The 68803-nt window shown below is 48.2% G+C and overlaps 1 protein-coding gene and 1 long non-coding RNA gene across 4 annotated transcripts, besides 6 other annotated features; one reads left to right on the top strand and one right to left on the bottom strand.

Moving 5' to 3' along the window:
- The first annotated feature begins 12405 nt into the window (after nt 1-12405).
- Nucleotides 12406-25387, top strand: LOC105378532 (uncharacterized). 3 transcript variants are annotated; one of them, XR_946421.4, is made up of 5 exons: nt 12406-12445; nt 12558-12659; nt 13204-13279; nt 17296-17395; nt 19491-25387. It is a non-coding gene; the product is annotated as an uncharacterized LOC105378532 (long non-coding RNA). The 3 variants fall into 3 exon arrangements; XR_946422.2 differs by lacking the exon at nt 19491-25387 and adding an exon at nt 17755-19446; XR_001747621.1 differs by lacking the exons at nt 17296-17395; nt 19491-25387 and adding an exon at nt 13378-14768.
- GPR26 (G protein-coupled receptor 26) lies at nt 28494-59538 on the bottom strand. Its single transcript, NM_153442.4, has 3 exons — nt 58818-59538; nt 50962-51075; nt 28494-37964 (listed from the first exon to the last, which is right to left on the bottom strand). The coding sequence occupies exons 1-3, from the start codon at nt 59483-59485 to the stop codon at nt 37733-37735; spliced, it is 1014 nt and encodes a 337-aa protein (NP_703143.1). The 5' UTR covers nt 59486-59538; the 3' UTR covers nt 28494-37732.
- Nucleotides 41266-41766: an enhancer, noted in NCBI's record as "H3K4me1 hESC enhancer chr10:125443643-125444143 (GRCh37/hg19 assembly coordinates)". NCBI's record gives its function as "activates a minimal SCP1, AML or CMV promoter by ChIP-STARR-seq in primed H9 embryonic stem cells {active_cell/tissue: H9 hESC(primed)}" and the evidence as "EXISTENCE:reporter gene assay evidence [ECO:0000049][PMID:30033119]".
- Nucleotides 41767-42267: an enhancer, noted in NCBI's record as "H3K4me1 hESC enhancer chr10:125443142-125443642 (GRCh37/hg19 assembly coordinates)". NCBI's record gives its function as "activates a minimal SCP1, AML or CMV promoter by ChIP-STARR-seq in primed H9 embryonic stem cells {active_cell/tissue: H9 hESC(primed)}" and the evidence as "EXISTENCE:reporter gene assay evidence [ECO:0000049][PMID:30033119]".
- Nucleotides 54363-54864: an enhancer, noted in NCBI's record as "H3K4me1 hESC enhancer chr10:125430545-125431046 (GRCh37/hg19 assembly coordinates)". NCBI's record gives its function as "activates a minimal SCP1, AML or CMV promoter by ChIP-STARR-seq in primed H9 embryonic stem cells {active_cell/tissue: H9 hESC(primed)}" and the evidence as "EXISTENCE:reporter gene assay evidence [ECO:0000049][PMID:30033119]".
- Nucleotides 58716-59253: an enhancer, noted in NCBI's record as "H3K27ac-H3K4me1 hESC enhancer chr10:125426156-125426693 (GRCh37/hg19 assembly coordinates)". NCBI's record gives its function as "activates a minimal SCP1, AML or CMV promoter by ChIP-STARR-seq in naive and primed H9 embryonic stem cells {active_cell/tissue: H9 hESC(naive and primed)}" and the evidence as "EXISTENCE:reporter gene assay evidence [ECO:0000049][PMID:30033119]".
- Nucleotides 59254-59792: an enhancer, noted in NCBI's record as "H3K27ac-H3K4me1 hESC enhancer chr10:125425617-125426155 (GRCh37/hg19 assembly coordinates)". NCBI's record gives its function as "activates a minimal SCP1, AML or CMV promoter by ChIP-STARR-seq in naive and primed H9 embryonic stem cells {active_cell/tissue: H9 hESC(naive and primed)}" and the evidence as "EXISTENCE:reporter gene assay evidence [ECO:0000049][PMID:30033119]".
- Nucleotides 59793-60330: an enhancer, noted in NCBI's record as "H3K4me1 hESC enhancer chr10:125425079-125425616 (GRCh37/hg19 assembly coordinates)". NCBI's record gives its function as "activates a minimal SCP1, AML or CMV promoter by ChIP-STARR-seq in naive H9 embryonic stem cells {active_cell/tissue: H9 hESC(naive)}" and the evidence as "EXISTENCE:reporter gene assay evidence [ECO:0000049][PMID:30033119]".

The raw sequence follows: 68803 nt of genomic DNA, 5'->3' as shown, positions 1-68803 counted from the left end.
AAGGAACGAGTATGTTTCTGGAACAGAAATGTACCTTCTATGGGAAAGAAAACAGTTGGTGGTGGTGGCTGTGCCCTGCAAAGAAATTCTGCGTTCTCCTGGGGATGCATCGAGCTACTGAAAAATTAGCAGGATTGGATTACACATTTAAGTGACTATCAATCATCCCACTCAGCATAAATGCCAGAGGCTGACTTATATTCTCGTTCCTGATGTGAGTTTTGTATTTAACATGTATCAGCCAATAGAAAAATAATTGTAGGCGAGAGCAGCGTGAGGCTCTTCCTCGGGACATCCTTCCGTCAGCATCACTTGCCTGTTCCCAGCCTCCACACCAGGAGGAGTTGCCCCCTCGAAGCCCAAAGCCCCTGGAGGACTAGACCTTAGTGGGAGGCCAGGTCAGGGAGAGCCCTTTCTGCAATTCCCCATGCACTGCCTGGAAGGTAAGTCACCCGCCTGCCCTCCTGGTTTCCTGGGCCAGACAGTAGTTTTTGATGAGGGGAGGCGCCATCTTGCTTTTCTTCAAGCTGGGGCAGCAGATGGGGGCGCCAGCCAGGAGCCAGTGAACTACTTAGCAAGGTGAAGAACAGCAGCCATCAGATCTTCAGCTGTGGGCTGTTTCAAAGGATCATGGAACTTCCTTTTCTTAAGATTGTTTAGAATGATTTGAATTAGGATTTCCCAGTCCTCGTAGTCTGACTGAAATCCTTCTTCAGGAGAAGCGGTATCTGGGCCAGCCCAAGATCCTCTTCCTTGGGAAGAGGGAGCCCGCGCAGGCTGACCTCTCAAGCCTGAGTATGCGGCTGCACCAGCCCCATGCGGGGAGGGGTGGAAGAGGAGAAAACAGACGGCCCAGAGTCTAGGGGCAGATTCTAGGTTGGCTGCTCTTCCATAGGGAGGCTGGGAGTCCCTCAAGAGAGAAGATCCAAGTGGGGGTGCGGGAGGGCCTGGCTGGAATAGCTCTTTTCCACTCTGCCACCTTCTCTCCCAGCACCCAGGCTGTGGTCACCCCTCATAGAACCTGTATGTGCCACCTGATTGCCTGGTTGCCAGGGGAGGTGCCACTACTGTCGATCCGGACGAGACTACGGATAGGGGCAGCAAACCAGTGTACCTGGTGGGAACGGGAGAAAATTACCGGAAATGCTAGAAATACCGAGCACAACAGCACAGCACAAAAGGTATCCTGGGGTTTCCAGTTCTGCTGACTCCTCCAGTAAAGCCAGAAATCAGGATTTTGCAGGGATGTCATTCTTGGCCACTAATTTAAATAAAAATAATGTCAGATTCAGTTTGCGGACATGGGTTTGTGACCTCTGATTAGAAGCAACTCCGTTAATTTTTTTCTTTTCTCCTTACCGCCAGAAGAACTAATGCGTATAACCTAGGCCTCTAAAATCATATCAATGAGTCTGAAAAAAAGGAGGCCATCTTTATTTGAACTTTTGTTGTTTGATGCAATGTTTTTAAAGCATTTTAACTCGGTCACAGCTGAAGTCAGTCCCTAAAATACTGTCCCGGGGAAATATGAGCTCTAAGAGATTACATTACAAGGATCACTTTTTTTAAAATTAACTTTTGGGGGAACAAGTCACATTTGTCTCAAAGCAATTCAAATAAAGGATTTTGTGTGTGTGTGTTAAACTGTTTTTGTAACCCCCTACTCTTTACTGATGCTCAATAGGAAAAGCTGTATTCTGTTTTCTGCATGTAGGATTTTTTTTTTTTTTTTTGCCTTTCTGTCCTAGAAAAGTTCCACAAGAGACTGTGTTGCTTCTGCCTGGCTCTCCTCTCCTGGCAGGGAGGCTGGGTGGGAAGCGTATCCCCTGAGGTCTGGGAAGGGAGCATGAGGGAGGCCTTTCCCAGAGATGTGGTATCTGGCACCAAAAATCATTCTAAGGGAAAGGGACAGAGGCAGGGACATCTGGCAAAGCAGAGGGACCTGAGCTGTTAGGAGTCCAGTGAGGGCCATTGTGGGAGGGGAAGTAGCGCTGGTTATGGGGGGATGGAGAGGTGGGAACTAAAGCTGGGGGTGGTCTAAGTATAAGTGGAAAACTGGGGTACCATGGGTGGGAGGGGTTTGACTTGTTCCTTGACTTTGCTTGCCAATGGAGCTCCATTTGCAAGTCCAGAGGCATCCTCATTATAGAGGTTAGGGCTCTTTCCATTGGAAGCTACAGAAAAGCAACTGAAGCAGGCTTAAGATACAAGAGAATTCATTGGCTAAGGAGACAGAAACTTCAAGGGGTATGCGGACATCATGCATGGCTGAATCTGGGCATAGATGATGTCATTGGGAACCTCTCTTTACATCTTGTCTCTGGTTTCCTCTGAAGTTGCTTTGAACAAATTCTCAAAACAGCATTAGAGATAAGTCTTAGCAGCATCACACTTTCATCCTACCATCTTAAAAGACCTGCAGAGGAAAGCACTTCATTTCAATAATTCAAAGAAAGACTTTGGGTTGACCAGGGATACTCCAAATGTGGATAGCATGCCCATCTCTGTCCCAGTTTCTTTGGCACAGAGATTGCAATTTTCCAAGTGGCCAGGCCTGGGTCATGTGTCCTCCCTTTCCCTTGGGGCTAGGAAAAGGAGGTTACCTTTCCTAAGAACTCAGGTGGAGGAGAATGGGAAAGAGGGTGCTTCTACAGAGGAATATTGGAGGGTTGCTCCCAGAAGAAGGTGTTTGCTGAGCTGCAGAAGCAGCACACAGCTCTGTGGAGACAGGGATTCTTGCTGTCTTCTTGACCACTGCGTCGCTGGCACTGTGTAGTCAAATGAGTGTGTGTTCCATTAACAGCGCCCTTGACCGGAAGCAGGGACAACATGATCTGGTCATTGCTGCCTCAAGTTCTTATAAGTGATCTAGATAAAACTACCTTACATAACTGGGCTTCTGTGTTCCCTTTAAGCACTACGTGTTGAGTCTGATTAATAAAATTTAACAAGTGCTGCAGGGAAATTTGTCTCCTGCCGTGATGGATATACTCCATGCTGTACCCTGTGTATATGGGGGGTCTCTGTACTGATCCCCCAAGTTAACTACACTTTCCAAAATTTAATGGCCTCATATTGGGTATACAGGAGCGGCGCCTGTCAGCAGACAGTCCTCCTTACTTTTAACTCTGCTGGGCCCCTTACAACCTGGGGAAAATCATTTCCCCCTTTGACATTTTATGGCCTTAAAGGAAATGCTATGTTGAAGGTAATAGGCAGCAGGGACTTGGGGACTGCTGGATGTGAGGGATCAAGCTCAGCTGACACATTTCTTTGATTTCGATCATGCTGCTGGTCAAGTGCACTGTCAATGGAACACACACTCATTTGACCACATGGTGCCAGTGACGCAGTGGTCAAGAAGACAGCAAGAATCCCTGTCTCCACAGAGCTGTGTGCTGCTTTTGCAGCCCAGCAATCACCTTTTTCTGGGAGCAACCCCCCAATATTCCATTGTAGAAGCACCCACTTTCCCATTCTCCTCCACCCATGTTCCACCTTATGGCTTCAGCTCACAGATGCACCTTATTTGCTTGTATTTTCCAGATCTCATCAATCTCTTCGTAAGTCTTTGCATTGCTGGTTGAGTGTCCTTCCTGAGTCTGTGTCTGAGAAAATGAGAAGGAGAAGAAGCCCTTGAACATGTAATAGTACGCTTCTACCACCAAAACTCAGGCTGTGGGGTTTCTTTTTAAATTCAGAATGTTTGTGTAAAACTGTACTTTGCAATGTCAAGATGACTCTTGGTCTGGGTTGGGGCACAGGAGCATCTGACTGAAGACTTTTCTTGAGGATCTAGTGAAGGATAAAAGCACAGGCATGAATGACAAGGTAGGTCATTCTGACCTCCTCTGGTCACATGCTGATTTCTCATCTTATTGCCTGACACTGAACGTGATAAAAGATTCAGGTTTAGTCACTAGAAACACAACTTTTCATGATCGCTGTGGAAATGTCTTGGCCATGCTCAGGCATGCGGGAGTCAGATATTCTTGGACAGGGAGGTCTTGTGTTACCTCTGATTTGGAGCCAGCTGGTCCCCACAGGAGCCTGGGATTCTGGCAGTCTTTGGTGACAGAAGGTAGTTTGGGTACTTGTTTGTTTTCAACAAAGAGCCAAGTCCAGGGAGGCTGGGGAGAAGACGCCCGAGGTGTCAGCATGCTGGAGAGGACTTCCCAGGAGCAAATGGACCTAACTCCCCCAAGCAGGAGAGCCTGACTCTTCCTGAGCCCCCAGAGGACGCTTCATGCCTGAGGCTGGCTTACAGTGCCTGCAGCAGAGAGTCCCAGAGCGAAAGCGCTGTGTCACCAGCCCTTAATGTCAGGCAGCATGACCAGAGACCTAGGCACCCTATGATGCACTCCCAAATTCCTGCTTCTCTTTTCCTGTGGAAGCCCCTCACCCACTCTCAGCCACCCCATTGCATCCTCTGCCCTGCCCGCCTGTCTTCTATGGGCTCCCACAAGTCAGCTCTGTCTTCTTTCCGTGTTAATTAGGGCTGATTCTGCATGGCCCTGGGAGCCTTCCCAGTGACTTTCATCCCACTTTAGGGCAGAAACATCCCTTTGGTACAGAGGAATGGTTGAATTTGAGTCTGGATTTGACACTTTGCTAAGCCTGAGATCCTAACCTCTATGAGCTTAAATGTTTTCATCTTTTAAATGGGAATAATAACACCAACACTTCAGGGCTGTTAAAAGATTAAATATAATAATGTTTATAAAATGCCTGATGTACAAAACACTTCTTAACTGCTGTGAATTCTTCTCTGAGAACAGTATATCTGCAGAAAGTTCTTCGGGATTGGTGTAATGCTGATGAAAGTGCCGCGTCCATAAAGGCAGGTGCTTATGAACAGTGGCTCCTTCACACACTTCACCCCCTATTGCACTTGTGTTTGTCCACTCACCTCTCTTAAGGTTTCCCAGTTAAGGGAACTCTTGATACTTTTCTTCCCTTCCACCATCTTCTTCCACCAACTCCCCATCTGTGCCCTCCTGTCCGTTTCAGAATCGCCTTTGGCTCTTATCTCAACCTTGTTCTTCTGTACAGGAACTCAGTGGAGAGGACTGTGTGGGGAGCACTCAGGTTTATTTCTTAATCCTGGCCTGCATCCCCAGGGGCCAACCCTGGCAGACTTAGAAGGTGACCCTGGAGCTTCAGAGTGGACTCTGCACCCACAGTGAGACCCAACTTTGTTCTGAGGAGTTAGAAGTAAAGTCAGGGAAGGTAAGAGAGGTGGATTCCTCCTCCAGGGTCCTTGCTGTTGGTATCAGAATGAGTCAGCCAACTTTATCCTATTAAGTCTTTTCTGGCAGTTATTCACGGGCCAGGCTTAGAGCTTTGGTCATCTTCACCAACAGAGTGGGGGCCTGGGTGACGGTGAAAGAAGACCCCCCTCTGGAAGGCTTAGCTGGAAACCATTTCTCTAAAGTAGACCTCACCATTTCCTCCTAAGGGCCTGAAGGGGTTATTATTTTTAAGGCTTTTAAAATAAATAGAGATGGGGTCTTGCTGTGCTGCCCAGGCTGGACTCAAACTCCTGGCCTCAAGGAGTCCCCTTGCCTCAGCTTCCCAAGTAGCAGAGTCAACAGCTGGCACCCTGATGATACAATTTTGAGTATATTGATGAAATTTTTCTGAGTATTTAAGTTGTACGTGTGGGTGGTGTTTTTTCCCCCCGTCAAAAATGTGTCTTTTCTTTTTTCTTCTCTTTTTGGATTTTGGAAATATTTCTGAGTGTTTTGCCCCCTCTGAGTTACTGGGAAGTGCTTTACAGAGCTGCTATCATTTTCTAAAGAAGAAATGGAAGCCTTTGTACATTTTCAGGAAACACTAGAAAATAACTAAAAGCATGTGATTTGGAATGACTCAGACCCAGGCCCAAGGCCTGGAGGCTCATTTCCTAGCTAAGTTAAGCAAATCGGTCAATCTTTATACAGCTCAACATACTCACTTATAAAATAAAATTAAAATAGTGTCAACTTTTTTTATTACCTTAAAATTGTCCTCTGAAGAACAGTTTTTAATTTTAATGAAGTCCAGTTTATCAATTTGTTGCTTAGTGAAACCTGCCTTTGGTTTTGCGGCTAAGTAATATTTGCCTAACCTGAAGTCCCAAACATTTTCAACTCTGTTTTCTTGTAGAAGTGTTATGGCTTTAGATTTTACATTTAGGTCTATAATCTATTCCTGGGAGAGAATCTTTGCATAGGATATATCTTATAAAAAAAAACTTATAGAACTCTCAAAACTCATTAATAAGAAAACAAAGAGCCCAATTAAAGAATGGGGAAAAAATTTGAGCAAGCTGTACCACAGAACATATATGGAAGGTAAATAAGCCTATGAAAATATAGTCAACATCATTAGTCATTAGGAAAATGCAAATTAAAACCAACTGAGATGCTGCAAAACAACTATGAGAATGACTTCAATTTTTTAAAACTTTACCATACCAAGTGTTAGTGAGGTTGTAGAGGAGCTAGAATTTTCCTACACTGCGGATGGGAATGTAAAATGGCCTAACACTGTGAAACAGTTTGGTCATTTTTTAAAAAGTTAAACATAAACCTACTAAATAATCCAGCAATTCTACTTATAGGTGTTTATCCAGGAGAAATGAAAATGTATGTTGATAACAAAGAGGTGTATAGGAACGAATATTCAGAAAAGCTTTGTTTATAATAGCCCCAAACTGGAAAGAACTAATATGTTCATTAAGAAGTGAATGGATAGCAAAATTGTGATCCATCCAAACCATAGAATACTACTCAGTAATAAGAAGGAATGAACTCTTGGTACACACAGCAACCTGGGTGGACCTTAAGGTCATTATGTGAGTGAAAAGGACAAGCTCAAAGCTACGTACTGTATGATTTCATTTACATACCATTATTGAACTGACAAGCAGAGCTTGGTAAGTGCTTGCATACTGGGACTTGACCTTTTGGAACGCTTGATCTTGGAGCTCATTGGCCAAACTGTGGAGTCCAAGCCACATGGGGAGGCTGCATAGAGAACAGAGAACCTCCTGTCAGCAGTCACACCTGAGCTCCCAGCCAACAGCCTGCTTCACCTGTCGTCTGGATACTCCAACCCAGGAGAGCCCCTGCATGGCTGCAGCCCAACCCTCATCACATACAGCAGATGAACCTCCCAGCTGATCCCAGCCAAGCCACAAAATCATGGAAATTAATAATGTAGTTGTTGCTTTAAGCCACTGAGTTTTGGGGTAGCTTGTTATAGAGCAACAGTTAAATAAGTTCCTACGATTCCAAACTTACATCTTGCTAGCTTACTGACTCTGGTATAACACAAGGCCTGTTTATAAATGTCTTCTACAAATATCCTGGTGTTGCTCTTCACAGGATTGAGTTGGGCCAAGTGTCCAGCTGTGAAATAGTATGACCGTGACCAAGGAAGATGCCAGTCAGCCAGACCTTGGCCATATGTCCAGCCATGGAGCTGGGATGGAGTCAGCTCTTAAACAATACCACCCAGTGAGTAGGGAAGAGCTTTCCCAGAAGAAAGTCAAAGTGCAGTTACCAGAAGAATGGCAAATAGGCATAGGGCAGAGAAGCCCAAAGCAGCAGCCCCAGAACATCTAGACCACAGGGAACTCTCAGCAGAGGGAAGAAATGAGTGGATCTGGGAATCTGAGGATATTTACAGAAAGAAAGATTAATGCTTTATGTAGATTACAGAGGATAATTTTAGGTAGAGCCTTTCACCCACTGCCTGGCACATAGGAAGTGCTCAACTAGTCGTAGCTATAATTATTTTATTTTTATTATCATTACCAAAGAGTGGCCCTATAATATTAATAGATATTCCTACCTCTGCAGGCATCAGCCCAACACTGGCAATAGTGACATAGAAGTACATTTGGTTCTCCGTGAAGGAACTGTCCCTAGTCTACACGGCCCCAGTATTTAAAGGCAGAGAAGTGTTGTGCATGTCTATTTGAAAAGTTCTTCTCTTATTAACTCATAGCCCCAGGGGCTGATCTCTGATGTAGCTCCTTATTTAGGAGACAAATAACTCAGCTTGGCCTAGTCATGTCTGGTTTCAAGGTTTCCATAGAGCCTAGGATGGAGACAGACTGAGCTTCTGAAGTCTCGGCACCTTTCCTTTGCAGTCAAGGGACAGTCAGGGGCTCTTCTGTGAGATCACAGATAGGTGGTGTGTGGTGTGTGGTGTGTGTGGTGTGTGTGTGCAGGTGTGTATCCAGACATGTGCATAGTCGGTCCTGTCTTATGAGAAACGGTGTACCCCTGGGAATCACAGTGAAACGCCACCACATGTCCCTGGGGTTAACGCAGGACAAATCTCCAGAACAGCCTGAACCAGGCTGGCTGACCACAAATCCTCCTGTGAATGGGACCTCACTGTTGAAGGCTGGCTGGGGCCACTTGGTGGCTGGCATCTGCTAACTTTTAAGCTCAGAGGCTAGACTGCATCACAACTTCAGTTATGTGAATGCAAATGGCTTGGGTGCAAATGCTTGGGCTGTAGCAAAAGCAAAGTAGGAGATATGACCTGGGTCTCATGGAGCTTGGTCTTAGTGCTGTCAGGTGCAAGGCATTCCTCTTGATGTTGGAATCCCTCTGACTTGTTTGGGAGAGGAAGTTAAATTGAGGCAATATCTGTGTGTCTGTAGTATGAATGTCTCCAGCATACATTCTCTATCTAGGAATCTATTTCTGTTGTTTCTCTGTAAACCTTTATACTGAGCACCTGTTCCTTGCTAGGCACTAGTCCACATGCTGCTGAACAAAATGCGGTCCTTTTCTGCAAGAAGCTTACAGTCTAAGTGGGGAAGCAGATAAGTAAACCAGGAATTGGAGCACGTGGTGCCTAATGCTGCAAAGTGCTATAGAGCCACGAACAGAGCCACCTCCATGCCCAGATCTCAGGAAAGTCTTGGGCTTTTTGGAGAGACCTGCTTAGCTTCCTTTCTGCCAAGGCTGGCTCCTTCTAGCCACAAAGAGAATGGGACATCTGTCTTCCCATAGTGCCCACCCCCTGGTCAGTGTTGATAGCCATATGATCTGTCACCTGGCCAGGTACCTCTCCTTTCTATCTGTGGTTTGGTTACTTAAGCCAGTAATGCCTCCCTGCCACTCTTGTCCTAGCCTAGGTTGAATTTGTCTCCTGATACCCTCAGCCCCTGCAGTTCAGCTCATCCAGGAGGTGCCTGGTGATCTACTTCTCAACAAAACATCACTTGCCAATCGGTGAAATGGGAAGAGCTCTTTCAGGAGAGGAAAGAGAGTTTGCCAAGAGAAGGAGGAGCACGTGGAAATGGCCTGATCAGAACTAGACAGAAATCGGGCTGGCTAGGGGGACTCAGCAAGGCTGGGAAGATGGGTTAGGACTGGATTGTGAAGCTTTTTATAATCGGCCACACAAAAAGTATTCGCGTGGTGTCTGCCAAAATAGTAGTTGCAAAAGAACTTTGCATTATTTTAAAAGACTATACCCATGTCCAGGTACTATTATTGCATTAGGCACTCAAAGCTCTTGTTGCAAGTGGGTGTGGAGTCGGGAGGTCAGGACTCAGACCTTAGACCTTTTCTCTCTAACTCTACTTGATCTCACAACATTGATAACTTCAAAATTTGTCCTGTGCCCAGGCCACTCTTCTGACCTCAGACCTGCCCATCCATCTGCTTCCTGGACAGGCCCACTTAACTGTCCTTTGTGTATCTGAAACTCAACAAGCTGAGCCCAGACTTCTCCTCACCCAGTCTGTTCCTCCCGCAGTTTTCCCCGCATTATGTGGGTGGCAATTCCATCCTTCCTCTGTTTCGGCAAAAACCCTAGAGCTGTTCTACTTGACTTGGCTCTTTCTCTCATACCCCAAGCCAATTCCTTAGCTCCTTCCCTTGGTACTTCTTCCCAAATAGACCCAGAGTCCCATTGAGAAATACCACCTTGCTTTGAGCTTCCATCAACTTTAGTCAAGACCTTGGCTTCCCCTGACCTCTCCCCCTGTTTCCACTCTACCTTCATCTATTCCCAACCCAACAGCCAGAGGAATCCCATTAAATCTAAGTCATACCATGTCACTCTTATGCCCCAATCTCTCCAGGGGTTCTCATCTCATGCAGAGGAAAACGTGAGTTCTTGCCATGGTCCACAGGGGCTTCATGGTCTGGCATCCTCTGACCTCCCCAGCTTCCTGCCCTCATTCCACACTCCCTCGCTTCTCCACTCCAGCCTCAAGGATGCCAAACCCACTCCAACCTCAGGGCCTTTGCAAGTGCTGTTTTCTCTTCCCAGACATTAGCATGGCTCATTGCCTCACAGGTTTTTGCTTAAATGATATCTTTTCAAAGAGGTCTTTCTTAAGCACCTTTTGAAATATGTGCCCTCAGCAGTCTCAAATCCCTTCTTTGGTTGAGTTTTTTTCTAACATATTTCTTGCTTTATAACTTCCTATGTAATTTCTCCATTCATTTTGTCTTTCTCCTCCTTTTAGAAAGTAAGCTCTATAATCACAGGGATTTTTCTCAGGTTTGTTCACTGATAGATTCATTTGTGTCTAGAACATGTAACTGTGCATCACAAGTGCTTGATAAATTTTTATGGACTAAATGAATTGTGCCCAGAAATATAGGCACAGGTGACAGATTAGCTCTTAGTTATGTCCCCAACTCAGTTTCAAAGCTCTTGAACCTTTTGTAGTAGCAGACAGTTCCTGAGGCTAGGGATAGGGTGGGAGCTGGAGACCAGGCAGATAACAGAGCACAGCATCACTGCTGCCACTCACTCGGGTCACCTGCTGCTCCACGTGGCCCAGAGCTTCTGTGCTCTGTGCAGGGCAGGGGCCCAGACTGGGATGTTCCTGCTTAAAGACTGGACTCAGTAAAGTCATGCTATGAGATCATGTATGAACTAGGAGAAAACCTGCCCAATAGCATTGAACGCCATGGAAACCCATCTACTTCATACTTGGCTCCAAGAGGGACTATCTTTTTTAAAGCCTCCCCTAAAATATTGTTACCAGAAGTTGACCCTTGGAGAAGTTACATCATTGGTGTAATTCAAGAGACCTAAGGGAGAACATTTCATTTACAGTGCACCCAGGTCCTCAGTGCCCCCTAAGAGCTTGGCAGGAACAAACACAAGTCCTCCCAGGAAGGACACACTATGCGGTTACTCAGAACTCCCAGAAAAAGACTGCCAGTAAGTTTGAGTCCCCTGTTTACAATAATTACAAAATAGCAAGACGACAAGCCCTTTGAGCCAGAGTCAGACCAAACAACATATAACAGAACAGAGCTACGATGACACTTAATAATGAAAGTATGAATTCCAAATATACAGTAAGTATATACAGAAGGCACTGTTAACATAAGTAAGGTACAAGAGACTATAAAAAATGACCAGAAGCAAGAGTAAGTTTTGAAAATTGAAAATATAATTATAGGAATTAAGATCGTAATGGAGAAGTTTAAGATCAGAATTGACATAGCAGAAGAGATCACTGTGAAATGGAGGATAGATCTGAAGGATTTACCCAGAAACCATCAGAGGGACAAAAAGAGATAAAAAAATATATAAAGGAGAAATTAAGATGTGTAGAAGGTAAAGTAAGGCTAGTCAATAGATAGGTTTTGAAGTTCAAAGGAGATCGTGGCAAGAGTGGGGAAAAAATGATACTCAGTGAGATTACTGCTGAACATTTTCTGCAAATAATGGGAGGAAAAAAATCTGACTTCCTAAATCCTTTAAGCTGGTCTGCTAAAAAGAATCCACTTCTAGATGTGTGACAGTTAAACCTCAACACCAAAGACAAATAGAATGGCTTAAAGCAGCCTGAAAGAAGAGACAAATTACTAACAAAAGAAAAAAATGGTTATACTGGGAGCAGATTTCTCAATAGCAGCAAAAATATTATTCCATCATCTTTGGAAACCAGAAGATGGTGGAAAAACATCTTTGGATAAATAAAAGAACGTTAACCTTGTACAGCCAGTGAAACTGGCTTTCAAGAATAAGAGTGAATTACCTACATTTAGATAAAAACAGAACATTTACCACCCAGGGCTGGAACTAGGTGAGGCAAGTGAGGTGCCAGGAACATAAAATTTGAGAAGGACTCATTCTCAGTGATGTGAAGTTCAGGGTTAGTGCCTGAGAGTGAGGGTTAACACTGATATGGTTTGACTGTGTCCCCACCCAAATCCCATCTTGAATTGTAGCTCCCACAATTCCCATGTGTCATGGGAGGGACCCAGTGGGAGGTGTTTGAATCATGGGGACAGATCTTTCCCATGCTGCTCTTGTGTTAGTGAATAAGTCTCATGATCTGATGGTTTTATCAGGCAGAGTTTCCCTGCAGAAGCTTTCTCTTGCCTGCCGCCGTGTGAGATGTGCTTTTGCTCTTTCTTCATCTTCCACCATGATTGTGAGGCCTCCCCAGCCATATGGAACTGTGAGTCAATTAAACCTCTTTCCTTTATAAATTACCCAGTCTTGGGTATGTCTTTATCAGCAGCATGAGAACAGACTAATACAGACACATTTACTTTAATTTTACCTCCCAGGTGCCTCACTCTAGTCCTGACCCTGTTACCACCAAAATATCCCCACTGAGGAACTTCTAGTGAATATATTTCAAGAAGAAGGGAACTAACCCCAGGAAGAAGGTATGAGGTATAAAAAGAAATGAGTTAATGAAATACAAAATGTCTAGACAAGTGTAGATATTTTGAATGTACAAAAAGTAAGAAATGTTTAATATTTGGACTAAAAAGGGAAAGATGGAGCTGGACAGCCAGATGACAGTAGCATCTGAGCCAGGAGGGGATGACTGCTGTTAAAACAGTCAGCAATTCTCATATTGTACAAGAGGGTGATGATTGTCCTAAGATATGTGCTTGTTGGAATTTCTCTGGTAGCTGCTGAGTGCTGCTTCTTGCTGGACTTCCTCTGTGACCCTTGGCTTTCTCTGCCTTGCATTTTGGCCGCATGGGAACCTGGTTGCTCTCTCATCAGGGTCCATGGGCTCCTCCACATAAAAGGCCACATGACCTGCATCTTCAAGCCCCCCTCAGTGTCTTTGTAAACAGAATGTACCCAGAAAATATGTGTTTAACACCTTAGACTCACAGTTTTGGTGGTTTCTGTTGTTGTTGTTGTAGTTGTTGTTGTTTTTTGGCCCAAACTGAATGAAGTTGTTTATTCTGCTAGACTGAAAGCTTCATGAGGATAAACTGAGACTCTTCGCTATTGAAATTCTATTGCCAGGCGCATCCCCCAGCCCACAGTAAGTACTCAAAGAATCTTTCTTGAATGGCTTTATAACCATTTTTGATGGAGAAATGTAACATATGGGTATTACCCTTTGGTTTTTCATTTCTCTAGTCTACAGATATTTGAGCACCGATCACGATGGTTAATTTTAGGTGTCAACTTGTTTGGATTAAGGCATACCTAGAGAACTGGTAAAGCATTAATTTTAGGTGGATCTGTGAGAGTGTTTCCAGAGGAGATTGGTGTGTGAGTCAGTGGATTGAGTGGGGAAGATCAACCGTCAATGTGGGTAGGCACCATCCAGTCATCTGGAGGCCCGGAAAGAAAAAAAGGCAGAGGAATGGTGGATTCTTTCTCTCTCTCTCTCTCCTGGGGCTGGGAAACCCTTCTTCTCCTGCCGTTGGACATCAGAACTCTGGGCTCCTCGGCCTTTGGGCTCCAGGACTTACACCAGCCCTCCCTGGGTTCTCAGGCTTTTGTCCATGAACTGAGAGTGACACCATCAGCTTTCCTGGTTCTGAGGCCTTCGAACTTGGACTGAGCCACACTAGTGGCATCCATGGGTCTCCAGCTTGCAGATGGTCTATTGTGGGACCTCTCCATAATCGCCTGAGCCAATTCTCCTGATAAATCTCCTCTCATATGTCTATATTTTCTATTGATTCTATCTTTCTGGAGAAGTCAAATACACATACTACCTTCAAGCACTGTTCTAAGTACTACAGAGATAGGCAATGATGAGCAAAATATAGACATGATTCCTGTCTTTACAACCCTTGCTGTCTAGGCTCATGATTTTTAAACATTTCAACTGGTACACACTTACCACACAATGATAAAGATTTGATGTATCTTTAGTACATGACGTACTCTGATGTTTTCTATTTTATTCATGTTTTTTCCTAAATTAAAAGGGCTGTCACAACCTGCTAGTTGATTTTATGACCCATGACTGCTCAGATTATTCTTGCAGTTTGAAAACCATTGACCCAGTGCAGAGGTTCGGAATCTCTTCTCTGTCATGGATTCCTCAAAAACATATTTTACAATGCACAAAACAATGTATATAGGATTAGAAAGGAAACCCACTACCTTAAAGTGCAATTACAAGAATATTTTAGTAAACGAATGTGTCATATATTAATATGTGTGCTTCATTATTAATGCATTCAACACAAGATCTGACAACCAACTCATATTGCTGTAATTTTGAAGTGATGAGCAGAAATGCTATTTTTAGAATTCTGCAACTGTAATGTGATATTAAAATATCTATGATTATTATTAGTGACAAAGTCATAGGCACTGCTAATACTACTTTTGAGTGTCACATTCATGATTGAAGGAATGCTACATTTCAGGTTAGTGAAAACAAAGAAATGTTTTTTCACCATCCAAATTAATAAATCCCAAAATGTCTGTGGATCCCCAGATAGGAATCCCTGGTCTAATGGATCCACATTTTATCTCAGTAATACCAAAAAAAAATTTTTTTTCTAAGACAGGGTCTCAATTTGTCACCTAAGTCAGAGTGCAGTGGTGCAAACATGGCTCTTTGCAACCTCTACCTCCCAGGCTCAAGGTATCCTCCTGCCTCAGCCTCTTGAGTAGCAGAGACTATAGGTGCATGCCACCACGCCTAGCTAATTTTTGTATTTTTTTGTAGAGACGGGGTATCACCATGTTGCCCAGGCTGGTCTCGATCTCCTGGGCTCAAGCAATCTGCCTGCCTCAGCCTCCCAAAGTGTTGGGATTATAGACCTGAGCCACTGTGTCCAGCCCTAATCTCAAACTTTTTATTGCAACAGGATCAGAGGTGCTACTCTTTTCTTGTAACACTGAAATGAGAGTACCAAAGAGGAAAAAGTAGGTAAATTATGTTTGCTTAACAACTGTGGGAATCAGCCAGGGGGGCCCTTAACTGCCCAAGGCTGATCATTTTCCCATAAGCCACTGGGTCTTTCCAGTAGGTCAGATCAAGAAATTCAGATCCACGTCCCAGGTAGACTTGCAACCACACCTCTTGTGGGGGCTGCTCACTGGGGACCTACTGATTTTAAAAGCCAGGAAAAGAAGAACGGCTGCATAGAGGTAAAGGCAGCAAGCCCACTGGTGAGGTGTGGGCAAACAGGAATCCCAAGGAACCCCCTGCAGCCCCTCCACCTGCTCCACCTGATCTGAAGCCAGTAACCCACACAAGGGGGAGCCGGTCCTGCTGTCTGGTTCACTCCCGAGTGGCCAGGTTCAGTTGGAAGGAAGAACATCTTCTAGAGGCAGCTGTGTGGGCGTCTCAGTGGCGTCTCACTTCCATTGTGATAATACATGTGTGGCCCTCAAGGGACATCCCTTCGAGCTGCTAATAGGTTGACATTAAAAAAAGATGGGGAAATACCAACAAGTACTCTGAACCAATTTAGCGTTGTTCAATCCACCACGAGAGCCGAGCGTGGGAGGGAGCGTTTTATCAGCTCCCCGATGTTTGTCACTGAGAAGGTGCCTGCTTGCTAACACGTCGTGGAGAAAGTCACTTCGAGACTGTAACTGTTGGGTAAATAAGAGGTTTCCTTGTGCCTTATAGGCCATGGGAGGTGAATTCTTTGAAAGAGCTGAACATTGACTTAGAAAGGACGGTTATTGCAGCCACCGCTGCTATCCCATGACTTATTGAGGGGCCAGAGGAGGAACCCCACCCCAGGTTCTTCTTGTTCCATTTTCCATCTTCTTGTTCTCATCTTGTTAAACAGAAATGAGACCGTCAGTGATAAAGCTTAGGCAGGAAATTAGCAGTTTGCATGATTTGGAATGTATGATGTTTAGTTTTATGCATTAACTTGGCTAGGCGATAGTAGCCAGTTGTTTAATCAAACAAGAATCTAGGTGTCACTGTGAAGGTGTTTTGTAGATGCGGTTAGCATATACTCTCAGTTGACTTTAAATCAGAAAGACTGTTATCCTCAATAATGGGGCAAAGTCTCCTCCAATCCGTTGAAACTGAGGTTTCCCAGAGAAGAAGAAATTCTATTTCAAGACAACTGCATTAACTCCTGCCTGGGTTTCCAGCCTAAGTTTCACACTTGCCGCCCCCAGAATCACATGAGCCAATTCCTTAAAATACATTTCTTAATATATATTGGTTCTATTTCTCTGGAAAACCCTGACTGATACAGGATGCATTACTTTTTCCCCCTGTTTTAAATAGTTTTAAGGCAAGAATCTGAAAGCAAAGTGACTTAAACACAACACACACACAGGCACACAGACACACACATACAATCTATGAGGCTGGAAGAAGAGGCCTCCGGGCCAGTGAGGGGCTGGAAAAATAGAAACATTTGTCTTTCTTTTTCTTTTTCACTTCGTTTAGTGTGCAGAGAGGAGCAGCCAGTTTTTATCCATCCAATGGGAGATGAGGTCCTTCCTCATCTCTCACTCATGTTCCTGTCTTCTGTGCTGACTTTCACCACCACGCTGCTGCCCAAACCACACCTGACACAGTCCCATAGTCCCCACTGTCTTCACTCCGCTGTCCAACATCATGGAGGTGGCCTCACCTTACTGATGCTTTCTGCCCCATTTTCAGTCTTGAAGCTTTTCCAACCTGGGTTCCTGTGGCCCTGCTCCTTCTAGTTCTCACTGCTCATCTCTCTGCATCTTCTCAGTCTCCCTGTTCTCTCTCCACCTGCCCCATCAGAGGTTCTCTGAGTCTCTCTCAATCAACACACAGTTCCTGGGTAATTTCTTCACTTGGATGGCTTCAACCACCTCCTAAATCTAGATGATTCCCAAATCTTCCTCCCCATCCTACAACTGTCCCTCCTTTAAAGCCATCAACCAACTATCCCCTGGACTCACCCACCTCAGACTCAACGTATCTCCAAATGGACCCATCATTCCCACCCCCCAGTTCTTGATCTCAGTGGGTAGAATTTCCATCCACTAGCCACCCAAGCTAGCCTCTCCCGGAATAAGAACTCAGTCATTTCGTATGCCTGATCTTAACAGGAATATAAAGTCTTTTACTTTACTCAGGTGAATGGAATTGGATTATTCTGAAGCACAATCAGTATTCCAAGTACATGGTTTCTGTAATGGGATAATTGGCTGCCCCTGGTCCTAGACAACACCTGAAGTAAGTAACAAGTGCACCTATGTTTTTAATCAAAGTAAAAAAATAATAACCAAGAATAGTCAAAAGGCACAGTGAATGTGTTAGGGGTACTTCTGATAAGTCCATGGCACTAAGCAGTTGGACTGTGACTTAATCTATTTGCATTGCTATAATGAAATATCTAAAACTGGATGGCTTAAAAACAACAGAAATGTATTTCTCACAGTCCTGGAGTCTAAGATCAAAGGAAGTCCAAGATCAAGGAACTGGCAGACTTGGTGTCTGGTGAGGTCCTAATGCCCAGTATATAAATGACCATTTTAGTGTGTCTTCACATGGCAGAAGGGGACAAGGGAGCTCTCTGGTGTCTCCTTTTTCAGGGCACTAATCCCATTCATGAAGATTCCACCCTCAGGATCTAAGCATCTCCCGAAGGCCCTGCCTCCTAATAGCATCCCCTTGGAGGTGAGGATTTCAACTTGGGAATTTTGGGGTGACATGAACATTCAGGCTGTAGCAGAACACTTACTTGTGAGTGAGTGAGAGGGACAAGATGCGGTTAAAGAGGCTGGCAGAGAGCGAACCACAAGAGGACTTGAGACCTTGGTAAGGATATAATCTTTGTCCTAAGTACAATGGGAAACCATTGGAAGGTTCTGAGCTCCATTTGGAGCAAGATTAGATGGGGCCAGAGTAGAGCTCATACTTCTTATTCTGGTTCAGTTGGTCTGGGGTGGCCCTGGCGTCAGTGGGATTGACAAGTTCCCCACATGATTCCAGCTGCTGCCCGGGGAGGACTTTCTGCACTGTACAAAATCCTCCAGAACCTGAGACTCTGCTGTGACCCCATGAGAAAGGTTCATCTGGTGTCTACCTCAATAGCCCCAGCAGCCATGGAACATGCATTCCTCACTGGGACAGCCTGGCTCTTCTTTAGGCAGCTCTAATGGTCAGAAAAGTCTTGTCTATTTCAAGTACAAATCTCATTGGTTCTGTCCTCTGCCTTGGGTAAGCATTCCGGTTCCTTTAACAGCCCACACATAAGCTGGATTCAGGGACCTTCATTTCCTTCCTTCCTTAGCTGTCCTGAGGCACTAATTTGGGTTGGAGTTAGGACTCGCCTTTAACGTTGATAGAACCTGTTTTCATGCGTAACTACCCAGAATTCATGGCAGCCTGATCAGCTAAGCTGGGCAGGCAGGCCTGGGATGACGTCTCTATGTCCCTGATGGCCCCTGGAAGACATAGGTCCAGAGACATTGGGGCCATGACCAAGATCACAGAATTGGCAAGCAGAGTCTCAAACCCATGGGGTTCCTCTCACTGACCACACCGCCTCATGCTGCCCTGGAAGGGCTAGAAGTTCTGAAAACTCTGAATATGGCCCCTACCCCAGAGAAACTAGAGGCTAAGTGGTGAACTAGCATGAATGCTGCCTGTTGTGTGCCAGAACCTTCCAGAATAGCTCACTTAATCTAAGGGTTCAGCTACTGTTGTCAACAGTTTGCTAATGGAGGTTAAGGTGAAAAAGATGGCAAGCAATGGACTCCATTCTAGGTCATTCTGCTTCCAAAGCCCATGGCTTTCTACTCACCCATGCTGAAGTTGCTTCTAAGCATGAGCCCATGTTAAAAACAGAACAAAACTAGCACCTGCTATGTGACAGTACAGGGTTAGGAGCCCCATGTGTCCTGGGTAGGTTTGCAGATGGTTGGATCAAAGTGCAGCAGCTGGTGGGAGATGCAGGGAGGCAAAGCGGAGGAAAACTGTCTCTTGGCTGATGTCCGTTGACCTGCAGCCCAAGAAGCAGTTTTTAGAAATCTTCCCCCACCAAGAGGAAAGAGAGGAGGTGCAGCTGAGTGACATCTAGGGTTGGGGAGAGACAATGGAGCCAATTACCTAGGTAAAGTCACCAAGCAATAACTAGCTAGAGGCTTGTCCAGAAATTCTCATGGCTTGCTTTGATGATCATTTGTCTGAGTTGCGTTTCATTTCGATTTTTCCTTCAATTTAGATCCCATCTGCTGCTCTGTGTGCCTGAGCCCACCCCTAGAGACACAGGCATGCAATTTTCCAGCTCCTACGCATTTTCTTTTTCTCTTCTCTTTCTCTTTAGGTTTAATTTCTCTGAAAGGCTCTGCCTTGAGCTTGCTTTAAAACCTGCAATTATAAGGAGACACCTAATGAGACCAGGAGGAAACTTCTACACCGCACAGCTATTTTTAAAAAATGGGATTAACAGGAGAAAATGTCAAACAGGGGGATCTCCATGTTTCTGCAATGCATGACAGGTTACCCAGCGTTCCAAATAAGCATGCTGTCCTTAGCACACATCTGGTGGGCTGCATTCCTGGGGTCCCTGGGCTGTCTGACCTTGCCTGAGATGTGTGACTGGATCTCATCTGGCTGGGGGTCCTCTGGCTGGTGCTCCCAAGCCTGGAATGCCTCCTGGTCACGGTCAACAGAGAAGTGCTCCAGGAAAGGTCACGGAGTTTGGAGGCAGAGCTCTGACCCCAACCCCTACACGGCAGCATTTCCAAGAGAGGTTTGTTTTCCTCCCCAAGCACATTATGGGTAATGACTTGGATTGTGGAAATTGCAAACAGCATGTGTCATAATGAATATTTTGACTTGGAACACAGCATTCTCTGTGAATCCTAATGTCTGCAGAAACTCAAGGGGTGACAGAAAAATCTATCATGAAAGTACCATTCACACAGTGTAGCTATCAATGGGAATTTAATTAAAGAAACATTTATTTAGTGCCTGCTGTGTACCTAGCACCATGCTGAGCACTTAGGATATGAGGAGGAGGATGGGGGTAGGAGAAGAGACAGAATCAATATGTAAGTTTATGAGTAAACACAGGTGCTTCTGCACAGAACAGTGCAGAAGTAGAACAATGACCAATGTGGTAGAAGCCGATTGGGACTCAGGACCTAGTGTTTCCAAGATGAATCAGCAAACACCCCGATCCAGTGGCTCATTTCTAATCAGTCTGCCTCCATTAATTACGATCCCCACGGCTCACTGTCTTCTTGGCTGAAGCAAACCCCCAAGAGTGTAACTGCTCTAACCGAATAACTGTACTCCCCTACTTCTGGGAGGGCAAAACCAAGAAGGTGAGGGCATGTGGGGAGGAGGATAGGGGTGGGAGAGAGGACAGAGAGAATCAATACATAAGTAAACCCAGTGGCCTCTGCACAGAACTGAGGATAAAAGTATTTGCATTTTATAGGGCTTCTGTATGTGTGTTGCGTTTGACCCTCACAAACAACCAAAGTAGCTATTACTGTTTCCTTTATACAGTTGAGAAAACTGACATTCAGAGAGGAGAGGTACATTGTCAAGGTTCACACAGCCAGCAAACCTCCAAACCAGGGCGGAACGAGGTTTTCTGTCTGCAGCCCTGCAGGCTGCATGCTCCAGCAGGGAGCTCCAAACTTCCTCCATGGTTCCCGCAGGGTCCTTCCCCATCCCGCCTGCCCAGGGCTCCTCCTCTTTCCTGGGGAGAGCTCACTGCAAAGTCAGTGTCATCTCACGTGTTGAGGAAGTGACTGCCCCCTCTTCTACCCATCAGACATGAGAGCACTTGTTTGTTATCTGATAACTGATTTCACTCCCATCCCTTCATGTCAATAACTTCACACAAAACGCCCTACAGCTGCTGAAAGCACTGAGTGCAAGAAGGCCAGGTGAACTGGGGGAAATAACGTCCTGCTCACATACTCCTTAAATTTCTATGCTAGCTACTCAAGTTTTATGGAGTTAATTTAAGACGTATACCCTGCATTCATTCAAAAGGTTTGACATAGCGAGTTTGGATGCACGACAAATTGATATTCAAGGATGAAACAGAATAAACATCACCTAAAAGCAAGGGGCCCATGAGCTGATTTCTATCATCTAATGCTAAGCTTTTTGAAAGCCAAGGAAAGTTTTTGAAATGTCATCTTCCAATGAAAGAAGAAATGCAAACTCATGTCTTGGAATAGGGACTAAACTCAAGCCTGGACTCATCACAAGGGTCTTTGGATAAAAACTGATCTATAACCCAAGGGGCCACAGCTTGGAGTGCATGGACACCCCTTTTATCCCATCCCCCACAGGGTGCCCCACTTCTCCGCAGACAGTCACACGGCAGGAAGGAGTTTCTCACCTGAGACCTTGGTGACACCAACTCCACAAGAGAAAGCAGAGCCCAGAGCAAAACAGGGAGCTGGGTCCAAGTGTGTGATCCAAGGAGGAGACAGAAGCAGATTGCAGCCCTAGAAGTGGAGAGGCAGGGGGCTGGGAGCGGGAGCTGTCGGTGAGGAGGGCACACTGGGCAAGGTGGAAGGGCTGAGCTGCGGGACGCATCAGATTCCATGGACCACTGTGGTGACGTGATGGGCAGGGAGCTAAACTGAAACTCAGAGGTGCATTTCTACTAAGACCGGGGTGCAGAATCCCCTGGTGATTGAGTCAGAGTGAAGACAGATTCTGGAGAACACAGACGCTGTCCTGCGCTGCACTCACCCCACTTACGTGTGGGCTGAGTCCTAAGGCCATTGATCCAGGCCAAAGCCCTGCCCAGCTTTACTCCTTGGGGCTTGAGACGACAAAGTCCAGCCCTGTGACCTGGTTGCCATCTCTCATAGCCACTGAAGGGCAGGATAAGGGTGGGGGTCAGGGATGGGAAGTCCCACCCACATGCTCCTGTCCCAAGCCTCAGGGCACACTCCACTTGGCCCCCAGCTCAGCTAAGACTAAATTCTGGCTCCCGCCCCAGCCACCCATCCTTAGTTTTAGATGTAACCAACAAAAAGAAGTGAATCAAGTGTCTTGAACCAGATGCTCTCCCCGAGCTCTTCCCTCCCTCTGCCCACAGCTCAGGATCTCTTCCTAGGCTATACTTGGGAATGGCTCAGTGCCATGGGCCCCAAACCTGGCTGCACACTGGAGCTATCTGGGCTGCTCATTGATGGTGCAGATGCTAGGCCCCTCTACAGAGCTGCTGATTCTGTAGCGTCAGGCCTGATGCCAGCAGACATGTTTTGAGTGAGCAATCCAGGTGATTCTAATACATGGTCAGGCTGGGGAATCACGTATCCAAGGGCTAATGTGCGGTTTCACCACCTACCAGCTGGTGGTGTTAGCAGGAGCCTCTACTCTTTGCCCGGCCACATTTTTCCTGTTTATAAAAGTGCCCTGGATAATGTCTGAGGTCTGAGCTGCCTCTAACCACCTGTTTGTCCCCAGGGTGGCCTCACTGGTGCCTGTGGCCCTCCTTTCTTCACATTCCCCTGGGAGCTGGTCTGAGGGGAGGAGAGGGCAGAAGCCCAGGGCTGGCAGGGCACCAGCACATCCCCGACCTCCTGGAGACCTCGGCCAGGTCCCTTCCCCTCTCTGGGCCTCGGTTCAGGGTAAACCTGTGGGGAGGTCAGCAGGTAACCACCCCTTTGTCTTTCCTTTTCTGGGGGATGTTTTTCTGGGCAGAGAGCAAAGCACCCTGAAGCAAAGCCCAGAACCCTGGGTGGGAGTTCACCCTTGTGGCAGTGAGGTCTCAGAGGACAGCTTGTGGGGGGTGGGCTCTGGGGGGTGGGCCTTGCCCTGCCAACAGCCAGCAGCTGACTGGAGCTGTGTGAGTTGGGGAAGGGGTTTTGCTCTGTGTCCTGCCCAACCCAGGAGACCTAGAAGGCTGGGCACAAAGGCGTGCCCACTCCTGGCTCTGCTCGTCCATCCTTCCTCTAGTGCCTCAGTTAGGGCCCATAGGAGCTGGGCATTCCGGACGGGGAACCTGTAGAAAACGCTCCCTTGAGCTCTGTCTCTGTAGAGCTGTCTAGAACAGGAGAGAAGCTAAACCAGGTCCCCCACCACCACACCCATGAAATCTTGAGGCGGCTCCTTCCCATCTTGATTTTGCGTCCATTCTCCAGCTCTGCCCACCCTCAGAGGCCTTCCTGTCCTCCCTGTCCTCCCTAGCTGGTGCTCCAAGCCTTCTTTTCACCTTCCTGTGTGTGAGGGGGTAGTCTCAGAGTTAACTGAAATAAATCTGATTAAAAATTTCACACTAGGTGTAAATCACTTGTTAAACTAGGGGTTCTCAAACTGGGTTCCATAGACAGAATTCAATCTATGAAGTCGGATGGAAAATTAGGTCTTCATTCTCACTAACTTCTAATTAAAATTTAGTATTGGCCAGGCGCGGTGGCTCATGCCTGTAATCCCAGTGCTTTGGGAGGCCTAGGCAGGTAGATGACCTGAGGTCAGGAGTTTGAGACCAGCCTGACCAACATGGAGAAACCCTGTCTCTACTAAAAATACAAAATTAACCGAGTGTGGTGGTGGGTGTCTGTAATCCCAGTTACCTGGGGGGCTGAGGTAGGAGAATCGCTTGAACCCAGGAGGCAGAGGTTGCAGTGAGCCAAGATCACGCCATTGCTCCAGCCTTGGCAACAAGAACAAAACTCTGTCTCAATAAATAAATAAATAAATAAATAAATAAGTATTACTTTCAATTGCAAGTGAGGAATAGATTATAGGGATGTCAGGTGGCTTGTGACTTTGTCACCAACAGAAAGCACATGCATCTTGATATCACTTTACAATTGTTGCAGGCATTTGAAATATTGTTTCAGCTCATATTTTGGAATGATGGTAATGTTTAGGCTGCCACTAGATCTTGTCATTTAATGTGCTAACAAAGTACATATATTACTATATTGCAAATGCAAGTATTTAAAAATATTTTGGTAACTATATTTTAATATTACTGGCTTCCTTAGAAATCTTATCTATTTTACCTCCTTCTTTGAAATGTGCTATTTGGAGGAGTCCATAGGTTTCCCAGGCTGGCAACAGGCCCACACAAAAGGTTAAAGACCCCTGCTCTAAAAGAAGATGAGTTAGCATAGATGAATTTCATTTTATTGGGAGAATTTAAGGCAGTGTGAAAAAGCGAAGAATTTTCATAATGAGGAGAAGGTAATTCTGCATATTTGTCAAGGTTTCCAGGAGCTAGAAGAGATCTTAGAGAGAAACAGCTTTCCTTGTTATTAAATCAACTTCTTTTGCCATAATTTATATACAGTAAAATGCACCAATTTAAAGTGTTGCAACCCTATGAGCTCTAACAAAATACTTGCATAATCACCAGTACAGTTAAATTACACAATATTCCCTTGGCTGGGCACGGTGGCTCATGCCTGTAATCCCAGCACTTTGGGAGGCCAAGGCAGGCGGATCACTTGAGGTCAGGAGTTCGAGAGCAGCCTGACCAACATGGAGAAACCCTGTCTCTACTAAAAATACAAAAATTATCTGAGCGTGGTGGTGCATGCCTGTAATCCCAGCTACTCGGGAGGCTGAGACAGGAGAATCGCTTGAACCTGGGAGGCAGAGGTTGCGGTGAGCCGAGATTGCGCCATTGCGCTCCAGTCTGGGCAACAAGAGCAAAAATCCGTCTTAAAAAAAAAAAAGAAAAAAAAAGTACACGATATTTCCGTCACCCCCAAAATATCGGTTTTATGCATCTTTATAATCTCTACCATCCCAAACATAAATAACCATTGATCTATTTTTTATTACTGTACATTAGTTTAGTCTTTTTTTTTAACATTTTATATAAATGGAATAAAACAGAATATACCACAATTGTTTGATGGACATTTGGGTTGTTTTCAGTTTTTGTTTATCACAAATAAAGCTACTGTGAACATTCTTTCTGCAGACACATTTTCATTTCTCCTGCAACAAAACCTAGGAGTAGAGTTATTGAGTCATATAGTAAGTTAATGTTTACCTTTAAGAGAAACAGCTTTCCTTGTTGTTAAATCAACTCTATTCTGCCATAATTTAAATACAATAAAATGCACCCATTTAAAGTGTTACAACCCTATGAGCTCTAATAAATGTATATACTTGCATAACCACCAGTACAATTAAAGGACACACTTGTTTATTACAAATAAAGCTACTGTGAACATTCTTTCACAAGATACAAAATGATACAATCATTTTGTATTCCCAAGAACAATGTGTGGGAGTTTCAGTTGTTTCACATTCTCTTCAACACTTAGTATTGTTGATCTTTAATTTTAGCCATTTGAATGGGTATGTAGTGGTATCTCATTGTGGTTTGAATTTGCACTTTGCTGATGGCTAATCATGTTGAGACCTTTTCATATGCTTGTTTGGCCACTGGCATATCTTTTTTTGGAAGCAAGGCCTTAATCTTTTGCTCATTTTTAACAGGTTATTTGTCTTATGTATTCTGGATACCATTCTTTTGCCAGACTATGTATTGCAAATATTTTCTCCATTCTGTAGCTTGTCTTTTCATTTCTTAAATGGTATTTCAAGAGCAGAAGTTTTTTATTTTGATGAATTTCCAATTCATCAATTTTTAATTTTACAATTAATGCTTTTTGCATTCTATCAAAGACACCTTTGCATGCCTCAAAGTTGCAAAGATTTTCTCCCATCTTTTCTTCTGGAAGTTTTATATTTTCCATCTTTACATTTGGGTCTTGAGACACTTCAAGTTAAGCTCAGCACATAGGGTGAGGGATGGGTGGAGGTCTGTCTATTTATTTATTTTTGTATGTGGCTATTCCAACACCATAGGATGAAAAATTATCCTTTCCCCCACCGACTTATCCTAGCATCTTTGTTGGAGTCAATTGATCATCTATGGGTCAGTCTATTTCTGGACTCTATTCTATTGGTTTCTATGTCTAATCTTACATCCAGCTTTATTTTTAAAGTTGAGAAAATTACAGCTAAGAGAGTGAAGAGCCTTGTATCAGGCCAAATGACATAAGTTAGAAGCCAAGATGGAATGTGATTCTGTAAATATCCATCTTAAACTCTTGTTGAAAGTCACCAAAGAGGGAGTGTAAGTTGCAGTGTGGATATTGACGCTGGGACAGTGGTTCCCTGGGTGCTCCCGAGCTTGCCTGCGGGGCCCCTGCAGAAGGGAGAGGCATTAGGAGCTAGAGAGATGGAGCTGGCCTTTCTGGGAGCAGTTGTGTGACCTTGCACAAGTTGCTCCATCCCTGGAGGCTCCTCAATGGTAAAATGGGATAAGAAAGACACTCACCTCCTAGGAATATTGAGGTATTAAATGAGATGGTGTTTTTGGAGTATTTAGTGCAGCATCTGGGACTGGATAGGTGTTCAGGGTAGGTAGCTACTCACAGCGTTAGGCAGCATAAGGGTCTTCCCCTGGAGCTGATATTAGAGATGCTCCCATGCTGGGGAGAGTGGCCCCCACAGACTGAAGCATCCCATTCCCATTCCCAGTTACAGCAGCTTTCCTGATTCCTTTTTCTTCTGGGGCTGGGCTGACCTACAAGGAAACTCACAACTCCCCTGAAGACAGCCAAATTCAGCATTGGAGGGCAAGAAGAGGTCCGTCTGCTTAGAACAGTGGCCTGGAGCCCACCTTAAGAGAATGTTTGTGGGGCCCCTGCCACTCCTTCACTTCCCAGGAGTGAAGCCCCATACACAATGTCCATTCTCTACGGGCTTAGTGAAGTTAGAGTCAGCTGCATTAGTCCCAGGTGGGTGCTGGGCCATCGAGCACCACGGGATACCCGGCTGCATCACGTCTGGATCTTCTTGCTCAAATACCTGGCCCCAGGGTCAGGCTTGAAACTGCTGTGCAAATTCACTCAGAAATGGATCAAGCTGTAATGTTGTAAGCACTATGGGTGTGAACAAGGTTAGGGATCCCCAGCCCAGTCCCCTCATCCACAATCTCTCCCATGCCTGCCTTTACACCCCCTCTATGGAGACAGAGTGCTATCTAAAAAGACAGCACTGAGGCTGACTGGCAATGTTGACTGTGCGGCTAACCCTGTGTCAAGTGCTGTTCTGAGTGCCTGAAGCATGATGACTCAGTAGTGATGCTAGCCGGTGTTATCCACAAGGAAACTGAGGCATAGAGAGGATAAGTCACTAATTCTAGGTGGTACAGCCAGTTAGTGGCAATGCTGGTAATTTGATCATGTGTGCTCTGGTTCTTAGTCGCTGTTCATGTTAGGATATTAATTTTATGTTAATTCTTTGGCTGAGAAGGAAGTACTGTCCTAAGGAAGCAGTAGCTGAGGCCTGGGGGACCCCAGTCCCGTGAGAGCCACTGTGATGTGGATTGGGCCTCTGGTGTCTGCAGATGTGAGGCACCTGCTATGTGCTTTATGTGCCATGCTGATTTAATCCTCACAAGACCTTGAGGAATAGAGGGTCCTTCTCCCCATTTGGAGGGGAGGAAATGGTGCCACAGAAAGGGGAATGTGCTAGGATAGAAAGAGGCAAATCTGATATTTGAACCAGAAAATAGTAGAGAGTTTTGAAAGAATGGAGTAACTTGCCTAAGATCCTAGGACTTATAAGTTCTAGTATCTGATATCAGGAAGTCAGTTCCTTCTTTAGGCGTCAGTCTCCCCAGCTGTAAAAGAGAGGCCTTTGCTGAATCATCTCTAAGTTCAGGAAGCGTCTTCATGGATTTGGTAAAAATAGGAGTTTAGTATCAGTCACACCTGGGTTCAAATCTCTATGCCCCCTTACTGTGTGATCCTGGGCAAGTCATTTAACCTCTCTGAACTCAGTCCCTGCATCTACTAATTGAGAAGCCCCACCTCTGGAGCTCTATGAGAAACTATAGCCAAGACCCCTAGCAAAGTGCCAAGCACACAGCAGGCAACCAAGAAGTCTGGTCCTCCTTCTCCCAGGCCCCTCCTACTCTGTTTCTGAGATCCAAGAAGTTAATTAGTCATCTAGCAAAGCCTGAGGAACTGGGCCAAAGTGGCAAAAATTGCAAGGTATTTGAAAGGGTGGGGAATACGCATCCCCCTGGTCAGGGGTGTTTGGGAAGGGGAGGGCTGCTGTGGTTTTGGGCAAGTTAAGAGATGGACCCCCAAAGGATGAATACCTACTACTCAGAAGGCTGCGGGGGTGGGCAGGAGCACCTGGGGCATTGGAAATGGGAGAGAAAAGGGGTACAATATTGGAAGACAGGAAAGAGAAGAAATAGAAACTTTGGTGTCACCATGAAATTACGTGGAACTAACATTTCTGGCAATTAACCTGTACCTTAAAATGTGTTTACATCAGGTCATCAAAAGTGTGCAAGAGATTTTATAACAGGAGGCTTTATTGGACAGAATCACAATATATACTTTTTCCCTGTATTAACCATCAATTCTATCATAAAAATATATTACAGCATTTGATATGTATCCACAAAACACAAACCATTGTAAACAGAGCAGGCAGCATTGGCCTTGGATTCAAAATTCTTGAGTCCCATTTCAACAGAAAACAGCTGTTGGCAAGTGGATTACACAGAAGGTAATATTGCCGTATTGGGAGGGCTTCTGGTAATACTAAAAAAATGGAGCCATACTTATGTTTAATAGATTAGAAGAAAGTAAATGTAAAACTACAATGTTGACACACATGAGAGGATGCTAAACTTTTGCTTCATTTGTTTTCTACTCCGAGTGTAGCTGTTTGTGTTCATGAACATTCACCCACATGCATATAATCACGGGCACACAAACATTCACCCATATGCATATAATCACGGGCACACAAACATATACCCATATGCATATACTCATGGGCACACAAACATTCACCCGTATGCATATACTCATGGGCACACAAACATTCACCCATATGCATATGCTCATGGGCACACAAATATTCACCTATATGCATAAAATCATGGGCACACAAACATTCACCCATATGCATATGATCACGGGCACACAGACTTATGGGAGCACAGGGTTATGGGCACATTCACTCCAACACAAACACACAGATGTCCCACCCATTTTCCTAAGAGTCTGACATTAAGGGATTGCAACATTGTACAGAAGCCAATCATTTGCAGGTCACTTTGTCCCCAGGAAAGAAATATCTTTTATTTTTCTAAATCCTGGTTTCCAAAAGTATTCTTGATGTGTGCAAATAAATATAAAGTGCATTTCCATATTGAATGCTAAACCAGCTGGCACATACCTTAGGTTTCCTTAACTGGACTCCCTTCTATCATCTACTAGCCACTCTCTGGATGCCCCAAGCTATGGTTGGTGTGAGTTCCCCACCCCACTTTTCACAGACATGAAAAAAATAGAATCTATGAAAATTCAAGGAATGTAAAGAATTGGTGTTCAGTGCCCTCATTACTAGGAGCCTCCAGGAGGACTGAGGATAGCATTTAGCCAGCTGTCCTCTCACTAAAGGGAAGGGATGGTTCTCCCATTGGACACTGGGCAGAGTAAAGCCTCCGTGTGGCGAAATGAGTGTGTTCCATGAAGAAGGACGGACAGGAGTGGCTAAAGTTGTCTACTGGCATCCACTACACACGACATACTATGGCAGAAGGAGAGATCTATGCATTCCTAGGAGCTTCCTCACCAAACACCAGCATTAATAATGCACATCCAGATGGCAGGATTTGATCCTTCTCCCAGATGAGCCTGTGAAAATTAAATCTGGCCTATTCTGGTGTCTAGAAAAACCACCCCAGGTGGTAATGGGCATCAGGCAAGGCACCTTTTTAATTTGTGCTGTTTGTGATCCAGAGTTAGCCATTTTCCCCTGGGGAAATCCTGATGGGGTTGGTGGCACACCAGACTCCGCAAATGTTTCTGCACTCCAAAAGAGGTTGTATTTACATGTTTGTTGTAAAACAGGAGTGTTGAGGTTTGGAACAATTTCAGCTTGCAAGGGAACTTGACATTCGAAGGTTGTTAGAGCAGAGAGTTTGGTTACTATTAATAATTCAAGCAAAGATTTGGTAATACATGAGTTGAGTGCAAAGCAATGTCAAGCTGAGTCTTTTGGTGCAGGGTGTTTGGTATTTCAGCCGATGCATGAGCAGTCACTATGGTCTGGTCCTTAGGAAACTGACCATCTTGGGTCACCCAATCAATTGAGTGTCAACGTGATGGCATCCAATGCTCCCCCGACATCAAACCCAATCCCTGAGGATTGTCCGGGATAAGACTGAAGCCTTGCGCCTTGATGGTGATACTCTTAACTCTCACAGTTAAGAGTAGACTTCCTCTCTCCAAATACAGATTTTAGGCTCTTGAAACCATCAAATCATGGGCTTTGGCTTCTATTAAAGATGTGCAACAATTCTTCCGTGCCAGGGAATGAGTACAACAGTGACATGCTGAGCATGCATGAGAGGACACAGGAAATACCACACGCTGGTGTTCCTAAGAACACACGCATGCCCCAAGGGGTACACATCGTCTTTTGAGTTAAAAATCCAAATTACTTTAAAAGTCCTTAAATATGGGTATACGTGATGAACTGGAACACTGCTAAGATTGATTAGACTCATCAAATTTGACCTTTAAATGCTAGATGCTATTTACATGACACACTGTACGGGCAACACCCGGAGATAGGTGTGGGAGTGAAGGGAGGGTGATTGAATTGCCAAGTAGCATGAGGACAGCTTTTGCCAACTGCTTGTTTCTGCTGTGTGGATTTTTCCGTTTGTCCTGGGGGTATGTGGCAGTGCCCATCAGGACCCTGCATTGATATTAAATGTGTGGCACTCCCTACCGAAGACAAACATTCGAACCCTTCAGGATATTGTCAGAAGATGGGCCCTGGCTGGTGTGGTTGGTTTCTTAAGAGTGAATTATGCTTCCCTCCCCACGCTGTGTAATGAAGATGCCCCTCAAAATGAATGAGATTCATTTTCCTTCCTCCTTTCTCTCCTTTCTTCCTTCCTTCCTTCTTCGTTCAACTTCCTAGGGAATCTGCATCAGGAGAAAGAAGTGGCTAGGACTCCTTCCTTCCTTCTTTTTCTTTTCCTTCCTCCCCTCCCTCCTTCCTTTTTTCCTTCCTTTCTTCTTTCCTTCCCTTTTTCTCCTTCCTTTGTTTTTCCTTCCTTCTCTCCTTCTTCCTTCCTTTGCCATTCTTCCTTCTCTCTTCCTTCTTTTCTGTCTTGCTTCTCTTCTTATTTCTTTTCTTTCTTCCTTCTCTTTTTTGGTAGCTAAAAATATATGGATTTTCTCCATGTCCTCTCTTTCTAAAAGAGACCTAATTCTTATATTCCCAACCTCAAGACTTCTATCATCTCCCACTGGCCACAGATCATCATCACGTTCAGCCCATCTCAAGGGGCACTTGCCCTCCCCTCTCAGCCCTCACCTGACACCATCTCTGGACCCACACTGAGCTCTGTCACCACTGGACCCCTCACCAGGCAGGCTCCCATCTCCTCTGTGCCTTGCCACATGCTCTTCCCTACTGTAAGTTCTGGCCCAATGCCACTACCTCTGAGAAGCCTTCCAGAACCCTCCTTTCCCACCAGCTAAGTTCTCCAGCCCTCCCTCTGTACCCCCACAGCACTGAGTACACACTTCCAGGGCAGCCCCGCTTCCCACACTGCAGAGTAATGACCTGTCTCCCCCAGAGCCTGACAAAGCACAGGGCCTGGCACACAGTAGGTGTTCAGTAAATGTTTGGAGAGTGACAGGCAAGTCTGCTCATAGTTCTGGACCACAGCCTGCAGCTGCCACATGCCACCCTCCCAGAGGCTCCAGGACTCCGCTCCTCTGGACCCCTGACAGATCTCTTCTTCTGCACAGTGATGTCGTGGCCAGGCTGAGCGAAGCCACTGTGTGTCCTAGCCGCTTCTTTCTCCTGATGCAGATTCCCTAGGAAGTTGCACGATTGTGTTCCTTGGGACCTCTGATTCCTCCTTTCTAGACAGTCAACCCCCAAATGTGTCTGGCTCCTGCTCTTTCACTCCGCATTTGTGGAATGAGGTGTGAGGAGGCAGGAGCAAGCCTGGAGTTCCTGCCACCTTCCTTTGACCAGGCCAGAACTTAGGCCACAGCAGAGCAAAGGCAGCTGGCCTGGGGTTGGACTAACTTTTTGGGGGCTAATAGGCCATTGGTCTGGGGAGACAGTGTGAGCCAGCGGGGAAGTTGGGGAACTTACAAACCACACTGCTCTCATACCACTTTCTCTCCTGAATCTGCAAGAACAGACCGTAGAGGCCAAGCTCCACCCAGCCTCTCCCCGAATCCATCTCAGCCCAGGTTCCAGAGCCAACACCAGGGCCCTCTAAGTCAGTTCTCCCGGCTGCAAGGTGCAAAGAGGTCCACTTTGGTGCCAGGGGAAATGCTGGGTCCTACTGATGCTCCTGGGGGCTGCTGGCCCAGAGTTTCAGGGAAATCTAGGCTGACAATGAGCCTCACACACTAAAACAATTAGATAGATTCCCTGTCGGCACAAAGGACTTGTGAGCCGTATGTTCTGGGCACAGAGGTTGCTGCAAAGCTTCTTCCCTCAGAATTCCCCTAGAAACACATACAAAGTAAAAGGAGTCTGGAGAATTCCTTCCCAAGCAAGTGGCAGCCATATGACGGGAGAGGTCCCAACGCCCAGCTGGTGGGTATGGGTGTTAGCACAGGAGCTGAGAGTAAGGGGCTGTTTCCTAATGGCAGAAAAACATCTGCTGAGCCTAGAGCTGCCCAGAGTGAGGTGCAGGGGATTTCATGGAGAGATCAGTTTTGTCCCTCTGAGAACAAAATGGCCCAGTCCCTGAATAAAACTGGAGATTGAACCGTTTGGAGAATTAGGGAAAGATACAAGACAATTGAAACTTAGATACTTATTAATAGAAACACTCAGTTTCCCCATGGTCACTGGTCCACCCTCCTTGAGAGCCCTGCCCTGTTTTGCATTCTCCCCAAAACCTCCCTGTCTCCAGGACTTTCAAATCCTCCCAGATGTGTAACGTAGAGATAATAACAGCACCTACATCAAAAGATTATGATGAAGATTAATGGGAAACACTACCCCTAAACCCTGATCTCAAACAACTTTCTCCCCTGAACCTGCAAGCGCAAACTGCAGAGGCCAAGCTCCACCCACCCTCTCCCCAGGTCCGGCCCAGCCCAGGTCCCAGAGCCAACACCAGGGCCCTCCATGTGAGTCCATAGCCTGATGTCTAGTCTTTCCTCCATACCCACCAGCTGTTAGGACACTGTCATTACTGGCTGCTCCAAGTGACCTGGAAGGGTCAGCCACACGGGATGAGCTGGGAGCCAACAAGAGACCCACACCCAGATACTGGCATGGAGAACTGTCTCTCGCTGACCTTGCCTCAGCCTGGCTCAGCTCCTGTGTGTGAGGCTGGCTGGGAAGAGGGCAGGACAAGCTCTGGGTAGTGGCAGAGGTGGCAGATGTCATCACCTCCCACAGCCAGGCTGCCCCAGTAGAGTTTGATCCAAGACCCAAGCAAGTGCCCCCAAGGGGACACCTCTGAATGCCAGAGTTCCTTCCTCTAACAAGGCTTCCTGGCTCAGAGCCAGCCAGCTCTGCCATCCTCTGCCAGTACCCCAAATATATCTCATCCTTATGACCTGGAGCCCCATAAAAAGGAATGAAGATGGGTTTTTGCAATTTCATGGAGAGGTCAATTTTGTCCCTCCAAGAACAAAATGGCCCAGCCATTGAATAAAGCTGGAGATTGAACTGTTTGGAGAATTAGGGAAAGATACAAGACAATTGAAACCTAGATAGTTATTAATAGAAACACTCAATTTTCTATAGAGTTTATCCAAGTGTCTAAGATCATTTCTCCTTAGGGGATGGTTTGAAGAAAACTCCTATCAGTTACCTGGGCATCGATGATTAAAAGTGCGGAAACCCAGGTCCTGCCTGGCCCTGCTGAAATTGATCTCTGAGGAGGGGATGCTGGAATCTGCATCTTAAACAACCTTCCGTGGTGACTTCTGTGAATAATTTAAGAGCTAATGGCTCCCTTCCAGACACATGAAGCCCTAAATATGACTCGGACCTCTTTTTCCCATGATGCTCCCCGTCCAGAGGATAGGAGCTGACCCAAGGGATTCCTGGCACCTGATATAATATCCTCATTAAACTCAGGCAAGCTAGTTTATCCTGCATCTGGGCTAAATTCTAACAATGCACAGCCTTTGGTTCCTCCAAGGGTCACACTGTAGCCATGGGAAGGCCTCATCTACCTGCACCCAAGCATGTAAAAGGGTGACAACTGGGACATGAACCTGGCCCCATTCTTTCTATCTTTTCTTAGAAAGAAAGGCACCATGAAAAAGAAAACGAATTTCACAGACATAAGGAGAGAGTTTTATTGCTCATGGGGACAGGAGGCTGAGCTGAGTGCTAGAAGAGATAGAGTTGGTCTGAGATGGTTCAAATCCATTTCCCCTCCTGCCCAAGCCTGCTTTCTAAGTAAAAACAGGCAGGTGATTGGTGAGCCATCTTTGAGAGGCGAGCTGACCATGAGACAAACCCTAAATACCAGGGCACACATGCAAATGGACGTTCCCTTTGGAGGTCCCTCGGCTGTAAAATCCCCTCCCTCAGAAAGGTGCCATATAAAAAGCCGGAATAGTTGCAGCGTGACTTAAAAAGGCAAATTCTGATTGTGTAGGACTAGGAACTCAGCCCTATATGTGGATTTAGGAATTTGAAAGCCCCTCCTTTATGGCCTTATTTTCAAGCTTCTTGAAAGATTTCTACCCAGTCCAACAGTTCACCAGAGTTTGGGCCTTAAAGGTCAAGTCTCACCCTGGAGTGAAGTCAAGCAAGTAATTTTAGTTTGATTCAGATGCTGAAAATCTTGGTGTTTCTATGTGTTATACCTGAGAAAACAATGTTACCTTTGATAAATTAAATTAACAAAATGAGGTAGATAATTCAATTGGGAGTAATAAAGCCAGGGGGCAAATTTGATAGACTGTATAGAGATGAAAATAAACATTTATCTAAAGGTAATTACAGCAGAGTTGGCTAACACTGGTTGCTAATACATTAATTTTCTTCTCACTTTCCCTTGGGATTTAATTCATGTGTCCAAATAATAATGAAAATACCCAATCAATGGATTTATCTGGAGTTTTTGTCTACGTGATGTCGGTACAATTGGTTTTAGAGGTATAGTGAAAATTATGAAAAGCATCTTTTCAAGATATGTGGTGTTGTGGGTGACAGATCTTGCTTCTTGGCTAAAGAAGAGGTAAAAGAGATCTAGTTGCTACTGGGAGTACAACATGTTGCCTATACAGTACAGAGAAAGCAGAAAGAGCATGTGCCACAGTTATTCTCCCAAAGTGATATTGATGAAAATGTATTTTGCTGCTGGAATTTGGCTGTTGACTGACCTCACGCACTGGGCCACTTTTGCCCAACTTTGAAAGCGTTTGTGTGAGAAGGGAGCTACTCTCCTCCAATTCAGCTGTGCATCCTGTCTTGGCTTCTGCTGGTTTTCAATCCCACTGGTTCCTCTGGGGTTGGGATGTTGGAGGGTGCACAGTTACTTGCCACCAGGAAGCAAATGTCTGTTGCTATTGTAATATGAGTGGCCAAAGGAGCTCTGAGCCAGAGCAATTTTGTTTCAGGGACACACACAGTCATGTCTGGCAGTGGTGTGCTAGTAGATGTTTCACAATCAGCTCTCTGTGGGGCAAAAGGCCTGATTTACAGCACTTGCTGATTTTCATGGTATAAACACTCCCACCGTGGCTGACTTCAGCTACCGACATGATGCCCCAGATCATGAAATTGGGAAGGATTGTGCCCCATTGGCTTCCCCAAGCAGATATGAGCCCATCTCTGACAGCAACTGCAAGATGCCAAGGCCTCCTTGGAAGCTACACCTGTCTCCATTCTAGTCTCCATGGTAACTTTGAAACTAGACAAGACTAAGCCAGGTGAATTGTTTTCTAACTGAGGAGCTAAGAGTTAATAAGACGTCTTTTCAAATAAAGATGCAGATACTTCTCTGCCTTTAAAAATTGGGACTGCCTAGAAGTAAAAACCAATAGACTCTTCACTTCCTTCCCGTTGGACCACATCCTTCCTTCTATACCTCCAAAGTTAGGATGTAAAGAGCTGGAAGGAGAGAATGAGCCATCTGATTCCATTGCTCCCCGTGCTTCCCACCCTGGAGGAATCACTTAGAGTGGAGGATTGAAAAATAACTGCTCTGAGTATTCACAAGTCAATTTGAAATGGTAGACAAAGAAGAGATGGCCAGAAAGCAGGGGTGGCTCTCCTTGGTTTTTATTAAATCAAGTCAGGACTGCTAACAGATTGGCATGTGTTTTATAGGTGCAGTATTCCATAAAAATTTCACTGTCTCTAATCACTTGAACCTGGAAGGCAGAGGTTGTGGTGAGCCTAGATCGCACCATTGCACTCTAGCCTGGGCAATAAGAGTGAAACTCCCATCTCGAAAAAAAAAAAAAATTCACTGTCTCATCATTAGCACAGGGCACTTTCTTGATAACCTTGAATAGCCTCTACTTTCTGTTAACAGGCTTACAGAAACTAAGGAAATGGAGGTGCCAGGACAATGGAACCCAGTGACTTAAAATCAAGGCAAAAATCCCTGCTCAGGCCAGTTCTTGCCCATCCATCTCCCAGGACATGCCAGATAAGATGCATAAGACAAGTTGAAACACTTCCTGTAAATTCAGGTCACAAACAGGGGGAAGGGAGGACCAACCAGCCACCTTCCTCCTACCTTTACTGAGCTCCAACAATTAGGACTTGTAAATCAGAAAAAGGTGACCTCCCAGTCAAACTTGAAAGAACCTAATACATGTAGGACCAGCCTATTTAAACCATTTTCATGCTAAGATTGTCTGCACACACAAACATTCGCTTTTAGGGGGAAGGAGAGGACTAAAGTTGAATCCAATTGACCATTTCTAAGACAACTGGTCAGCAGCAATTGGGCAGCCACTAGTTGTGAAACATTTTCCCTCAGGCACAGAGCCCAAGAGTCCCAGCTGGGCACAATGTCGTTAGTACCAGCTGAATAATATTTGGGTTGAAGCAGCCACCACTACCCTGTGGAGACGAGGTGCCATGTTAGATCCGGGCCAAATGACCACTGCCAGCCTCCCTTTCAGCATGGCTGAAATGTCCCCTGGAGACTGTCACTTTTCTTCAGCATGGAGCAGCGTCCAGTGGTCAGCAGGCAGGTGGACACCATGCTTCCCACCTACCACCAGCTCTCTGCATCCTTGACAGTGACAGAACTGAGTGTCATCCCCCAGGGAGCCTCAGGTGAGTCCAGGAGCTCAAAGCAGCTTCTTAGAAAGAAAGGCCAGCACACGGCCTACAGTCATCCTTTGGTGACAAATAAGGAGTGTCCAATATCTGCCCTTGAGGAACCAGGAAGCAGGCTCTGGAGCCCCTACAAGCCAGGGAACCAGGATCACTGGGCATGCCAGGGACTGGTGGCTGGTGGTGTCCACCCAGGGGCCCCCACGCCCTCCCACCCTTCTTCTCACCGCTGCCTCATTCTAAACTCTTCAGCAGGAGCGCGGTCCTTCACTCAGACACCGGCAGAATGTTCTGGCTGTGAGAGTCGCCTGTGAGGCCAGAGGAGTGGATGGAGCGTCTGTGCAGGAGCCTGTTCAGAATCTCCTTGCAGCTTTTGCGGTACTGGTGTCGCAGTAAGGAGTACACAAAGGGGTCGGATGCGGCCTTGCTGTACGCCAAGCACTTGGACAGCACCCCCCAGTGGGAGCCGATGGGCACCGTGGAGAAGAGCTCCACTAGCCTGTGGAGAGACAGGGAAGCTGTTAATGAGGACATAGCTAAGCACCGCTGGGAGTGGCCATGGGCCAGGGCCTGTCTGTGCCCTGCAGACCACGGTTTCGCAGCCCAACCCTCAATTTATCTGAGACTGCCTCCTCAAATAACAATAACAGTTTACACCAATGATGATGATGGTGAACATTCATCAGGCTGTATTTTATTCTACACACTGTGTTAAGCACTTTCCATATGTGGTTTTGCTGAGCCCTGGGAGATATGACCATCTCTGTTTTACATGCAAGGAAACAGATGTCCCAGGAGGTTAGATACTTTGCCCAAGGTCACATGGCCAGTAATTGTAAAGGCAGAATTTGAACCTAGGTCCGTCTGACTCTGAAATCCAAGCTGCACTGAGAACCCAGCTATTAGCTAATAGCTGGCTGTCTTGGCTTTGGCGCCAACTCTGCTGCTGACTTGTCATATGGTCCTGGGCATCTCTGTTCACTCCTTGGACCTGCATGTCTCATGTGAAAAACAAAAAGGTGGGACAATATCGTCTCAATGATCTTTTAACTAGAAGAGTCTGGTCCCATTGTTTGCTTCCGATCCTGGCTCTGTGTTCCTAAGGAAGTTGCATGGAAGGAAGGGCTCAGAACAATTTTGAAAACATTTTGCAAAGCTCAAAGTATGTCATGCACAGGAAAGAATGCTGGCAAGGAAGGCCTCTTCCCTGGGTTCGGATCCTGGTGGTCTTTGACAATAGCCGCGGTCAGGTGATCCTAAAGGGACCTTCATTCTTTGGGGGAGGGCAAGGAAAGACACAGCCCATGTATCTTAGAGTCCTCTCGGTGCCACCAGACAGCTCCAGGCAAGGGTGCTAATACCATGTTATGAGGTCAGGGAAAGCCTTCAACAGAATTCTACCCTCCACCCAAATCAGGCCATTTACTCTCTCAAGTGTGTCCAGCACCCTTGGCCATATTTGGACATTATCCAGCATTAACATGAAATAGAAAAGACCCACAGAGCTGGGAGAGAGTCTGGAGATCATATAACACTGTCTCCTCCACCCACTGTCATATGAAAAAATTGAGGCCCAGAGAGGGAAAGGGGTTGCCAGATATCACACAGCAAGTCAGTGGCCATGGAAGGTGCAGCACCTGTACTCCCCTCTGACTGGGGGTCTAGTACCTGTATTCTACCTGGAGTACCTGCAGATAGAAGGCGGTGGTGGCTCTCAGCTTGGGGATCTGGCCAGGTGAGGACCCAGGTACAGAAAGAACTGAGCTTGAGCTGGAACTCAGTGCTTCTATCTTTAATTGGTTATACTTAAGCCTTCTTTGGGCTGTAGAGCTGGCGAAGAGGAGGAGGAGGAAGCTGGTGGAGTGTGATTCTCCACAGAAATGCCCCTTTCTGGAACAGGCTCTCAAGGAGTCCACTCTGAGGACCCTCTAGTTAGCATCCCATTTTCAGCACCACTGTCTACCTTTGCCCTCTGACCCTGTGGGGGACTGTGGCTATGTCTCCTCTCATATGCTTGGGAGCCTGAATGGGGAAATGGAGCTGTGAACACTTAGGAAATCTATACTTTAAAGAAATCTATTTTGAGAAGTGATGAATTCAAAGGGACAAAAAAACCTGAATTTAGAATTCACACCTAATAATAACAATGAATTAGCTGAATGCCAACACATTGTTGCTATGCGATGCCAAATTGCTTTTTCAAAATGTCTATAGTTTTTTATACCTTGCTAAATTCAGGCTTAGCATTTTGGCTCTCCCAAAAGGATTTATTGAAAGAACCAGATATCATCAAACCATCCAGCAAGATCAAAATTGTTATTTGCAGGCTCTGTAGATTTCACAGAATAAAATTATTCAAGACAATCTAAAATTTCACCATTTAGATAATTAAGAGGTAAAATCTATTGCATTTCCTTCTCAGAGATTTCATGGCAAGTCTCAGCTCTCCACCTGGCTCAGACATCGTAATTCCCAGTTGAGTGTCTCCTTTGGGCCGAGCACTTATGTGTACAATCTCTAACCGTACAATTATCCAGCAGAATGAGAATCATTATTCCCACTTTACAGGTGAGGAAATTGAGGCTCAGAGAGATGAGCAGCAAGTCAGGGTCTCCTGCATGGGAAGCCCAGCTCCATCTAACTGCAGTCCAAGTCCTGGCTAGTGGCCACGCCAAGATGTGAATCTCAGCATTGCAGACATGACAAAGGAAGCTCTGGGGTCCCTTCCGGCTCCAAGAACCCCTTTCCCATGAGGTCACTATATGCTGTCTGGAACTTTTGTCACTTGCCCGTCCACACTGTGCACAATGACAATTTCTGCTTTGAAAAGCCAATGTCTGGCCTTTATCAGGGCCTCCAAGCAAAGAGATGCTTTGGCTGAATACAGGCCTGGACACTGCTGCCACGTGGCCACTGGCGGGGGGTAGCTGGGATGCCCCCTCCAGGCCCGGCTGTGGCTGGCTGAGCTGCTTTCTCGCGGCCCCATGCAGGTGGTTCCCTGCGCCTGCCGTGGCTGGCTGCTGGCTATGCTCCACACTAGCTCTGACAGCCCCCAGCTCCTTTCGTTGATGAGAAGAGGCAAGGGTTTCGATATTGCCACAACGACTTCTTTCTAATTCCAGATCCGGGCAGGCATCTGGATGAGCACCAGATCCCTTCCAGATGACCTTTTAGAGAGGGACAATTCAGTCCATGTTTTCCTGCCAGATCTAGCTCTGCTCACCCCTTCCTTGTGCCCTTCCCTCCAGGAAAGGGGCATTACAATTCTGCCCAGTCACATGTCAGTAGTGGGCAGGGTCACAGTGTGCTAAAGGGAGCCTCTCCTCCTCCGTGTTGTCAGTTTATTTAATGCCTTTCCCCCTCCACAGTCAAAGTTAGTGGATGGTCTCAGGACGGGACGTGGGAGGCAGGCAGCTCGCAGAGCAGAAGTCTCCAGTGTAAGGCCCTATCTCCTGCTCAGTTCTGGCAGAAAGCCCTACAGTGAGGGGTTATTGGGCTCAGGTGTTGACAGAGCACGACTTGGCTTCCTTTTGTCATGGCCCCCATTGAGGGTTGAATTGCATCTCCCCCAAAAATTCACATGTTGAAGTCCTAACCCCTAGTGTCGGAATGTGATCCTACTTAGAAATACGATTGTTTCAGATACAAATCAGGTCATAATGGAGTAAGGCGGTCCCCTAATTCCGTACTATTGGTGTTCTCATAAAGGCAGAAACTTGGACAGAGACACACACACAGGGTGAGTGCCGTGTGAACACGAAGGCAGAGATCAGAGTGAGACATCTGCAAGCCAAGGAATCCAAAAATGGCCAGCAAACCACCAGGAGCTCGGGGAATGGGTGGAGTGAGCTCTTCTTCACAACCCTCAGAAGGAACCAACACCTTGATCTTGGACTTCTGGCCTTGGGAACTGTGAGAGGTCTTTCTGTGTTAGAGCCGCTCGGTTTGCGGTACTCTGTTACGGCAGCCCTAGCAAACCAAGATGCCACCTGAAGAACCCCATGGGGAGCAGGGGAGGCTGTGTGGTTGTGTGGTTGTTCTGGGGACCCCTGGCCATAACAGCATCAACCAGCCCCACCCCACTCCTAGAGCACGTGTATGCCAAGGTCAACCCTGGAGATCTGACAAAGATTAGCAGCCCCAGGAACAGGGTGCCGCCCCTTGCCACCCTCTAGAAATTAGGGCCTGTCCCCACAAACATCGCTGCCTGCCACCTGCCCAGACCTTCCACTGAGCACAAGATGACTTTCCGTGTGCTCTCTGGGACATGAGGCTCCATTCGGGGGAAACGTTCATGCTTATGTGCTCAAAAGGCTCACATGCCTGCCCTGACACAGCTCCCCCCGGAAAATCCCCTGGGGTTAGGTCCACACCCTCGGTCAGCAGATCAGGTTGGGGGAGGGGATGGAGCTGGGGAGAGGCCGGGATCCCCTCTTCCAAGCATGTCAGGGGATTCTGACACAAGAGCCCAGCCCCTATGGAAGCCTGGGGTGTGTGGGTTTGGAGAGGATACAAAGTGCTGCAGGGCGCAGAGCTTGTGGATGAAAAGGAAGCAGAGCACAGAGATGTGTATTTTTCTGACTTAGGGTGAGACACAGAGCAGATACCCACAGATCTTGCCAGACCCCCAAACCCTGTGTGCTTGTACTCCTATGTTCTGACAGCTGTCCAGGGAACTATTCCATGGAGCCATGCCTCCTCTCTCAGTGACAAGCCCCTCTGATGTGGGGGACTGGCGCATCTGAGCTGGCTGCCGCAGTCCAGGGCTGATGGAGATAGGAAGCTGCCCACCCTTGCTCCTCACCCATGGGGACCTCACATTCCCACCCAGCAGCCTAGGCAGTCCTGGTCCCGGGAGGCAGGAGGGAGGCATGTCTGCCAGAACTCCAAGGCCTTCTCTGAGCCTCTGGAGAGACCAGTGTCCTGATCTTGCTCCACAATGGGAATCCCCAAGGGAAGCAAGTTCCAAAGTGAGAACAGGACCATAACCCCTGCAGCCCCTGACCCAGCACCTCCTGTGGGCCCCCAGGGGCTCTGTGTCTCCTTAACTGCTTCACAGAGACCATCTCAGGACCCCAGTATCACTCTCCCTATGGTACAGAAGATGGAACCAAGGCAGAGAAGTGTCAAAGCTACACAGCCGGAACATTCAGGAACCAGGATTTGAAACTGGAAGGTGGGTGCCGGTGACCATGTGCCTTCCTGGTGCCAGGCTGCCCCACTGGCCTCCTTGACTCAGGTTCCCATTCCTCAGTGTGATCAAGCACCTGTACTTTCAAATCCTGAGTTTAAAGTGACAAATTAGCACCCTTTATTTACACCTTCTATACCACCATCATCTCTCCTCTCTTCTCTCTTCCTCTTTCCCTCTCTCACTCACACACACACACACACGTAAACACATGCACACACATACATACATACACATGTATACATACACACACACATACGTTGTGTACTAAATGCAACTTGGGCCACAGAACATTCCTTGGACAGCCAGCCCAGGGTCTTCCCAAGACTTCTGGAGAACTCAGCTTGTGTATTTGAAGACCTGCATATTTGAAGTAATGAGCTGATGCTTTAAATTTTTATGAGACAGAATGGAGAAGTCATTTTATTAATAGAATATCAATCTTTGGGAATCCCCTGCATATGAGACCCCTCTCCCATCTACACATTTTCCTGACTTTGAAAAGCCACAATAATGGTGCTGTCAGATTTTCAAGTGCCTCAAAGGCTGATTCCAATGATTTATGACAACCACAATTATTTGTAAGCGTAGATCGCTGTGGAGAGCATAGCCTTACAAATGCTTCCAGACATGTGGATTTTAATTCAGAAAATATGTCATTTGAGCTTTTGGATGAGAACCTGTTGTGGATGTGCAGGCCCTGCTGCTCAAAGACTCTGGGAAGAGTCCTCTGTGACCTAGGGCTTTGAGGACACAGAGCCTGTGTGACTGTGACTTGGAGGTGTCAGACTTCTATTAAGAGTGAAGGTGCAGCTTTGCAAATATGTTTCCCACTGTGGCCTCGTGTGCCCCAGTACACAAGTGCAGGCGGCTCTTTGGCTGGTAGAGTTGGATGTCCTGTCTTTCTGAGATGCCAACTGCATCTGCCAGTGGCTCTGGCTACCAGTGCTGATGGTCTCTTGGGAACTCCAGCTACATAAACTACTGTCAGTGACATGGGAGACTGGGGATGACTGCAGGGGAACCCACCAATTTTGCTAGAGAAACTCAAATGCCTGCTTCACTCACAGGAGCTTGGAGGCCATCTGAGTTCATGTCATGGTACTTATGCGTGGCCCTACTGGAAATCAGGCCGAAAACATACACATGTGGCTTCTCTGTGTTTCCAGCGCCTGCCCCAGTCTTTGGTGTTGTGGCATGGCCTAAAGGCTGAGTTATAGCCAACTGGCCTGACGCTGACCTTTAACTCTTGGCTCAGTCACTCCCTACCCATATGTCTTTGAGCAACTCATCTCACCTCTCTGAACTTCTGTGAGACCAGGATTCTAGCACTTACCTTGTTAAAGCTATCCCAGATGCAATAAGGTATGCACTGATAGCCCCAGGTGCTTGGCAGGTGTTCACTAAGTGACAGGTATGGTTATAAAGACTTCATGCTCTCCAATAGAAAGCTTGAGAACCTACAGGAACACTGGAATGTTTCTTTTAAACACTTGACCCAAGAATTATGCTTTCCTATCTGAGAAAGTTAACAGGCAAATGTGAAGAGAAGGGAATCCCCCGCCCAGCCAGTGGGATCTTCTCCATCAACTCAAAGGGGTGGCAGATATTACAGCAGAATCCTCCTCTCTTCCTCAATATCCTGGCCTCCCAGCTCCCAGCATTCCCAGCTGCCATCTGACGTCAACCTACACTCTTGACACGTCTCCATTTATAAGGTACAAGGCGGGTGGAAGCGGCAAGGCTGGCTGCCTAGATAGTCACTGGGGAGTTGTGGGGAATATTAGTTTCTGCGCTGACAGCTCAATGAAGGGTGTAAGTGACACATGAACAACTTGGTTTCAGTCATCTCGGAAACTGCAGCATTCCGTTTCTGAGTGGGTTGTGCCTCAACGTGTCTCCCCACATCCCTCTGGGAGGAAAGTAGGAACCTTTGCTTCTGCTGAGAGAAGAAGCAGAGCGGTCATTGTGAGGGGCTGGGCACGGCCGCCGGTTTCAGGCAGAACACTAGAACTGAGGCTGAGTCACTTGATGGAATTGGGGAAGGCTGGAACCTGACTGAGCCTCAGTTTCCTCATCTTTAAAATGGGAATGTTAGCGCCAGGCATGGTGGCTCATGCCTGTCATCCCAGTACTTTGGGAGGCCGATGCAGGTGGATTAGCTGAGGTCAGGAATTCAAGACCAGCCTGGCCAACATGGTGAAACCCCATCTCTACTAAAAATATCAGAATCACCCAGCCTGATGGTGCGCACCTGCAGTCCCAGCTACTCGGGTGGCTGAGGCAGGAGAATCACTTGAACCAGGGAAATGGACGTTGCAGTGAGCTGAGATCGCACTATTGCACTCCAGCCTGGGCAACAAAGTGAGACTCTGTCTCAAAAAAAACAAAAAAACAACCCCCCCCCCCAAAAAAACAAAACAAAACAAAAAAAACCCAAGAGAATGTTAACTAGGTGCAGAGGGTGTCTGGACAGCTTTGGTACAGCTTCAGGTACAGAGTGAGGACTTACAGGATTAAAAATGAAGGGACATTCCTGAATTAATTAAGGAGATAGAGCTTGTCCTTACTTTTCCTTTCTGAATTCCCCGGGATCAGCCTGTCACTGCCTTGGTGGGTTTTGATTTTTATTTCTATGGACAGTGAGGAGGCTGAGAACAATGAGGAGGTGCTGCATGCAAGGGAGACATCCTTCTGCCCAGGGGGCCCTGGAGCTGCCCAGTGGCATCTGCAGATGGGCTCAGGCTGCCTGGTTCCCTGAGTCTTCCTAGCTAAATGACCTGTGCAGTCTCTTTCCTCTCTGAGCCTTGGTGCCCCCATTTGCAGAGTGGAGCTCACATAGCTCACCCAGTCCATCTCTTGGGGGTGCTGTAGGGCCCAGGAGAAAAACACCTGAGCAAACTGTGGAGTGCTGTGGAAGGCACAGCAATGTCAGATCCAGCTGAACCTGTTGCGGTAATACATTTCTTAGCTCAAACAAGCTCCACCCAAGGGCTGCCTCCTGGTCCCCATTAATCCCATCTAGGCCAGGAGTCTCCCATCTCAGGGATCTGACTCGGAACAGGGTTCACACCTGCCACATCTTCTGTGTTGCCTCTTTAGTGCTGGGGCTGCAGCTGAGCTCAATGCCCCTGGGCCACCACCACTGAGCACCTGGCAGGTTGGAGGGATGCAGCTCGGGCTGCTGTTCTCAAGAGAGCCTGTATGTGCAGCCAAGGAAGTGACTTCCTCCATATGGAGCTCCAGAACTTTCCAGGACCTACCCCTGGATGTTCCCCCAGGCTTCTGCCTGCCCCAGGGCTGCAGTCCACGATTGCAGCTGCAGTGCAGTGGGCTGATGGGAGTCCAGGAGTATGACTCGCTCAGCAAGCCTCGGGAGATCTGCCTTGGGAGTGGGTAGAGGATCCTGGGGAAGGGGTTTGGGAGCACTCTCTGCATGCCATGGGCTTTAATGCCACAGCCACAGATCTACACAAGAGAGAAGGGGAGACCTGGGTCTGCAAAGACTCCCCAGAGGCCTCTGAGAGCCTGAGGGGCAGGTGGAGAGCCCAATGAGGTTGGAAGTCCAGTTCCACTGCTGACTAGATGCATAGCTCTGGGCAATTATTCAAACACTCCCTGACCCCAGTCCTCAGTTCCTCCAGCAGTAAAATGGGTTGGGATGCAATAGAGACATGGCTATCAGCACACTGGCAATTAGAATCATCTGAGGCGCCTTAAAGCCATCCATGCCCAGCCCCACACCAAGGGAGTCTAACTGAACTGGTTCAGTGTGAGGTCCAGATATGGATTTGGATGTAAAGCTCTCCAGGCGATTCTAACGTAAAGCCAAGTTGGTAAACCGAAGAAAAAATTCAAGCTTGCGTGCCTCTCCCAGCCATTCCTACCACTTTCCCGCTAATCCCAGCCTGGCTTCAGCATTGCTTTCAACACAGTGCTCTGCTAATCACCAGCAGTGGGTTAAAGTTGGTCTGCATGGTGCAACCAGCTCACCCTCCCTGCATGACATGATAGCTTAGAGGGTCCTTTGCCTCCAAAACCCATGGCTTTTGATTCTCCACAAGGGCTCATTTTCTGTAAGAAGTTAAATCTTCAACTACATTTCAGAGGTCTGCCTTCAGCTTCTTCTGAGACTGGTGATGTCTACACTTGGAAATCATCTTGAAAAGAACAGCAGAAAAATAAAAAATTGCTACTGGAAATGTCAGTGATCCGGATTCCAGAGTGGATGATAAGTCCACACTGTGCTGAATGCTTTGCAGGGCGATCTTATTTATTCCTTACCATTAATTGGCTTCTCCTCACAAGCAATGTGTGTTTCTCAACCCTGACTCAAAGGAATATGGAAGTGTTTGCATCAGGCTCCCTGGAGGTGACTGTGAGATTAATCCTGTCCCCTCCACACCCTGCCCAGCCTGGCAGTCCATGTCCTGGCAGGGGAAGCAGAACTCTGATGGGGTCCTGGCCGCACCCATGCACAGCTGGGGCTCAGACGGCCCCTGGTGCAGTAAATATAAATTCACAGAAGCCCATCAGGGTGTGCCTGGAGGGGGGCGCCCAGCCACCCTAAAGACTAAGCATCTGGTTGGACATTGTGGAAGCCATGTGGGGGTAGAGGGATTGGCAAGGTCAGGTGGCTCCAAGAGGGGTGTGATTGCAGGAGGACCCACCAGGAGGCTCTATTTGCCTTGCACTCCTCTCCCTGCTGCCTTGTTTCAGGGTCTGATGTCTCCTCCCTTCAGGCCTCCTGACCCCAAGGAGGAAGACACTGATTTGACTGCTCAGGAAACATTCCCAGATAAACCCTGACATCGAGCAGGGCCCTGACGGGAGAGAAAGGTGGAGGAGGAAGTTCTGAGCATCCTCTTAGAGTGGCTGACATGGAGGTCCTGGCCACTGAAGAATGATATGAGCAGCTCAAGGTCTAGGAGGAGGGGTGGGGAGAAGGGCACTGGCACACCTCACACCCCTGACTTCCCTGACCACAGGCCAGTGAGGGCTGACAGAGAGAGAAGGCAGGCACGGGTGTCACCTGAAATGTTCCGCTAGTGAATAGAAACAGGTGCAATTAATTTTAATTACATATTTTATTTAACTTTATCATTTCACTATGAATTCTATATAAAATTACTAGTTATTATTTTAAATGTTTTTTCAGAGAAAGAGGTCTCACTATGTTGCCCTGACTGGTCTCAAACCCCTGGCCTCAAGTAATCCTCCCACCTTGGCCTCCCAAAGCCCTGGGATGACAGGTGTCAGCTGCTGACCCTGGCCAAAAATGTATTAATTTCATATATAGAGTGTGTCATGCTAAGTCTCAGAGCTCGTGTGTTTTTAAACCTATAGCATATCTATCTGGACAGGCCATGTTTCAAGTGCCCTGTAGCCACCTGTTGCTGGTGGCCCCCGTGCTGGACAGCACAGCTCTAGACCTGGCTCATGCTGTCCCTTCTCCCTGGACAGTTGCCCTGAACAGCCAGGCCCACTTCACAAGGCTTGTCCGTGAAGCCCCAGCTGTGAGAGCTCATTCCTGCCCCAGAACCTGTGGAGCCTGGGCCTTTCCCATGACACAGTGCTCCATCTGGGTTAGAGGACTACAAGATCAATGTCCCCAGCAGAGGGGAACTCCCGGGGTCGCACCAACCCATGCCTCCGCTGGAGGGATTCTTTTATGCTCCACAGAAAAGGTGCTCTAGAGATGTGCTGGCCTGGAATGTGGGTGTGTGCTCATTTTAGGAGGTGTTCTTAGGATGGCACCTCCACACACATGAGAAAGCCAAGGCAGGAGCAGCCGGGGTGGTGGCAGTGGGGCCCGGCGGGGTTCTGCCAGACATATTTTGTACTCATGAGGTTTCCTGGGCATTGCTTCTCTCCCGGGTAAGGTGCTGCTCATCCCCATGGAGGATGAACTGTTCTGTGAATGTTTTTAAAACCCAAGATGCATCAAATCCATTTGGAGGGAGCATATTGAGTTGTAATCCATCATCATCCATTTTACTGAAACGTTACTTCCTGGGCACTATTAGAGAGAACCTAGCTGTAATTTTTTTTTTAAAAGGAAAATGTTGTTGGGAAATGAAATTAAGCCAGAGAAAAGTCCAATAGTTTGAAGTTGGAGCCGTGTCACCTATCCTCTGAGGGTGCCCATTCACCTCATTAGCCCACGGCTGTCCGGCTTCTGGGACCTAAGAGGAGGCACTCTGTGTGCCCTCCCTGTCTGATGCACCTTCCCACACTGGATCAAATCCCCTCTTGGTGCAGCAGCCAGTCCGGGGCAGGGGCACTGTGGATGGTGCTGTAAGTGCCAGAGGGAAGGAGAGTGAAGACCACAGATGTCCTCTGCAGGCCTGTGCTGCCTGTCTCCATGTTCCCTGTCCTTAGATCCTCACAACACTGCACTCCTTTCTGGAGGCCCAGAGAGGCCACATCACTGACCCAAAGTCACACAGCAGGATGTGGGGGAGCTGAGGTTTGGGCTCTGGAGAGGCACACTCCAGAGTCATGCTGCTAAGTCCTCTGCCACGCCTCACTTAGGGAGCAACAGAAATCCTTTCTCCTCTGTTGCCTGGGCTTTGTGTCTTGTGGAAAACCCTGAATGATGTAAGCTGTGGCTTCCTGGCTAGATGTGGTGGGTCTAGACTACTGGTTCTCAACCAGGGGTGATTCTGGTCTCCAGGGAGCATTTGGTGATGTCTGAAGACATTTTTAGTTATCAAAATTTAGAAGGACTGGAAAGGTACCCCTGCCTCACTAGGAGGTGCTACTGGCATCCCCTGGGTAGAGGCCAGGGATGCTGCTGAACACCCCATGATGCCCAGGACAGCTCCTGGCACCAAATAAGTATCTGGCATAGAATGTCGGTGGTGCTGAGGTCTAGCGGACAGTTTTAGAAAGAAGAACCAATAGTTCTGCTCCAGTCAGACCCATCCAGAGACCTGCAGACAGGCCTTGGTTCCACGTTCAAAATGAGACACACGCTAACTAGATCTCCCCTAGAGAAAGCAGCATGCCACAGAAGACAGGGGAAGGCACCCCAGAGTTGTCTATCTGGGGAAAAGAAGAAGAGAGCTGGACTCCAGGAAGTCAGACCCAGTGTCTGCAATCCACAGGGGGCTCCTGTGAGTAGAGGACAGCCTCCTGGATGGCAGAAAGAAGAACTGGGAGCAGCGGCAGAGGCCAGAGCAAATCATGCTTCAGCTGAGTGTAAGGACAAATGGGAGGAAACAGGGCGAACTGTCCACAGGGCCCCCTCCTCACTGGGGTGTGCAAGATGCTGAGTGATGGTGAGGCAGGGGTGCCCCTCCTGGTTCCTGCAGCTGAGGATGCTGGGGGCTGCTGGCAGCTGGGATCTGTTCTTTTTCTGGGTCTCTCTCTCTCTCTTACACACACACACACACACACACGTACACACACACACGTACACACACACACACACACAGAAAACCCTGCACAGATGCTGCTTCCCAGATTCAATGAAAGCTTCCATATCCACCTTCTAATAACCATCAAAGTTCCTTTTTTATTGTCAACTTCTCAACTAGTTAAGCCCCTTTAGATGCAAAGTTCTGGAGTTTTTATTTTCCCTCCAGTGCACAAAACTGATTGAGTAATATATATTTTCCTTCTTTCTGGCTAACACATGTGGGGAGTGCTCCAGTTAGAGCAAGCTGGCTTGAGAGATACACAACCCAAGGCTAGTGTATTGCAATCTTGGCTGGCTCGAGGATCTGGAGATCTGGTAGAGAACACAACAAGCCTCACAGCACCTGGCCTAACAGTGGAAGAGCCCCTGAGCCACAGGACAAGTATGCCCACCTGGCTGGACACAGAGCATGCTACCTGCTCCCTGTGCAGGTGGCAGGTGACTTTGCTGTTGACCTGGGTGTTCAGGTTGGGGACACCTGGGGGTTGGGCCATCTTGCATTCAGTGGGCAGTAAAGCAGGATGTGGGGAGCTGGGTTTTGGGGAAGATGATGTTTCCCTCTGTCTTCTCTCACCCTCTCCTTCTCTTTAGGGCCTCCTGGGGGTTGGGAGCCTGGGATAAAGGGTGTAATTATGTGATTTAGAAATCGAGTGGGAGAGAGTCTTTCACACCCTTTGGGTTCTGAGTTGAATCCAAAAGAATTCGAGGGTGGAGAGGAAAAGCAAGCAGCCTCCTGTTCACTAAATCTGGCAAGTTCACTCTTGCCCCCCACAACACACCGTGCAGAAGAACGTGTGGCCAAGAGAGGCTGCCACTGCTAAAGGTCACTGGGCCCTGCCTTACTCTTCAAAGTCCCAAGACACACCTGCCAATCAGGCTCACCTGGTGATCACATAGGGCGCGAAGCACACAAGGAAGGTCCCTATGAAGGTGCTGATCTTCTTGGTGGCTCGCTGTCGCCTCCGCTTCTGCTCCTCCAGACAGCGTTCCCGCACACTGCATGTGAGAGAGGAGAGAAGGTGAACTACGAGGCACCCTTGCTAGGTCAGGATGAGGCACTATTTACTAACACAGGCAGCAGTCTCTAGTGTGAGAACTTGACTATGGAGTCGGAAAGACCCAGCGTCAACTCTTGGCTGTAGCTATTGACCTTGGGCAAGCAGTGTGACATTACTAAGCCTCAAGGTCCTCCTGTGTAAAATAATAATATGCATCATATATTTTAGTGTATTACACATAATGTAATAAAATGCTACAAGAGGCTGTTTTGAGAATTAAATGCATAAAGCACAGAGATGCATGGAATGCATTCCATGTGTGAAGCACACAAAGCCACCGGCACAGTGCCCAAGTCAGTACAAAGAAACATTAAACATTACCTCTTATTATTGCTCATATCATTCACTGATCATCTGCTATGGGCTGGCTCCAGAGTGCCCCACTCTCTAAGTAGTATCTCAGATTCTTCTCTTTACCACAGTTAATCCTGGCAGGTGTGTTTTACCTGCAAGGAAAGTTTTTACCTGCCCTGGTTTACAATGAAAAACCATGAGCTCGGCCTGGCACAGTGGCTCACACCTGTAATCCCAGCACTTTGGGAGGCCGAAGTGGGTGGATCACCTGAGGTCGGGAGTTTGAGACCAGCCTGGCCAACGTGGTGAAACCTCGCCTGTACCAAAAATACAAAAATTAGCCATGCGTGGTGGTGGGCTCCTGTAATCCCAGCTACTTGGGAGGCTGAGACAGGAGAATCACTTGAACCCAGGAGGCAGAGGTTGCAGTGAGCTGAGACCGTGTCATTGCCCTTCAGCCTGGGCAAGAAAAGCGAAACTTTGTCTCAACAACGACAACAACAAAAAAGAAGAAAAGGAAGAAGAAGAAGAAGAAGAAGAGGAAGAGGAAGAAGAAGAAAAAAGAAGAAATGAAAAGCATAAGCTCTGTGAGGCCAAGTGATTTGCTTAAGTGGAGGCAGGATTTGAACCCTCGTGCATGACTCAAAGCTGGTCTTTTACATCTGAGGCAGCCTGGACTCCATGCACACAGTATGTGGCATGAGGCTTCCTTTCCTCCACTTCTTCATGCTTCTTCCATCCACAGCCTCATCCCTGCCTGGAGCTATGGACACCACATGATGGGGTCATTGAAGGAGTCACTTGGTTCCTCCAGGGACCAAGCTTGAAGAAGCTAAGAGACTCCCAAATCCCCATGGAATCAATGACATAGCTTTGAGGATGGAATCAAGAGCCACCTGTGCCTCCAACTGTAACCCTGTTTCTGCTCCACTCTGCTGTGGGACCTTTCCAGAGGATCAAAAATGAACAGGAAAGAAGACTGTGGACACAGTTGCCCAGGAAGTGAAGATAACTTGGCAGTGCCAAGCCTGAGCTGCAGTGGCCTGGCTCCAAAAATAGGCAGTCTGTTAAAAAAATGCAAGCAGTGGAGAGAATATTCATGAGCCAGGTTCATGTACATCGCTAATGCCAGGGCAGCCTTCCCTGCCTGCCAGGAGACTCATGATTTTGATACTTAATCAAAACTCCTTTTAACTAGATTTCCTATCACAGATGGACAATTTCACATTAGTTTAGACTGAAGCCTCCTAAAATTCTTCCAAGATTTTTCCCCCTGACTTTTGCATTTCCAGGAATTTAAAGAGTTGAGAACTGGAGTTGGGCTTGGTACAAACAGATTTCGTCCTGGCTGAAAATGTATTACTCATGACTAATATTACTAATTAATTTCTAGAAATTAATATTAATTAGCAACTCACATTTCTTGAGTCTATAATATGTGTGCCATGCTAGATATCGTGATGGGGAATTATTCATTTATTTAAAACTCACAACATTTATGTGAGTGAGGGACTGATATCATCATGGTCCCCATTTTTCAGATGAGAAGATATAAATTACAGAAGTGTTAAGAAACTGGCCCAAGATCACACAGTGGGAAAATGGTGGTGATAGGGTGACCAATTGTTCCAGTTTATCTGGGACTGTTCCTGAACAGTTTGCAGGAGACTATCCAAGTTTTAAAAGGAAAAGGCTCAGATCTGAGAATCCCTCCTCTACCTCGGGCAAACCAGGACGGTTCGTCACTCTAGGTGATGGCAGGACCTGAACCCAGACCTTCTGACTCTGGGGCCATGTGCACCACCTCCAAAGCCACAGAGCTCCCCCCACTGCAGAAGTTCTCTTCCTGCCCTATGCATTTGACAGAGACAGCTGTAACCAGAGACTGTGCCAAAGGTGCAACAAGAGTGAACCAAGAGTCAGGAGGCCTGAGGTGGAGATCTGATGCTTGTGCTGGCTCTGTGACCCTCCCTGGGCCTCCAGGGACCTGGTGGACATGATTTCCTAACCTTAATGGCACCGGGCCTGCCATGGAGCCCAAAGGGTGTCTACACAGTGGGTGCTGTGCCTGGGGTTCACATCCACATGGGCCCGGTCATGCCTCTGCTTTGGGACAGACCAGCTAAAAGACTCCACAGCCATGTATAGTATGAAAGGTCGGCTCATCCACGCACCCCAGATCACAGATGGGGGAAACTGAGGCTCAAAAGAGAGAGTGATTTTTCCACTCAGGGAGTACAGTGCAGGTGGGGCTAGCATCCAGTCACTGGCTTCTAGTCTGGTGCTCCTAGTCAGGAGCCACATCACTCATTTCCTGAAATCTTCCAAAAGAAAAGGATGAATCCATCTCCTCTGCCTGGGGCTCTCCTGCTTTCCAGGTGAGAACAGGGAGGTGGCAAGAGGTGAGCAAGGCAGAGCCATCCCCAGGCTCCGAGGGAAACATCACGGCCCTCTTGCTTATTATTATGATTATTATTTAAGCACAGTATGAGAACAGCTCACCCGCTCCCAGAACAACATCACTTTGCACTTGCTGTCATTTTGTCCCCCTCCATAGCTTTGCAAAACTGAGCTCCTTGAAATCTTGCAGCCCTATGAGCTGTTATTTTACTTATATTCAGATGAGAACACTGAGGACTGGGAAGTTTACAACATGCCCAAGGTTACACAGAGAATTCAGGACAGAGTCAGGGCTCTTCCCAGGTCTCCTGAGTGAGTTCTGGGGTGGCTCCCTGAGACCCCACTGCCTGCCATAGAATCACTGAGTGGCGGGCATTCTCAAACATCCCTGGGCCTGGTGGTGGTACCCAGAGTCCTCAGACCTGCAGGCAGAATCTATGGTGCAGAGCGTGTGAGGTTCAAAGCTCTCCCGAGGCAACCCGGTCAGGTACGTTCAGTCAGAGTGCGAGCATGTGTGCAGGTGTGGCTGAGTGGGGGAGGGAGGAGGTCCCAAGGCTGTGACATGACAGTTTCCTTGAGACAAAAGGAGACAGGCCCTCCAGCATTGTGACAGGTACTGTTCAGCCAGAGTGCGAGCATGTGTGTTGGTGTGGCTGAGCGGGGGAGGGGAGAGGTCCCGAGGCTGTGACACAACAGTTTCCTTGAGACAAAAGGAGACAGGCCCTCCAGCATTATGACATGTGGGGTGGAAGAGATGTTCCCCAGCGGCTCCAGTCATAGGGCAGAGGGGATGGCACATTCTGGGAATATCTGAAAAGTCAATCAACGAGGTGATCTCAGCTAAAACCTTCCATCCACAGACACCTCCCTTCTCTCCACAAGGGGCCAGGGTCCTGAAGGATCCCTAGACAACTAAAGTCCAGCCAGAGCCCACGCTCTGAGTATTTAAGGAGTGACTCAGATTGGTTTTTCTGGCTTTTAAGGCAAGGGAACAAGCCGACTGATGGAGGGCAACAGCCCTGAGTTTGGGGTCAGGACACTGGCATAAGCAGTCTGGCCCTCAAATCCAGCAAGAGGGACCCCTGCCCTGGGCCCTGCACATTAAGAGTCCCTCATCCCTCCCCACACAACAAAGAGTTCATAGGGCTAAGGGGATGTGCCTACCTACAGCCCCGACTTTCCATTCCAAACCAAGCTCTAAATGCCTAAAACATGGAATTCTTTGCCCAAACGCCCTCATCCTGCCTGCAAGACATGTGTGGGCATCTCCCCTGGTCCCACCCTCCTGAGGATAGACTGTGCCATCTGTGTGCCCAGCTAGACGCCTGAGGGGTGGTGTTTGTGAGCAACACACGTGCATGGAATATGGGTGTGCAACGTGCAGTGTGCAAGGGAGGCCCCTCGTGGTGCTGGTTAGAGCTGGGGTGGGAGGCAAGGCAGGTGGGCCAGCTCGGCTCTCCCAGCACATATGAGGTTGATCCCCAAGGAGCCTGAGAATTCTAAATGCGAACCCAGCCTTGCCGGTCATTATAAAGGTATATTCACCAAGGCAGGAGGGCAGAACACATTTAACAGTTTGTAAGCTGAATATAGAACATCTAAGTCTCTATAGACACAGTTGGTGAGCCTCCATTTGCACTATTTGCTCCATCCATAAATCTTAGGGGCAGACCTGAGTGTGAGTCTTAGCTTGAGACACTTTCTAGATCTGTTGAATTAGGTGAGTGCTTCTCTTCTCTTAGAAAATTGGGTCTCTCATTTTCTCATCTGTAAAGTCAAGGGCACAGTGTAGTTCCTGTCTACTGAGCCACAATTCTGACACCCTCCAGAGTCAGCCACTCAGGCAACATCTGCAGACATTGCTCACAGGACACAGAGGACACACTGGGGGAACCAGCAGAGCCTGGGGCAGCCTCAGAGGAAGCTCCAGTTAGGTTTGGCACTGCTTCCCTTTGAGACCTCATCATCAACATTCTGTTTCTGTTGAATCACTAAGCCAAGCCAGTGAGTCAGGGAAGAGCAAGGTCCCTGCAACCATACCCTGGGGCCCACCTGCTCTGCCATGCCTGGGAGCACCAGGGAGAGGGGCTGCCTATAACTAGTCCCCAGCTATGGTTTGGGAGAAGTGAATGCTGCTCATTCAGATGGAGCACCAGGTGTTTAACAAATATTAGAAACTCCAAACTGCTTCAGAAACGTAACTCAAGAAATCACCACAGAAAGGCAGGAGTGCGGAATGCTTCCCAGGGCCAGGGTCCCAGATTGAATTAAGAAGAGAGGGTCCCGGGTATTTTGGAGGTGGCTGAAGCAAAGTGGTGAGGACTGCTACTTATGGTGCCAAACATCCTGCAGGTAGAGCAGACACCACCAGGAGCTTCCTGACAAAGACAAATGCCACCCTGGGTCCTCAAAACAGGTCCTTTGTAATTAAGTCCTAGCAGGCCATCAGTGTGGAGGCTGACAAAACTTCCAGTGAGCAAAGACTCCGGCTGCTGTCCTGGCTGTCCAGAGGGAGAAGCCAGCTCCTGCTGCCCAAGACCAGCACTCCTGGGTCCTACAGGCTCTCAGCACCGAATGGCCCTGAGAGGCTCACTGCCTGAGACTGGTGGTGCCTGGGGCAGCCCCTGAGCTAGCTCTGTACTTGCTCATTTGTAGGGAGGAAGAGTTTAGTGCTGTCAAGATAGAAGCTGGTGGACTGGCTGTCAGGGTCTCTTGAGGACTGGTCATCCCCTCCTGTGTTGTCCCTCCCACATGCTTGGCGGGGATCAACCCCTCAGAGAAGGACAAGTTTGTATTCACTAAAGGGGCAGTGCTATCAGGTCTGCCACTATTCCATGACCTCAGGGAGCATTAGTCCAGGGAGCCTGTTGGCACTGGCCGATGGCAACCCCGGCCCCAGAAGTCTTTTCTCTCTCCAATGAGACTGGGCCTGGAGGGTCCCAGGGCACTGGGAGCAGGGGCTCTTCAAAGCAGCCCGGGGCTAGGAAGAGATCAAGGTCCTCCCAGAGGAATGGAGGGGAAATCGAAGGCAAGCAGAGTAGCTGCCTCCACTCCTGAGACCCCAGGACTCTCTCTGCAGTGTCTGGCCTGACATCGGCCAGAGGGATTTGCAGGAGTGGAGCTGGCCCTACATCCCAAATAGGCTGAACAGGAACCACGGCCCCTCCTCTTCTGGAAGTTGGAGGAAGAGTGGGAATGCAGTTTGTACTGCTCTAAATAAGAACTGGTTCCACTCCCAGCTCAACCCTCCTCCGCTGTTAGACTCATGGTGAGAGGGCCCCCTCTAGGAGTCTTTAGTCCCGGGAGTTAAACAACATTGCCCTACATCTTCTAAGAGCAGTCCCAGCCCAAGCGCTAAGGATGCACCCTCTAAGGAAGAGCCTCTCAGCTCTGAGTCATGGAAAGGGCAATAGCTCTGCAACTGTGGCTGCAAATATTTCCTTGAAGGACACTGAACCATGCAGAGACATGTGCTGTGACAGCCAATGTATGTCTTTGTGGCAGAATGCACTCGTGTCACTCCTGTAAACCTGTGTACACATGGCCAGCTGTCTGGTACATATACAGTTTATGTGTGAACACATGAGATTGTGTGTGGAGCTCCCACGTTTACATGGCCTGGTATCTATGTGCTCTCAGTCACTCACATGTACATTCTGTTCCTGAATCTGTGGGGATTCTGTGGCTGGAAGATTGGTCCAGTGTGTAATCAGGAATGGCTGTGCTCAGGGGGACAATGAACACGTGCACACTTGCCCTTCAATGTGTCGGCATTGTGAAGGTCAAGGACTGCTTGTTACTGCTCTCGTGCAGGAAATACTCAGAATGCTCAGCCTGACACCTCCAGCCTGTCCCCTTCAACCCTGGTGTGGAACATATCCACCAGAGGATAGAGCTTCCTCTGCCCCGAGGCTCCCCTGGGTTCCCAGGGTTCTCCCACACGGAAGGCCCTCGCTGGCCCTGTCAGAGCTCTCTGCCTGCCTCACCTGCGACACCATCTGGACCCCAGCACCCCCTTATCTAGGGTCCCAGGACACAGAGCAGGGAGCCTGCCTTCCCCTGGGACAACAGGATGTAAAATAGCAGAGTCCAGACGCTGCCAGCTGTTTCCCTCCTCGATTTCCTATTCTCCTGGGGAAAGCTGAGGTGAGCTCAGGACAGCGCAGCTAAGAGTTCCCTCCTTCTCTCCCTGACAGGCTCCTGCGATGGCAGGGGTTCCCAGAGGGTACCCATGCTTGCCCAGCTCCATCTGCCCTCCTGAGAACAGCAGCCAGCGTGACGACGGAGGTGGGGGCAGATTCAGCCCCAGGAGCCTTGGGGCACACTCCTTCTGCAGGAGCCTCTAGGCACCAAGTCAGGCAGACATTGGACAGTGCTCTCTGGGGAGGGCAGGAAGAGCCCCCCACCCCACCCCTCAGGGCCCACCACAGAGAAGGACGCAGCCCGAGTCCATCAGAATTCACACACACACACACACACACACACACACACACACACACAGTCGTGAGACAGAGGCAGCGCCACACACCCGAGAAGGGAAAGACTCAGAGAAGCGACACACTTGGGTCTGAAAAGCTCTTAAGGAGCTCCCTAAGCATCGAGGCCGCCCTCTCGGCCAGAATCAAACACTTTGAAGGTCTTTAATAGGGAACAAAGACCACGGACTTCCCATGTGCCATTTAAAGTGAAAGCTACAAACACAGAAAATGTGCATGAAGAAGCCCAACAGAGTTCTGACTGTCTGTGATTTCTACCCTGATGCTTCAAAAACCGATGTATAGATGGGCTCACCCGCATTTTTTGTGGCCCTGGTTTGCTGATACCCTAAGCACCTCCTTAAGCCCCACAGCTGGGCCGCTTTCCCCACCCTCGAGTTCTCAGAAGAAACAGAGGCTCGGTGGAAAAGAGCCCCTGGGGCTAGGGACCTCCCACTCCCGCCGAGATCCCGCGCGGCTGTTCCCAGAGCCTTAGCTGCGCTCGGCTCACCTGGGGTGCAGGTCCACCAGCAGCACCAGCGTCTGCATGGTGATCACGTCGATGCGCTTGCAATGGAAGCGGGCCACCTTGAGCACCTTGAGGTACGTGCAGCAGAGCACGACGAAGGAGAGCAGGAAGCTGAGAGCGTGGAAGGCGCCAGTGAAGACGGCGAAGCGCAGGCGCTCGTCTGGCCGCCGGCTGCACAGCGTGCACGAGGCGTACAGCTGGTGGAAGCCGAGCCAGGACAGGGCGAGCGCGGCGGCTGGGAAGGTGAGCGCGTGCAGCCACGTGTAGGCCACCATGAGCGCCGCGTCGCGGAGGCGCATCTTGGCCCGGTAGCTCAGCGGGAAGACCACGGCCACCCAGCGGTCGATGCTGAGCGCGGCCATGCTGAGCATGGAGTTGGCAGCCAGGAAGGTGTCGAGGAAGGCAGCCAGGCGGCACAGGCGGTCGCCCGCCGGCTGCCGCTGCGCCACGACGCCGGCCAGCGTGAGCGGCATGTTGACCACGGTGCACAGCAGGTTCCCGCACGTGAGGTTCAGGGTGAAGAGCGCCGGCGCCTGGCGGCGGATGTCCGCGCTGTGCAGCAGGCAGAGCAGCACCAGCGCGTTGGACAGCAGCGAGACGCCCATCGTGCCCACCAGTAGCCCCGCCAGGCCCGCGTCCCACGAGTTCATGGTGCGCGCCCCGCGCCGGCGCTCAGGGTCCGCAACCCGGCGCCGCCATGGCGCTGCCCGCGGCCGGCTCAGCCCCTCGGCGCCGCCGCCGCCCGGCGACCACCGGCCCCAGCCGCCATGGCTCCCAGGAGGGCGCGCGGCCACCCCGGAGCCTCAGGCGGCCTCCCGGGCAGGCGTCTGGGCGCGCAGCCACCCGGGAGCCCCGCGCCGCCTCACGGGCAGGCACCTGGCGCGCGGCAGTGAACCCTGGCCCCCAGCAGCACCTCTGGAGCCAGCGACTGAGCGTGCGGTAGAACCCGAAGCCTTTAGCGCCCCGGGATCCTGGGTTGCAGGCACCTGCGCCCCTGCTCCGCCTCTGCCTCTGCTTCCTCCCGCTCTCACCCCATGCCCGCGAGCTCTGTCTCCGCTCCGCTCCGCGCACCCTCCCGCTCTCTTGCTTTCTCTCTTCCTCCCTCTCTGCTCTCTGGCTCGCTCTCTCTCTCTCTGCTCTCCCCTCCACCTCTCTCCCTCTCCCCGCCCCCCGCGCTGTTCTCTCCGTCTGTCTCTCCCACCCCCAATTTTCTCCCCTCTCTTGTTCTTCCCCCTCCTCTTCTCTCTGTCTCTGGAATCTGGCTGCTTCTATCACAGAAATCCCCACTGGTGCACACACAGACACACTCGCGCACACACACTCACACTTACAGGCTCGGAGGGAACCAGCCCCGAAGGCTCCGGTGCAGGGTGATTGGCTCACTGTGGCTCCCTTCCCCCAACATCCTCCATCCCCCCGTGTGTGTCAAAGACAGGCTGAGTCAAGGAAATCTCTCTGAGAAAAGGAAGGGATGCCTGGACACCTTCACGCCCCAGTGCCACCTGTCCCCGCCTGCATGCTATCCTGGCAGACCTTGACGTGAGTGTCCCAGCCTGTCTGTCCCAAGAACAGCTGCTGCATGACTGAGGTTACTCGATTCTCAGTGCCTTCTTTCCCTCGCCCTACAGCCAGAGCTTCGGCTGAATCCTAAGCCTGCTGCAGGGACCCCGAGGCTCTCTGTAACATCCCCTGGGCATCTCTCCAGCTGGGAGATGCCTTTGCTGACCCTGACTGCTCCCACCTGGGCAAGCCAGGCTGTCCACAACCAGCCTAGACAGCTAACCCTAGTATGGTGGATACTCTGTTGTCCTGCTCCAAGTTCCAGCAGCTGCCTCCTGTAGCCCTGAAGCCACACACCCCTCTGCCCTGAGACTGGTGAGGCAGCACATTCTAGTTTATGAGGGACCTGCCTGATATAAGGTGCCAGAACTCTTCAGAAAATGGGGAGGGTGTCAGCTGGCAGGCATGGTCCAAGCAACAGAGACCCTGGACACAGGGGACCCCTGCCTCCCCTCAGCAAAGTGTGCAGGGACTGTGGCCCTTCGGTTCTCAACCAAGACTCTGTGGGGAAGGGGTGGGGATGGACAGGCAGGGGCAGCTCTCAGAACCCCTGCAGCCCCCTTCAACTCTGTGAGATGCTGCCCTGCAGTGACCCCCTGCACCATGTCAGCAACCTCAGATCCCTGTCCTGGACATAGAAAGCCCTGTTCTGGAGCCTCCTGGTGTGGCCAGTGGTGACTGGACATTCCTGGGCCTCAAGCCACTAGATAAAGTAAGCCAAGCAAGGACGTGGTGGACTCTACGCCCTGAAGGTAGAGACCTCATTATACTTAATTATCTCCTTCACATAGTACCAAGCACATTGTAGATGCTGTATTGTGCCATTTTTCTTTGCTGTAAAGGAATACCTGAGATTGGGTAATTGATGAAGAAAAGAGGTTGAATTGGCTCATGATTCTGCAAGGTATGCAATCATGGCTCCAACATCTGCTCAGCTTCTGATGAGGGCCTCAGGAAGCTTCTAATCATGGCAAAAGGCAAAGTGGGAGCAGGCATGTCACATGGCAAGAGTGAAAGCCAGAAAGAGAAGGGGGAGGTCCCAGGCTTTTAAACACCATATCTCTCATGGACTGAGAAGTCATTCAGGATGGTGCCAACCCATTCATGAGGGCTCTGCCCCCATTATCCAATCGCCTTCGCCTCCCACCAGGGCCCACCTCCAACATTGGGGATTATGTTTCAACATGAGATTTGGAGGGGACAAACATCCAAACTTTATTAAATGCTCATGAAATGAGGTGTCAGGAGGGCAGAAACAAGATTCCCTCTCTTCTCTGTGTGTCCACAGATGACACTCATTGACAGTTATCTGAGTGACTGACAGCTGCAGACAGTGGAGTTCTGAAGCCAGCTCACACCAGCTCAAAAGGGCCCATTATGGGCATCTCTCTCCATCTCTGCTTCAGTGACAGCATGTTGGTTGCTTAAAATCCACCACAATGAGTTTTTGCATTATAGAAATCAGCAAACTCCATAGATCAGGGCTTCTCCCACCCCAGCCTGTGGTTAAACATTTAACGACACACCACTCACTGATTTCATAGGACCCTGGGCAACTTACTCAACATCCCTGAGGCTAGGTTTTCTTATTTACCTTTCAGAGCCGTGGTGATGACTACATAAGGTAATGTGTACGTTTAGCTTTGCTTCCCAGAGAAGGAAACAGGGCAGAATGCTAGCAATATCATCAACCCTTGGCCCCCTCATGTAGCCTACAGATTTTAGTGTTGGCTACATGTCTCATTAAATACCTGTTATATGACAGCAGAGGACGCTGTTCATCTGTGTGTCTCTCCTGCTGCCAAGGAAGTGTCCCCTACAAATAGCTCCTGGCAGGAGATAGGAGCTATTTGTGCTATAGTTTGAATGTGTCCCCCAAAGTTCATGTGTTGGAAACCTGACCCCCAATGCAACAGTATTGGGAGGTGGGTCCCAATGGGAGGTGTTTGACTCATGGAGGCACTGCCTTCATAAGTGGATTAGTGCCATTATCATGGGAATGGGTTCCTTATTAAAGGATGAGTTTGCCACCACCCCCTCCTTCTCTCTCTCTCTCTCTCCCTGTGTGTCTCCCTCCCTCTGCTCTTCCACTTTCTGCCAGGGGATGATGTAGCAAAAAGTCCCTCACCATATGCCAGCCCCTGAATTTTGGACTTCCCAGCCTCCAGAACCATGAACAATAAATTTCTATTCATTACAAATTACCAAGTCTCAGGTATTCTGTTATATCAGCACAAAATAGACTAAGATAGTGCCCAAGTACTGTCTGTGGAGTAAATCAGCCAATGTTTTGGGGTCACTATTGGATCTGTGATTCTCACACTTTTGTGTGTATCAGAGTCACCTGGTAAGCCTGGGGTGCTGGTTAAAGAGTTTGATTCCTGGGCCACACCCCCTGGGGTTTCCAAATCAGAAGGTCTGGAAGTCTGCATTTTCATGAGCTCCTTAGATAGTTCTGGTGAGGGTGGTCTGTGGTCATGCTCTCAGGAGTGTGCTCTATGAGAAATGGTCAGGGTAAGCCACTGGATGCCAAACAATCACCTGGGCACATCCTCCAACCATGACCTGATGTTCTGGCCTGGAGGCACTCACTGAAGCCTCACCAGAGACTCTAGACATGCGGGATCCCATTTATATTTTTATATCTTTATATAAATATTTATTTATATTTATATTGACAATATAACATGTCAATTAATATTCTCCTAGCACATTGGAGTTTATAAAACATGTCCAAACATTACCATACTTTATTTAGTTCTTGCAACAAAGACAGGAAGAAAAGCTTCTATTGCTGCCCCACGTTTTCCAGATGAGAACCCAAAGACTCAAAGAAGTTAAGTGACAGAGTTGGTGAGGGATGAAGCCAGTACCTCTAGCTCCATGGCTTGGCTCTTTCTGCACACTCCAGAGGTCCTCAGCCACCTTCTCAGGAAGGTGTCCTTGGGCTGTAACTTAAAAGTGTCTCAATTTTGCAACACCAAACTGATGTTGGTGACTTGGTAACTAGGTCCAACATCAATAAACAAATGAACACACACACACACACACACACACACACATTTATATACCCTCTCACATATTTTAAAGATCATTTGCTTTCTGAATTCCTAAAGGCAACATTGAAAGGTTAAAATGCCAGAAAGACACTCAGAATATATTAACTCAGTTTCCTAAAGAGACTGAGCTCATTTTCCTCTAGTTTTAAGCAAAATTTCCTGCCTTCAGTTGGACCATGGTTTGAGGGGGCGCTGATATCCCATAGTAACCAGGGCCCCAATCCTGTTAGCTTCAGCCAGGCTGAGCCTCCCCAAACATGGATTCCAACATGGCCCCAGACACCAGTTGGCAGTGAGATCACACTCAGCAAGGAGGGGAGATGCATGTCCCTATCCAGGCCTTGATACAAGTCCTCACTGCACCTCCATGAAAAGCCACATGATTGATCCCACCTGACCAGGGGCAACAAGGCCTGGAGTGTGCCCACCAGGAGAACACATTGTGGCTGGATCTGCATGGCTTGCTCCTTCAAGCTGGAGGGAAGTCAGCAGCAATGGAATGTTCGTGACAGAGTCAACGTGAATCACTAAATGCTGTAACTGGTACCCAAGGGAGAGCTCAAAACAGAACTATGGTAAAGGCAGATGGAAGTGCACGTCATCGCCTATCCTGCAGCAACCCTGCGGCATAAATATCATGATTCCATCTTGACAAGTGAAGGAGCTGAGACTCAAAGAGGTCCATATTTGTTTAAGGTCACTCCAAGTAAGCACCAATAGATAGAATAAAATGAATTGATGAAAAGTCAGGATTCAAATCCATTGTTATTTCCACTGTGCTACTGTCTTTAATCCATGAATATGCCTGAGTACACACTCCAATGAGAGGTTGCAGACTGCAGTGGTCCTTTCCACCACTATCTTTAGAAAGAGATGAAATATTGATATAAAATGAACACAAACCAGAATGTCACCAATGCCCCAAGGGAAGTTTTGTAAAAGTGCCATGGACACAGAGAGCACAACCCTTGGGGAAATCTGGAGCTCTGCAAGTGGAGTGGGACCAGGGCCTGGCATTCCATGGGAAAAGAAGTGCCTGAGCAAATGCCTGGAACCTGAAGCCTGGCATGTGGTTGTGGCTCTTGAGCATAACATAGGTCTGTAGAAAAGCAGGAAGAAAGAGCATTGGCAAACTCTGGATGCAAACTGTGGATGCCAGCCCAATGTCAGGCTGGACAGGAAGGTCAGTCCCATTCAGATGTTAACTTCAGGACCTGCAGCATCCAGTCATTCTGGGGATAGGTCCCTTCTAGTCTCTCCACCTTGGCCCACCAGCAGTTCTCTATTTTTAAAGCTTTTACAAATCTGATTCTTCATGGGATTCTTGTAGAACCCTGGGAGTTGTAGGAATGACACAGAGATAAGAATTCTGAAACCCTACAGGAGATGTTCATTGCATAAGAACATGTGGCAAACCAGGGCCTGGAACTCAGGATCCTGACTGCTGTCTAATGGTCTCTCTGCTACTACTATCAGACAGGTGGTCCCTGCCCCCAGGAAAGCTGTTTATGCACACCCCTGGCCCAGTCCTCAAGTGGGGTAAGCCGAATCATGAAAGCAAAGTCCAACAGCACCATTGAGCCTCCAGCTCACTTGCTCATTATCAGATAGGACAAGAATTGGCCTGCTAGACAGGGCCTTTGCCACTCCTGAGTCTCTGGCTGGCCCAGGCCCCATAGGCCAGGCAGAAGGCCCAGCCAGAGAGAAGAGGAAGCCTACTGCCTGGAAGTGTCAGCTGATGAACTTTTGGAAGAAGCTGAGGCCCCACTGTCTGAAGGGACTCAGAAAGCTGAGCAACATCTATTGAAGGTTTGCTAGGATCCCTTGCTTTACCTCATGTAAGTTTCATGGCAGCCCTTTACTAGAGATACTTTAGTTACCCCATCATACAGATGAGGAAACTGAGATTCAAAGAGATTAAGCAGCATTCCCAGGGGGCCAGAGCTGATGAGGGAGGTGATGTGGACCCAGGCCTATGTTCATAAACATGCTGACTCTGTTCTAATGCCCAGGTTTGATTCTCCCAGTCTTTCCAGATGATGCCCAAATGCCCATCACTCCCATTCTTCTCTCCTCTAACTCTCTCCCCAAACCGAGTGCTTGGACTGAATGCCAGCTGAGTAGTATATAAAGTCAGTGTCTATCTGAGGGCTCGCTGTGGACTAGACCTTCTGCTAAGAACATTAAATTCATTTCTCCTCTTATCATTCATAGGATAGGGATAATTACCCTGATTATGGACTGGGTGTCAGAAACTTGCAGCCAAGCAGCTTGCTTAAGGTCTCACAGATGCCCCGTGGCAGATCTGAAATGAGAACGCAGGTCCTCCCTCAGCCCAGGACTTCATCGCCTACACCACAGTTGCCCCACAGTTGGAGAAATAGAAAGAGTTGCAGTTCAGCTAGAGTCTACCTGACTCAAAGCCATTCCTCTCCACTGAACTCACAGGCACACAGCCAGCCAGTGAGTTTGCACCTTGCTTTGAAAATCCATTAAATGTGTCTGTGGTGGCAGCAGCTTCTTTATTTGCAATGCAGGCTGACTCCAGGAGCAGAGAAGCGTGTGATTGATCTTCCTTAGTGTTAGACTGCGAGGCATTGAACTGGTTCATGAACAACAGCTTCTCTGGGTTTAAACTGACTTCTAAAGATGTCTGGCCCTGTTCATTTCCTGCCTCTGAGCTGGAGTGAGGCAGTGGAGCTTGTCTTGTATTCCCAGGACTGGAGCCTTCAGGAAAAGCTATTTCTCCTAGTTCTTTGTCCCACTCCAGCCCCCACTCACCCACAACCACAGCCTAGAAATTTACCAGGGGGCCTGAGTGGTTGCAAGCCTGCAGGGTCCTGCTCAGGATGAAGTTCTCAGCAGGTCAGCACTGGGACTGTGGACAGCTCCTCTCCTCCCACTCATCCTCCCGCCCTCTGATCACTTTCAAGAACACTGAGGGGCGGGCGCGGTGGCTCACGCCTGTAATCCCAGCACTTTGGGAGGCCGAGGCGGGCGGATCGCCTGAGGTCAGGAGTTTGAGACCAGCCTGGCCAACATGGCGAAACCCCGTCTCTACTAAAAATCCAAAAAGTGCCAGGCGTGGTGGCAGGTGCCTGTAATCCCAGCTACTTGGGAGGCTGAGGCAGGAGAATCGCTTGAACCCGGGAGGCGGAGGTTGCAGTGAGCTGAGATTGTGCCATTGCACTCCAGCCTGGGCAACAAGAGCGAGACTTTGTCTAAAAAACAAAAAACAAAAAACAAAAAAAAAAACACTGGGCCCTGAGAGGTGGCTCATGCCTGTAACAATCCCAGCACTTTTGGAGGCTGAGGCAGGAGGATTGCTTAAGCCCAGGAAGAGCTTGGGCAATATAGCAAGACCCAGACCCAGTCTCAATCTCTCTCTCTCTCTCTCTCTTTTTTTTTTTTTTTTTTTTTGAGACAGAGTCTTGCTCCTGTCGCCCAGGCTGGAGGGAAGGGGGGAAATTTAAGTTCGTTGGAAGCTCCGCCTCCGGGGTTCACACCATTCTCCCACCTCAGCCTCTGGAGTCGCTGGTACTACATGCGCCCGCCACCACTCCTGGCTATTTATTTTTCATTTTTTATTTTTAGTAGAGACGGGGTTTCACCGTGTGTTAGCCAGGTTGGTCTCGATCTCCTGACCTCGTGATCCCCCCGCCTCAGCTCCCAAAGTGCTGGGATTACAGGCGTGAGCCACCGCGCCCGGCCGAGCAAGACCCAGTCTCCACAAAAAGAAATTAAAAAGCAACACTGGGGCCAGGCGTATAGGCTCACACCTGTAATTCCAGTTTGGGAAGCCGAGGTGGGAGGATTGCTTGGGACCAGAAGTTCAAGACAAGCCTGGGTAACACTGCAAGACCCTGTCTTTACAAAAAAAAAAATTTTTTTTAATTAACCAATGTGATGGTTAATATTGAGTGTTAACTTCATTGGATTGAAGGCTGCAAAGTATTGTTCCTGGGCATGTCTGTGAGGGTGCGGACAAAGGAGATTAACATTTGACTCAGGACTGGGAGAGGCAGACCCACCCTCAATCTGGGTGGGCACCATCTAATCAACTGCTAGCGTGGCTAGGATAAAAGCAGGCAGAGGAACATGGAAGGACTAGACTGGCTGAGTCTTCGGCCTTCATCTTTCTCCTGCGCTGGATGCTTCCTGCCCTTGAATATCAGACTCCAAGTTCTTCAGCTTTTGGATTCTTAGACTTACACCAGTGGTTTGCCAGGGGCTCTCAGACCTTTGGACACAGACTGAAGGATGTATTATTGGCTTCCCTACTTTTGAGGTTTTGGGACTTGGACTGGCTTCCTTGCTTCTCAGATTGCAGATGGCCTATTGTGAGACTTCACCTTGTGATCGTGTTCGTCCATACTCCTTAATAAACCCTCTTTCATATATACATCTATCCTATTAGTCCTGTCCCTTTAGAGAACCCTGACTAACACAGCCAGGTGTGGTGGTGCATGCCTGTAGCCCCAGCTACTGGAGAGGCTGAAGCAGGAGGATCTCTTGAGCACAGAAGTTAGAGGCTGCAGTGAGCTGTGATTACCACTGCACTCCTGCCTGGGCAACAGAGTGAGACTCTGACTCTACAAAAGAGAAAAGAAATAAAAAAATTATATTCACTGGCTATGAAGGCCCAGAGCTGGCCTCTGGGCACTGTGTCTCCTGAGTTCTGAAACTAGATCTTCAAAGCAAGCCATCCTCAGGTACTGTTCACTGAGTAGATGCTGGGATAACTGTTCCTTTCCATTTACAGGCTCAGAAAGTGGGGTTCATGGCTACACATACAGTGAGAGGCAACATCCAGGTCTGTTGAATTCCAAAGGCCATGCTTTTAATCGCTGAACTATACTGTCTCATCATTTTGAAATAAAGAATTTTTTTTGAGACAGAGTTTCTCTCTTGTTGCCCAGGCTGGAGTGTAATGGCACGATTGGCTCACCACAATCTCCGCCTCCCGGGTTCAAGCAATTCTCCTGCCTCAGCCTCCCGAGTAGCTGGGATTACAGGCATGCACCATCACACCCAGCTAATTTTGTGTTTTTAGTAGAGATGGGGTTTCTCCATGTTGGTCAGGCTGGTCTCAAACTCCCAACCTCAGATGATCCGCCTACCTCAGCCTCCCAAAGTGCTGAGTTTACAGGCATGAGCCATGGTGCCCAGCCAGAATATTTCAAAACTATGCCTTCCACTTCCTCTGTCCATCCTCCTGTAACCTACACGACATGGAGCACATACAAGGCTGCTCTCAGTGGTATGTGTGGCCTGACTTAATCTGACTCCACTGGGCTTCCTGGGAACCGTAATCTGTCCCTCTGTGGCTATGTTCTCAGTGAACAACTA

This window comes from Homo sapiens, chromosome 10 (assembly GCF_000001405.40).
Source record: "Homo sapiens chromosome 10, GRCh38.p14 Primary Assembly".
Lineage (NCBI taxonomy): Eukaryota > Metazoa > Chordata > Mammalia > Primates > Hominidae > Homo > Homo sapiens.
This window is presented reverse-complemented; position numbering and strand designations above follow the sequence as displayed.

Coding starts and splice junctions, on each gene's coding strand:
- GPR26 (NM_153442.4), bottom strand. CDS start 59,485: ATGAACTCGTGGGACGCGGGCCTGGCGGGGCTACTGGTGGGCACGATG. Junction 51,076..58,817: donor CTGGTGGACCTGCACCCCAG/GTGAGCCGAGCG, acceptor TCTCACATGCAG/TGTGCGGGAACGCTGTCTGG. Junction 37,965..50,961: donor GCGCCCTATGTGATCACCAG/GTGAGCCTGATT, acceptor GTCTCTCCACAG/GCTAGTGGAGCTCTTCTCCA.